A 72,089-nucleotide genomic window follows, 5' to 3' on the forward strand; every position below is an offset into this window, starting at 1 on the left:
GGCAAATCACAAAAGATCTATAAATGAACCTTGTCTTTTTTCAAAGATCAACGGTAGTTCAATTGTTGTTATTGTGCTTTATGTTGATGATTTTTATATATTTCATAACAATTCCTCAGAAAAACAAGAACTGTTTGATTTGTTAAATAATAATTTTGATATTAGAGATTTAGGTGCTGCACAGAATATTCTGGGCATGAAAATTTTAAGAGACAAAAACAAAAATACTATTTATTTGACTCAAAAACAATACATTATTGATATTTTGAACAAGTTTCAATTATCTGATGAAAAAGAAGTTTCTACCCCTATTGAACCAAAATTTAAAGTTGAAAATGTCCGAGAATAATATTGATGTACCATACCAGAAAGCCATAGAATGTCTTATGTATTTAGCTGTCAATTCAAGGCCTGATATAGCTTATACTGTTAGCTATTTAAGCCAATTCAACAATGGACATTCATTAGAACATTGGAATTGTATAAAGAGAGTATTCCACTATCTGAAAGCTACATCTGATTTATTGTTAACATTCAAGAAAACAAACTCTATATGCATTGAAGGCTATGTTGATGCCACTTGGGGAGATCACCAGGATGATAGACGGTCTCACACAGGCTTCATATTCAAACTAGCTGGAGGTCCTATTTCATGGGAAACCCACAAGCAGAGGACGATAGCCCTTTCATCATGTGAAGCAGAATGCATGGCTGCATCTGAGGCATGTAAAGAAGCTGTTTATCTACGTCGACTTATGAGTGAAGGGCTGTGTGACACACCAAAAGCTGTTAAGCTTTTTGTTGACAACCAAAGTGCAATAAAAATTGCGGAGAACCCAATGTTTCATAACCGTACCAAACACATTGATATTCGGTTTCATTTTATTCGTGAAGTGATTAATGATGGAAAAGTTAAGCTAGAGTATAAACCCTCAAATGAAATGATTGTCGATGAGCTTACGAAAGGATTGGGACGGATCAAACATACACAATTTGTGAGGGATATGGGTCTCATTAGAATTAAGCTTTTTTTTATAAGTACTTTAGAATATGTATATATATCTTAAGGGGGAGTGATGAAACATAAGCTGTATACATATATTTTTGTTTATGTTCGTTTTATTCTATGATTATGTTAAAAAAGAAGATTTTTTTTATCGATGATATACTTTTCATAACCTGTGTATTGTATTATAAAGGTTGGCCTACCACGTGTAATTTCTCTTATAATTTAAATAAAGTACATACATAAATAAAGTATTTGGATGTAAATCACGACAAATGCTGATTGTCGCAGTAACTCGAACTGTAAAGGTTGTCAAAAGCGTCATCATAGTTTATTACAATTCGAAAATATACAGGGTGAGTCAAATGCACCAACAACAAGCCGACAAACTAATTCGAGGGAAAACAAATCTGAAAATCAAACTGTAGTAGTAGTTCATACAAGTGTAAATACGAGTCAAGTTCTTCTATCTACAGCACTAATCAAGGTACTAGATGTATACGGAAATGCTCATATATGTCGCGTATTGCTTGATTCGGGTTCGCAATCTAACTTCATCACACAAAATCTTGTAAACCAGTTAAAGATCGAACAATCAAAAATAAACATGTCTGTTTCCGGTTTAAATAATTCGTGCAGTCAAATTAAATATTCGTCAGATGTAAACATACGTTCAAATATTAACTCAATAGAATTTAAAATAAATTGTTTAATAATACCACAAATTACAGATAATTTACCAGCATTTTCATTTGATAAAAATATTCTGGATATACCAAAAAATGTAACGCTAGCGGATCCAAACTTTAACGAATCAAGTCAAGCGGAAATGCTATTGGGCGCCAGCTTATTTTGGAAATTATTACGAATTAGACAAATATCATTAGGTCACAATAATCCAGTCCTACAAAGAACGTTGTTTGGGTGGATAATCTCAGGCGAAATTCCACAAACTATTGCAAATTACTTAACGCATTGCAACTTCATTTCAAATTCGGAAATTGACAACCAATTGAAGAAATTTTGACAAATTGAGGAGTATGAAAATGTTCCAGTTTCATGTCGTGCGTCGGAGCTGAAAATATTTTCCACAAGAAATTTTAGATAATGTTGAATATTCATTGTATCAGATTTTCTCTATCCATCAACGTTTTTTGGTATTACCACGAGTGACAAATATTTTCCACAAGAAATTTTAGATAATGTTGAATATTCTTTGTATCAGATTTTCTCTATCCATCAATACTTTTTGATATTACCACGAGCGACAAATATTTTCCACAAGAAATTTTAGATAATATTGAATATTCTTTGTATCAGATTTTCTCTATCCATCAATACTTTTTGATATTACCACGAGCGACAAATATTTTCCACAAGAAATTTTAGATAATGTTGAATATTCTTTGTATCAGATTTTCTCTATCCATCAATACTTTTTGGTATTACCACGAGTGACAAATATTTTCCACAAGAAATTTTAGATAATGTTGAATATTCTTTGTATCAGATTTTCTCTATCCATCAATACTTTTTGGTATTACCACGAGTGACAAATATTTTCCACAAGAAATTTTAGATAATGTTGAATATTCGTATCAGATTTTCTCTATCCATCAATACTTTTTGATATTACCACGAGTGACAAATATTTTCCACAAGAAATTTTAGATAATGTTGAATATTCTTTGTATCAGATTTTCTCTATCCATCAATACTTTTTGGTATTACCACGAGTGACAAATATTTTCCACAAGAAATTTTAGATAATGTTGAATATTCTTTGTATCAGATTTTCTCTATCCATCAATACTTTTTGATATTACCACGAGTGACAAATATTTTCCACAAGAAATTTTAAATAATGTTGAATATTCGTATCAGATTTTCTCTATCCATCAATACTTTTTGATATTACCACGAGTGACAAATATTTTCCACAAGAAATTTTAGATAATGTTGAATATTCTTTGTATCAGATTTTCTCTATCCATCAATACTTTTTGATATTACCACGAGTGACAAATATTTTCCACAAGAAATTTTAGATAATGTTGAATATTCGTATCAGATTTTCTCTATCCATCAATACTTTTTGATATTACCACGAGTGACAAATATTTTCCACAAGAAATTTTAGATAATGTTGAATATTCTTTGTATCAGATTTTCTCTATCCATCAATACTTTTTGATATTACCACGAGCGACAAATATTTTCCACAAGAAATTTTAGATAATGTTGAATATTCTTTGTATCAGATTTTCTCTATCCATCAATACTTTTTGATATTACCACGAGCGACAAATATTTTCCACAAGAAATTTTAGATAATGTTGAATATTCGTATCAGATTTTCTCTATCCATCAATACTTTTTGATATTACCACGAGTGACAAATATTTTCCACAAGAAATTTTAGATAATGTTGAATATTCTTTGTATCAGATTTTCTCTATCCATCAATACTTTTTGATATTACCACGAGCGACAAATATTTTCCACAAGAAATTTTAGATAATGTTGAATATTCTTTGTATCAGATTTTCTCTATCCATCAATACTTTTTGATATTACCACGAGCGACAAATATTTTCCACAAGAAATTTTAGATAATGTTGAATATTCGTATCAGATTTTCTCTATCCATCAATACTTTTTGATATTACCACGAGTGACAAATATTTTCCACAAGAAATTTTAGATAATGTTGAATATTCTTTGTATCAGATTTTCTCTATCCATCAATACTTTTTGATATTACCACGAGCGACAAATATTTTCCACAAGAAATTTTAGATAATGTTGAATATTCTTTGTATCAGATTTTCTCTATCCATCAATACTTTTTGGTATTACCACGAGTGACAAATATTTTCCACAAGAAATTTTAGATAATGTTGAATATTCTTTGTATCAGATTTTCTCTATCCATCAATACTTTTTGGTATTACCACGAGTGACAAATATTTTCCACAAGAAATTTTAGATAATGTTGAATATTCGTATCAGATTTTCTCTATCCATCAATACTTTTTGATATTACCACGAGTGACAAATATTTTCCACAAGAAATTTTAGATAATGTTGAATATTCTTTGTATCAGATTTTCTCTATCCATCAATACTTTTTGATATTACCACGAGCGACAAATATTTTCCACAAGAAATTTTAGATAATGTTGAATATTCTTTGTATCAGATTTTCTCTATCCATCAATACTTTTTGGTATTACCACGAGTGACAAATATTTTCCACAAGAAATTTTAGATAATGTTGAATATTCTTTGTATCAGATTTTCTCTATCCATCAATACTTTTTGGTATTACCACGAGTGACAAATATTTTCCACAAGAAATTTTAGATAATGTTGAATATTCGTATCAGATTTTCTCTATCCATCAATACTTTTTGATATTACCACGAGTGACAAATATTTTCCACAAGAAATTTTAGATAATGTTGAATATTCTTTGTATCAGATTTTCTCTATCCATCAATACTTTTTGGTATTACCACGAGTGACAAATATTTTCCACAAGAAATTTTAGATAATGTTGAATATTCGTATCAGATTTTCTCTATCCATCAATACTTTTTGATATTACCACGAGTGACAAATATTTTCCACCAGAAATTTTAGATAATGTTGAATATTCTTTGTATCAGATTTTCTCTATCCATCAATACTTTTTGGTATTACCACGAGTGACAAATATTTTCCACAAGAAATTTTAGATAATGTTGAATATTCTTTGTATCAGATTTTCTCTATCCATCAATACTTTTTGATATTACCACGAGTGACAAATATTTTCCACAAGAAATTTTAGATAATGTTGAATATTCGTATCAGATTTTCTCTATCCATCAATACTTTTTGATATTACCACGAGTGACAAATATTTTCCACAAGAAATTTTAGATAATGTTGAATATTCTTTGTATCAGATTTTCTCTATCCATCAATACTTTTTGATATTACCACGAGCGACAAATATTTTCCACAAGAAATTTTAGATAATGTTGAATATTCGTATCAGATTTTCTCTATCCATCAATACTTTTTGGTATTACCACGAGTGACAAATATTTTCCACAAGAAATTTTAGATAATGTTGAATATTCTTTGTATCAGATTTTCTCTATCCATCAATACTTTTTGGTATTACCACGAGTGACAAATATTTTCCACAAGAAATTTTAGATAATGTTGAATATTCTTTGTATCAGATTTTCTCTATCCATCAATACTTTTTGATATTACCACGAGTGACAAATATTTTCCACAAGAAATTTTAGATAATGTTGAATATTCTTTGTATCAGATTTTCTCTATCCATCAATACTTTTTGATATTACCACGAGCGACAAATATTTTCCACAAGAAATTTTAGATAATGTTGAATATTCTTTGTATCAGATTTTCTCTATCCATCAATACTTTTTGATATTACCACGAGCGACAAATATTTTCCACAAGAAATTTTAGATAATGTTGAATATTCGTATCAGATTTTCTCTATCCATCAATACTTTTTGATATTACCACGAGTGACAAATATTTTCCACAAGAAATTTTAGATAATGTTGAATATTCTTTGTATCAGATTTTCTCTATCCATCAATACTTTTTGATATTACCACGAGCGACAAATATTTTCCACAAGAAATTTTAGATAATGTTGAATATTCTTTGTATCAGATTTTCTCTATCCATCAATACTTTTTGGTATTACCACGAGTGACAAATATTTTCCACAAGAAATTTTAGATAATGTTGAATATTCTTTGTATCAGATTTTCTCTATCCATCAATACTTTTTGGTATTACCACGAGTGACAAATATTTTCCACAAGAAATTTTAGATAATGTTGAATATTCGTATCAGATTTTCTCTATCCATCAATACTTTTTGATATTACCACGAGTGACAAATATTTTCCACAAGAAATTTTAGATAATGTTGAATATTCTTTGTATCAGATTTTCTCTATCCATCAATACTTTTTGGTATTACCACGAGTGACAAATATTTTCCACAAGAAATTTTAGATAATGTTGAATATTCGTATCAGATTTTCTCTATCCATCAATACTTTTTGATATTACCACGAGTGACAAATATTTTCCACAAGAAATTTTAGATAATGTTGAATATTCGTATCAGATTTTCTCTATCCATCAATACTTTTTGATATTACCACGAGTGACAAATATTTTCCACAAGAAATTTTAGATAATGTTGAATATTCTTTGTATCAGATTTTCTCTATCCATCAATACTTTTTGGTATTACCACGAGTGACAAATATTTTCCACAAGAAATTTTAGATAATGTTGAATATTCTTTGTATCAGATTTTCTCTATCCATCAATACTTTTTGGTATTACCACGAGTGACAAATATTTTCCACAAGAAATTTTAGATAATGTTGAATATTCGTATCAGATTTTCTCTATCCATCAATACTTTTTGGTATTACCACGAGTGACAAATATTTTCCACAAGAAATTTTAGATAATGTTGAATATTCTTTGTATCAGATTTTCTCTATCCATCAATACTTTTTGATATTACCACGAGCGACAAATATTTTCCACAAGAAATTTTAGATAATGTTGAATATTCTTTGTATCAGATTTTCTCTATCCATCAATACTTTTTGATATTACCACGAGCGACAAATATTTTCCACAAGAAATTTTAGATAATGTTGAATATTCTTTGTATCAGATTTTCTCTATCCATCAATACTTTTTGATATTACCACGAGCGACAAATATTTTCCACAAGAAATTTTAGATAATGTTGAATATTCTTTGTATCAGATTTTCTCTATCCATCAATACTTTTTGATATTACCACGAGCGACAAATATTTTCCACAAGAAATTTTAGATAATGTTGAATATTCGTATCAGATTTTCTCTATCCATCAATACTTTTTGATATTACCACGAGTGACAAATATTTTCCACCAGAAATTTTAGATAATGTTGAATATTCTTTGTATCAGATTTTCTCTATCCATCAATACTTTTTGGTATTACCACGAGTGACAAATATTTTCCACAAGAAATTTTAGATAATGTTGAATATTCTTTGTATCAGATTTTCTCTATCCATCAATACTTTTTGATATTACCACGAGTGACAAATATTTTCCACAAGAAATTTTAGATAATGTTGAATATTCGTATCAGATTTTCTCTATCCATCAATACTTTTTGATATTACCACGAGTGACAAATATTTTCCACAAGAAATTTTAGATAATGTTGAATATTCTTTGTATCAGATTTTCTCTATCCATCAATACTTTTTGATATTACCACGAGTGACAAATATTTTCCACAAGAAATTTTAGATAATGTTGAATATTCGTATCAGATTTTCTCTATCCATCAATACTTTTTGATATTACCACGAGTGACAAATATTTTCCACAAGAAATTTTAGATAATGTTGAATATTCTTTGTATCAGATTTTCTCTATCCATCAATACTTTTTGATATTACCACGAGTGACAAATATTTTCCACAAGAAATTTTAGATAATGTTGAATATTCTTTGTATCAGATTTTCTCTATCCATCAATACTTTTTGGTATTACCACGAGTGACAAATATTTTCCACAAGAAATTTTAGATAATGTTGAATATTCGTATCAGATTTTCTCTATCCATCAATATTTTTTGGTATTACCACGAGCGACAAATATTTTCCACAAGAAATTTTAGATAATATTGAATATTCTTTGTATCCGATTTTCTCTATCCATCAATATTTTTTGGTATTACCACGAGCGACAAATATTTTCCACAAGAAATTTTAGATAATATTGAATATTCTTTGTATCCGATTTTCTCTATCCATCAATATTTTTTGGTATTACCACGAGCGACAAATATTTTCCACAAGAAATTTTAGATAATATTGAATATTCTTTGTATCCGATTTTCTCTATCCATCAATATTTTTTGGTATTACCACGAGCGACAAATATTTTCCACAAGAAATTTTAGATAATATTGAATATTCTTTGTATCCGATTTTCTCTATCCATCAATATTTTTTGGTATTACCACGAGCGACAAATATTTTCCACAAGAAATTTTAGATAATATTGAATATTCTTTGTATCCGATTTTCTCTATCCATCAATATTTTTTGGTATTACCACGAGTGACAAATATTTTCCACAAGAAATTTTAGATAATGTTGAATATTCTTTGTATCAGATTTTCTCTATCCATCAATACTTTTTGGTATTACCACGAGTGACAAATATTTTCCACAAGAAATTTTAGATAATGTTGAATATTCGTATCAGATTTTCTCTATCCATCAATATTTTTTGGTATTACCACGAGCGACAAATATTTTCCACAAGAAATTTTAGATAATATTGAATATTCTTTGTATCCGATTTTCTCTATCCATCAATATTTTTTGGTATTACCACGAGCGACAAATATTTTCCACAAGAAATTTTAGATAATATTGAATATTCTTTGTATCCGATTTTCTCTATCCATCAATATTTTTTGGTATTACCACGAGCGACAAATATTTTCCACAAGAAATTTTAGATAATATTGAATATTCTTTGTATCCGATTTTCTCTATCCATCAATATTTTTTGGTATTACCACGAGCGACAAATATTTTCCACAAGAAATTTTAGATAATGTTGAATATTCTTTGTATCAGATTTTCTCTATCCATCAATACTTTTTGGTATTACCACGAGTGACAAATATTTTCCACAAGAAATTTTAGATAATGTTGAATATTCTTTGTATCAGATTTTCTCTATCCATCAATACTTTTTGGTATTACCACGAGTGACAAATATTTTCCACAAGAAATTTTAGATAATGTTGAATATTCTTTGTATCCGATTTTCTCTATCCATCAATACTTTTTGGTATTACCACGAGTGACAAATATTTTCCACAAGAAATTTTAGATAATGTTGAATATTCTTTGTATCAGATTTTCTCTATCCATCAATACTTTTTGGTATTACCACGAGTGACAAATATTTTCCACAAGAAATTTTAGATAATGTTGAATATTCTTTGTATCCGATTTTCTCTATCCATCAATATTTTTTGGTATTACCACGAGCGACAAATATTTTCCACAAGAAATTTTAGATAATGTTGAATATTCTTTGTATCAGATTTTCTCTATCCATCAATACTTTTTGGTATTACCACGAGTGACAAATATTTTCCACAAGAAATTTTAGATAATGTTGAATATTCTTTGTATCAGATTTTCTCTATCCATCAATACTTTTTGATATTACCACGAGTGACAAATATTTTCCACAAGAAATTTTAGATAATGTTGAATATTCTTTGTATCAGATTTTCTCTATCCATCAATACTTTTTGATATTACCACGAGTGACAAATATTTTCCACAAGAAATTTTAGATAATGTTGAATATTCTTTGTATCAGATTTTCTCTATCCATCAATACTTTTTGATATTACCACGAGTGACAAATATTTTCCACAAGAAATTTTAGATAATGTTGAATATTCTTTGTATCAGATTTTCTCTATCCATCAATACTTTTTGATATTACCACGAGCGACAAATATTTTCCACAAGAAATTTTAGATAATGTTGAATATTCTTTGTATCAGATTTTCTCTATCCATCAATACTTTTTGATATTACCACGAGCGACAAATATTTTCCACAAGAAATTTTAGATAATGTTGAATATTCTTTGTATCAGATTTTCTCTATCCATCAATATTTTTTGGTATTACCACGAGTGACAAATATTTTCCACAAGAAATTTTAGATAATGTTGAATATTCTTTGTATCCGATTTTCTCTATCCATCAATATTTTTTGGTATTACCACGAGCGACAAATATTTTCCACAAGAAATTTTAGATAATGTTGAATATTCGTATCAGATTTTCTCTATCCATCAATACTTTTTGGTATTACCACGAGTGACAAATATTTTCCACAAGAAATTTTAGATAATGTTGAATATTCTTTGTATCAGATTTTCTCTATCCATCAATACTTTTTGATATTACCACGAGTGACAAATATTTTCCACAAGAAATTTTAGATAATGTTGAATATTCTTTGTATCAGATTTTCTCTATCCATCAATACTTTTTGATATTACCACGAGTGACAAATATTTTCCACAAGAAATTTTAGATAATGTTGAATATTCTTTGTATCAGATTTTCTCTATCCATCAATACTTTTTGATATTACCACGAGTGACAAATATTTTCCACAAGAAATTTTAGATAATGTTGAATATTCTTTGTATCAGATTTTCTCTATCCATCAATACTTTTTGATATTACCACGAGTGACAAATATTTTCCACAAGAAATTTTAGATAATGTTGAATATTCGTATCAGATTTTCTCTATCCATCAATACTTTTTGATATTACCACGAGTGACAAATATTTTCCACAAGAAATTTTAGATAATGTTGAATATTCTTTGTATCAGATTTTCTCTATCCATCAATACTTTTTGATATTACCACGAGCGACAAATATTTTCCACAAGAAATTTTAGATAATGTTGAATATTCGTATCAGATTTTCTCTATCCATCAATACTTTTTGATATTACCACGAGCGACAAATATTTTCCACAAGAAATTTTAGATAATATTGAATATTCTTTGTATCCGATTTTCTCTATCCATCAATATTTTTTGGTATTACCACGAGCGACAAATATTTTCCACAAGAAATTTTAGATAATGTTGAATATTCTTTGTATCAGATTTTCTCTATCCATCAATACTTTTTGGTATTACCACGAGTGACAAATATTTTCCACAAGAAATTTTAGATAATGTTGAATATTCTTTGTATCAGATTTTCTCTATCCATCAATACTTTTTGATATTACCACGAGCGACAAATATTTTCCACAAGAAATTTTAGATAATGTTGAATATTCTTTGTATCAGATTTTCTCTATCCATCAATACTTTTTGGTATTACCACGAGTGACAAATATTTTCCACAAGAAATTTTAGATAATGTTGAATATTCGTATCAGATTTTCTCTATCCATCAATACTTTTTGGTATTACCACGAGTGACAAATATTTTCCACAAGAAATTTTAGATAATGTTGAATATTCTTTGTATCAGATTTTCTCTATCCATCAATACTTTTTGATATTACCACGAGTGACAAATATTTTCCAGAAGAAATTTTAGATAATGTTGAATATTCGTATCAGATTTTCTCTATCCATCAATACTTTTTGATATTACCACGAGTGACAAATATTTTCCACAAGAAATTTTAGATAATGTTGAATATTCTTTGTATCAGATTTTCTCTATCCATCAATACTTTTTGATATTACCACGAGCGACAAATATTTTCCACAAGAAATTTTAGATAATGTTGAATATTCGTATCAGATTTTCTCTATCCATCAATACTTTTTGATATTACCACGAGCGACAAATATTTTCCACAAGAAATTTTAGATAATATTGAATATTCTTTGTATCCGATTTTCTCTATCCATCAATATTTTTTGGTATTACCACGAGCGACAAATATTTTCCACAAGAAATTTTAGATAATGTTGAATATTCTTTGTATCAGATTTTCTCTATCCATCAATACTTTTTGGTATTACCACGAGTGACAAATATTTTCCACAAGAAATTTTAGATAATGTTGAATATTCTTTGTATCAGATTTTCTCTATCCATCAATACTTTTTGATATTACCACGAGCGACAAATATTTTCCACAAGAAATTTTAGATAATGTTGAATATTCTTTGTATCAGATTTTCTCTATCCATCAATACTTTTTGGTATTACCACGAGTGACAAATATTTTCCACAAGAAATTTTAGATAATGTTGAATATTCGTATCAGATTTTCTCTATCCATCAATACTTTTTGGTATTACCACGAGTGACAAATATTTTCCACAAGAAATTTTAGATAATGTTGAATATTCTTTGTATCAGATTTTCTCTATCCATCAATACTTTTTGGTATTACCACGAGTGACAAATATTTTCCACAAGAAATTTTAGATAATGTTGAATATTCTTTGTATCAGATTTTCTCTATCCATCAATACTTTTTGGTATTACCACGAGTGACAAATATTTTCCACAAGAAATTTTAGATAATGTTGAATATTCTTTGTATCAGATTTTCTCTATCCATCAATACTTTTTGGTATTACCACGAGTGACAAATATTTTCCACAAGAAATTTTAGATAATGTTGAATATTCTTTATATCAGATTTTCTCTATCCATCAATATTTTTTGGTATTACCACGAGCGACAAATATTTTCCACAAGAAATTTTAGATAATGTTGAATATTCTTTGTATCAGATTTTCTCTATCCATCAATATTTTTTGGTATTACCACGAGCGACAAATATTTTCCACAAGAAATTTTAGATAATATTGAATATTCTTTGTATCCGATTTTCTCTATCCATCAATATTTTTTGGTATTACCACGAGCGACAAATATTTTCCACAAGAAATTTTAGATAATGTTGAATATTCTTTGTATCAGATTTTCTCTATCCATCAATACTTTTTGGTATTACCACGAGTGACAAATATTTTCCACAAGAAATTTTAGATAATGTTGAATATTCTTTGTATCAGATTTTCTCTATCCATCAATACTTTTTGGTATTACCACGAGTGACAAATATTTTCCACAAGAAATTTTAGATAATGTTGAATATTCTTTGTATCAGATTTTCTCTATCCATCAATACTTTTTGGTATTACCACGAGTGACAAATATTTTCCACAAGAAATTTTAGATAATGTTGAATATTCTTTGTATCAGATTTTCTCTATCCATCAATACTTTTTGATATTACCACGAGCGACAAATATTTTCCACAAGAAATTTTAGATAATGTTGAATATTCTTTGTATCAGATTTTCTCTATCCATCAATACTTTTTGGTATTACCACGAGTGACAAATATTTTCCACAAGAAATTTTAGATAATGTTGAATATTCGTATCAGATTTTCTCTATCCATCAAGACTTTTTGATATTACCACGAGTGACAAATATTTTCCACAAGAAATTTTAGATAATGTTGAATATTCTTTGTATCAGATTTTCTCTATCCATCAATACTTTTTGGTATTACCACGAGTGACAAATATTTTCCACAAGAAATTTTAGATAATGTTGAATATTCGTATCAGATTTTCTCTATCCATCAATACTTTTTGATATTACCACGAGCGACAAATATTTTCCACAAGAAATTTTAGATAATGTTGAATATTCTTTGTATCAGATTTTCTCTATCCATCAATATTTTTTGGTATTACCACGAGCGACAAATATTTTCCACAAGAAATTTTAGATAATATTGAATATTCTTTGTATCCGATTTTCTCTATCCATCAATATTTTTTGGTATTACCACGAGCGACAAATATTTTCCACAAGAAATTTTAGATAATGTTGAATATTCTTTGTATCAGATTTTCTCTATCCATCAATATTTTTTGGTATTACCACGAGCGACAAATATTTTCCACAAGAAATTTTAGATAATGTTGAATATTCTTTGTATCAGATTTTCTCTATCCATCAATATTTTTTGGTATTACCACGAGCAACAAATATTTTCCACAAGAAATTTTAGATAATATTGAATATTCTTTGTATCCGATTTTCTCTATCCATCAATATTTTTTGGTATTACCACGAGCGACAAATATTTTCCACAAGAAATTTTAGATAATGTTGAATATTCTTTGTATCAGATTTTCTCTATCCATCAATATTTTTTGGTATTACCACGAGCGACAAATATTTTCCACAAGAAATTTTAGATAATGTTGAATATTCTTTGTATCAGATTTTCTCTATCCATCAATATTTTTTGGTATTACCACGAGCGACAAATATTTTCCACAAGAAATTTTAGATAATATTGAATATTCTTTGTATCAGATTTTCTCTATCCATCAATACTTTTTGATATTACCACAAGTGACAAATATTTTCCACAAGAAATTTTAGATAATGTTGAATATTCTTTGTATCAGATTTTCTCTATCCATCAATATTTTTTGGTATTACCACGAGCGACAAATATTTTCCACAAGAAATTTTAGATAATATTGAATATTCTTTGTATCAGATTTTCTCTATCCTTCAATACTTTTTGATATTACCACAAGTGACAAATATTTTCCACAAGAAATTTTAGATAACGTTGAATATTCTTTGTATCAGATTTTCTCTATCCATCAATACTTTTTGATATTACCACGAGCGACAAATATTTTCCACAAGAAATTTTAGATAATGTTGAATATTCTTTGTATCAGATTTTCTCTATCCATCAATACTTTTTGGTATTACCACGAGTGACAAATATTTTCCACAAGAAATTTTAGATAATGTTGAATATTCGTATCAGATTTTCTCTATCCATCAATATTTTTTGGTATTACCACGAGTGACAAATATTTTCCACAAGAAATTTTAGATAATGTTGAATATTCTTTGTATCAGATTTTCTCTATCCATCAATACTTTTTGGTATTACCACGAGTGACAAATATTTTCCACAAGAAATTTTAGATAATGTTGAATATTCTTTGTATCAGATTTTCTCTATCCATGAATACTTTTTGGTATTACCACGAGTGACAAATATTTTCCACAAGAAATTTTAGATAATGTTGAATATTCTTTGTATCAGATTTTCTCTATCCATCAATACTTTTTGGTATTACCACGAGTGACAAATATTTTCCACAAGAAATTTTAGATAATGTTGAATATTCTTTGTATCAGATTTTCTCTATCCATCAATACTTTTTGGTATTACCACGAGTGACAAATATTTTCCACAAGAAATTTTAGATAATGTTGAATATTCTTTGTATCAGATTTTCTCTATCCATCAATATTTTTTGGTATTACCACGAGCGACAAATATTTTCCACAAGAAATTTTAGATAATATTGAATATTCTTTGTATCAGATTTTCTCTATCCTTCAATACTTTTTGATATTACCACAAGTGACAAATATTTTCCACAAGAAATTTCAGATAATGTTGAATATTCTTTGTATCAGATTTTCTCTATCCATCAATACTTTTTGGTATTACCACGAGTGACAAATATTTTCCACAAGAAATTTTAGATAATGTTGAATATTCTTTGTATCAGATTTTCTCTATCCATGAATACTTTTTGGTATTACCACGAGTGACAAATATTTTCCACAAGAAATTTTAGATAATGTTGAATATTCTTTGTATCAGATTTTCTCTATCCATCAATACTTTTTGATATTACCACGAGCGACAAATATTTTCCACAAGAAATTTTAGATAATGTTGAATATTCTTTGTATCAGATTTTCTCTATCCATCAATACTTTTTGGTATTACCACGAGTGACAAATATTTTCCACAAGAAATTTTATATAATGTTGAATATTCTTTGTATCAGATTTTCTCTATCCATCAATACTTTTTGGTATTACCACGAGTGACAAATATTTTCCACAAGAAATTTTAGATAATGTTGAATATTCTTTGTATCAGATTTTCTCTATCCATCAATACTTTTTGATATTACCACGAGTGACAAATATTTTCCACAAGAAATTTTAGATAATGTTGAATATTCTTTGTATCAGATTTTCTCTATCCATCAATACTTTTTGGTATTACCACGAGTGACAAATATTTTCCACAAGAAATTTTAGATAATGTTGAATATTCTTTGTATCAGATTTTCTCTATCCATCAATACTTTTTGGTATTACCACGAGTGACAAATATTTTCCACAAGAAATTTTAGATAATGTTGAATATTCTTTGTATCAGATTTTCTCTATCCATCAATACTTTTTGGTATTACCACGAGTGACAAATATTTTCCACAAGAAATTTTAGATAATGTTGAATATTCTTTGTATCAGATTTTCTCTATCCATCAATACTTTTTGGTATTACCACGAGTGACAAATATTTTCCACAAGAAATTTTAGATAATGTTGAATATTCGTATCAGATTTTCTCTATCCATCAATACTTTTTGGTATTACCACGAGTGACAAATATTTTCCACAAGAAATTTTAGATAATGTTGAATATTCTTTGTATCAGATTTTCTCTATCCATCAATACTTTTTGATATTACCACGAGCGACAAATATTTTCCACAAGAAATTTTAGATAATGTTGAATATTCTTTGTATCAGATTTTCTCTATCCATCAATACTTTTTGGTATTACCACGAGTGACAAATATTTTCCACAAGAAATTTTAGATAATGTTGAATATTCGTATCAGATTTTCTCTATCCATCAATATTTTTTGGTATTACCACGAGTGACAAATATTTTCCACAAGAAATTTTAGATAATGTTGAATATTCTTTGTATCAGATTTTCTCTATCCATCAATATTTTTTGGTATTACCACGAGTGACAAATATTTTCCACAAGAAATTTTAGATAATGTTAAATATTCTTTGTATCAGATTTTCTCTATCCATGAATACTTTTTGGTATTACCACGAGTGACAAATATTTTCCACAAGAAATTTTAGATAATGTTGAATATTCTTTGTATCAGATTTTCTCTATCCATCAATACTTTTTGATATTACCACGAGCGACAAATATTTTCCACAAGAAATTTTAGATAATGTTGAATATTCTTTGTATCAGATTTTCTCTATCCATCAATACTTTTTGGTACTACCACGAGTGACAAATATTTTCCACAAGAAATTTTAGATAATGTTGAATATTCTTTGTATCAGATTTTCTCTATCCATCAATATTTTTTGGTATTACCACGAGTGACAAATATTTTCCACAAGAAATTTTAGATAATGTTAAATATTCTTTGTATCAGATTTTCTCTATCCATGAATACTTTTTGGTATTACCACGAGTGACAAATATTTTCCACAAGAAATTTTAGATAATGTTGAATATTCGTATCAGATTTTCTCTATCCATCAATATTTTTTGGTATTACCACGAGCGACAAATATTTTCCACAAGAAATTTTAGATAATATTGAATATTCTTTGTATCCGATTTTCTCTATCCATCAATATTTTTTGGTATTACCACGAGCGACAAATATTTTCCACAAGAAATTTTAGATAATGTTGAATATTCTTTGTATCAGATTTTCTCTATCCATCAATATTTTTTGGTATTACCACGAGCGACAAATATTTTCCACAAGAAATTTTAGATAATGTTGAATATTCTTTGTATCAGATTTTCTCTATCCATCAATATTTTTTGGTATTACCACGAGCGACAAATATTTTCCACAAGAAATTTTAGATAATATTGAATATTCTTTGTATCCGATTTTCTCTATCCATCAATATTTTTTGGTATTACCACGAGCGACAAATATTTTCCACAAGAAATTTTAGATAATGTTGAATATTCTTTGTATCAGATTTTCTCTATCCATCAATATTTTTTGGTATTACCACGAGCGACAAATATTTTCCACAAGAAATTTTAGATAATGTTGAATATTCTTTGTATCAGATTTTCTCTATCCATCAATACTTTTTGGTATTACCACGAGTGACAAATATTTTCCACAAGAAATTTTAGATAATGTTGAATATTCTTTGTATCAGATTTTCTCTATCCATCAATATTTTTTGGTATTACCACGAGCGACAAATATTTTCCACAAGAAATTTTAGATAATATTGAATATTCTTTGTATCAGATTTTCTCTATCCATCAATACTTTTTGATATTACCACAAGTGACAAATATTTTCCACAAGAAATTTTAGATAATGTTGAATATTCTTTGTATCAGATTTTCTCTATCCATCAATATTTTTTGGTATTACCACGAGCGACAAATATTTTCCACAAGAAATTTTAGATAATGTTGAATATTCTTTGTATCAGATTTTCTCTATCCATCAATACTTTTTGGTATTACCACGAGTGACAAATATTTTCCACAAGAAATTTTAGATAATGTTGAATATTCTTTGTATCAGATTTTCTCTATCCATCAATATTTTTTGGTATTACCACGAGCGACAAATATTTTCCACAAGAAATTTTAGATAATATTGAATATTCTTTGTATCAGATTTTCTCTATCCATCAATACTTTTTGATATTACCACAAGTGACAAATATTTTCCACAAGAAATTTTAGATAATGTTGAATATTCTTTGTATCAGATTTTCTCTATCCATCAATATTTTTTGGTATTACCACGAGCGACAAATATTTTCCACAAGAAATTTTAGATAATGTTGAATATTCTTTGTATCAGATTTTCTCTATCCATCAATACTTTTTGGTATTACCACGAGTGACAAATATTTTCCACAAGAAATTTTAGATAATGTTGAATATTCTTTGTATCAGATTTTCTCTATCCATCAATATTTTTTGGTATTACCACGAGCGACAAATATTTTCCACAAGAAATTTTAGATAATATTGAATATTCTTTGTATCAGATTTTCTCTATCCATCAATACTTTTTGATATTACCACAAGTGACAAATATTTTCCACAAGAAATTTTAGATAATGTTGAATATTCTTTGTATCAGATTTTCTCTATCCATCAATATTTTTTGGTATTACCACGAGCGACAAATATTTTCCACAAGAAATTTTAGATAATATTGAATATTCTTTGTATCAGATTTTCTCTATCCTTCAATACTTTTTGATATTACCACAAGTGACAAATATTTTCCACAAGAAATTTTAGATAATGTTGAATATTCTTTGTATCAGATTTTCTCTATCCATCAATACTTTTTGGTATTACCACGAGTGACAAATATTTTCCACAAGAAATTTTAGATAATGTTGAATATTCTTTGTATCAGATTTTCTCTATCCATGAATACTTTTTGGTATTACCACGAGTGACAAATATTTTCCACAAGAAATTTTAGATAATGTTGAATATTCTTTGTATCAGATTTTCTCTATCCATCAATACTTTTTGGTATTACCACGAGTGACAAATATTTTCCACAAGAAATTTTAGATAATGTTGAATATTCTTTGTATCAGATTTTCTCTATCCATCAATACTTTTTGGTATTACCACGAGTGACAAATATTTTCCACAAGAAATTTTAGATAATGTTGAATATTTGTATCAGATTTTCTCTATCCATCAATACTTTTTGATGTTACCACGAGTGACAAATATTTTCCACAAGAAATTTTAGATAATGTTGAATATTCTTTGTATCAGATTTTCTCTATCCATCAATACTTTTTGGTATTACCACGAGTGACAAATATTTTCCACAAGAAATTTTAGATAATGTTGAATATTCGTATCAGATTTTCTCTATCCATCAATACTTTTTGATATTACCACGAGTGACAAATATTTTCCACAAGAAATTTTAGATAATGTTGAATATTCTTTGTATCAGATTTTCTCTATCCATCAATATTTTTTGGTATTACCACGAGTGACAAATATTTTCCACAAGAAATTTTAGATAATGTTGAATATTCTTTGTATCAGATTTTCTCTATCCATCAATACTTTTTGATATTACCACGAGTGACAAATATTTTCCACAAGAAATTTTAGATAATGTTGAATATTCGTATCAGATTTTCTCTATCCATCAATACTTTTTGATATTACCACGAGTGACAAATATTTTCCACAAGAAATTTTAGATAATGTTGAATATTCTTTGTATCAGATTTTCTCTATCCATCAATACTTTTTGATATTACCACGAGTGACAAATATTTTCCACAAGAAATTTTAGATAATGTTGAATATTCTTTGTATCAGATTTTCTCTATCCATCAATATTTTTTGGTATTACCACGAGTGACAAATATTTTCCACAAGAAATTTTAGATAATGTTAAATATTCTTTGTATCAGATTTTCTCTATCCATGAATACTTTTTGGTATTACCACGAGTGACAAATATTTTCCACAAGAAATTTTAGATAATGTTGAATATTCGTATCAGATTTTCTCTATCCATCAATACTTTTTGATATTACCACGAGTGACAAATATTTTCCACAAGAAATTTTAGATAATGTTGAATATTCTTTGTATCAGATTTTCTCTATCCATGAATACTTTTTGGTATTACCACGAGTGACAAATATTTTCCACAAGAAATTTTAGATAATGTTGAATATTCGTATCAGATTTTCTCTATCCATGAATACTTTTTGATATTACCACGAGTGACAAATATTTTCCACAAGAAATTTTAGATAATGTTGAATATTCTTTGTATCAGATTTTCTCTATCCATCAATATTTTTTGGTATTACCACGAGTGACAAATATTTTCCACAAGAAATTTTAGATAATGTTAAATATTCTTTGTATCAGATTTTCTCTATCCATGAATACTTTTTGGTATTACCACGAGTGACAAATATTTTCCACAAGAAATTTTAGATAATGTTGAATATTCGTATCAGATTTTCTCTATCCATCAATACTTTTTGATATTACCACGAGTGACAAATATTTTCCACAAGAAATTTTAGATAATGTTGAATATTCTTTGTATCAGATTTTCTCTATCCATGAATACTTTTTGGTATTACCACGAGTGACAAATATTTTCCACAAGAAATTTTAGATAATGTTGAATATTCGTATCAGATTTTCTCTATCCATGAATACTTTTTGATATTACCACGAGTGACAAATATTTTCCACAAGAAATTTTAGATAATGTTGAATATTCTTTGTATCAGATTTTCTCTATCCATCAATATTTTTTGGTATTACCACGAGCGACAAATATTTTCCACAAGAAATTTTAGATAATGTTGAATATTCTTTGTATCAGATTTTCTCTATCCATCAATACTTTTTGGTATTACCACGAGTGACAAATATTTTCCACAAGAAATTTTAGATAATGTTGAATATTCTTTGTATCAGATTTTCTCTATCCATCAATACTTTTTGATATTACCACGAGTGACAAATATTTTCCACAAGAAATTTTAGATAATGTTGAATATTCTTTGTATCAGATTTTCTCTATCCATCAATACTTTTTGATATTACCACGAGTGACAAATATTTTCCACAAGAAATTTTAGATAATGTTGAATATTCTTTGTATCAGATTTTCTCTATCCATCAATACTTTTTGGTATTACCACGAGTGACAAATATTTTCCACAAGAAATTTTAGATAATGTTGAATATTCTTTGTATCAGATTTTCTCTATCCATCAATACTTTTTGGTATTACCACGAGTGACAAATATTTTCCACAAGAAATTTTAGATAATGTTGAATATTCTTTGTATCAGATTTTCTCTATCCATCAATACTTTTTGGTATTACCACGAGTGACAAATATTTTCCACAAGAAATTTTAGATAATGTTGAATATTCTTTGTATCAGATTTTCTCTATCCATCAATACTTCTTGGTATTACCACGAGTGACAAATATTTTCCACAAGAAATTTTAGATAATGTTGAATATTCTTTGTATCAGATTTTCTCTATCCATCAATACTTTTTGATATTACCACGAGTGACAAATATTTTCCACAAGAAATTTTAGATAATGTTGAATATTCTTTGTATCAAATTTTCTCTATCCATCAATACTTTTTGGTATTACCACGAGTGACAAATATTTTCCACAAGAAATTTTAGATAATGTTGAATATTCTTTGTATCAGATTTTCTCTATCCATCAATACTTTTTGATATTACCACGAGTGACAAATATTTTCCACAAGAAATTTTAGATGTTGAATATTCTTTGTATCAGATTTTCTCTATCCATCAATACTTTTTGGTATTACCACGAGTGACAAATATTTTCCACAAGAAATTTTAGATAATGTTGAATATTCTTTGTATCAGATTTTCTCTATCCATCAATACTTTTTGGTATTACCACGAGTGACAAATATTTTCCACAAGAAATTTTAGATAATGTTGAATATTCTTTGTATCAGATTTTCTCTATCCATCAATACTTTTTGATATTACCACGAGTGACAAATATTTTCCACAAGAAATTTTAGATAATGTTGAATATTCTTTGTATCAGATTTTCTCTATCCATCAATACTTTTTGGTATTACCACGAGTGACAAATATTTTCCACAAGAAATTTTAGATAATGTTGAATATTCTTTGTATCAGATTTTCTCTATCCATCAATACTTTTTTATATTACCACGAGTGACAAATAATTTCCACAAGAAATTTTAGATAATATTGAATATTCTTTGTATCAGATTTTCTCTATCCATCAATACTTTTTTATATTACCACGAGTGACAAATATTTTCCACAAGAAATTTTAGATAATGTTGAATATTCTTTGTATCAGATTTTCTCTATCCATCAATACTTTTTTATATTACCACGAGTGACAAATATTTTCCACAAGAAATTTTAAATAATGTTGAATATTCTTTGTATCAGATTTTCTCTATCCATCAATACTTTTTGGTATTACCACGAGTGACAAATATTTTCCACAAGAAATTTTAGATAATGTTGAATATTCTTTGTATCAGATTTTCTCTATCCATCAATACTTTTTTATATTACCACGAGTGACAAATAATTTCCACAAGAAATTTTAGATAATATTGAATATTCTTTGTATCAGATTTTCTCTATCCATCAATACTTTTTTATATTACCACGAGTGACAAATATTTTCCACAAGAAATTTTAGATAATGTTGAATATTCTTTGTATCCGATTTTCTCTATCCATCAATACTTTTTGGTATTACCACGAGTGACAAATATTTTCCACAAGAAATTTTAGATAATGTTGAATATTCTTTGTATCAGATTTTCTCTATCCATCAATACTTTTTTATATTACCACGAGTGACAAATATTTTCCACAAGAAATTTTAAATAATGTTGAATATTCTTTGTATCAGATTTTCTCTATCCATCAATACTTTTTGGTATTACCACGAGTGACAAATATTTTCCACAAGAAATTTTAGATAATGTTGAATATTCTTTGTATCAGATTTTCTCTATCCATCAATACTTTTTTATATTACCACGAGTGACAAATATTTTCCACAAGAAATTTTAAATAATGTTGAATATTCTTTGTATCAGATTTTCTCTATCCATCAAGACTTTTTGGTATTACCACGAGTGACAAATATTTTCCACAAGAAATTTTAGATAATGTTGAATATTCTTTGTATCAGATTTTCTCTATCCATCAACTTTTTTTGATATTACCACGAGTGACAAATATTTTCCACAAGAAATTTTAGATAATGTTGAATATTCTTTGTATCAGAGTTTCTCTATCCATCAATACTTTTTGGTATTACCACGAGTGACAAATATTTTCCACAAGAAATTTTAGATAATGTTGAATATTCTCTGTATCAGATTCTCTCTATCCATAAACACCTTTCAGGATTACAAATGAAGATTATTTCTAATATATAAAATTCTCGTGTCGCGGCTTTCCCGATTCTCATGAAATTTTGTGTGTATATTGGGTAGGTGTGAGAATCGGACATCTATTTTTCATCCCCCTAAGTGTTAAGGGTAATCCACCCCTAATTTTTTTTTCCATTTTAGATAATTTTTTTTAAATTTTTTTATGATACAGCATTAGTAAATGCATATAACCCTGAATTGTCAACCCTTTACAAGCTACCTCTATTTTACCATCGCGATTTTCATTTTTAATTTCTTTTTTTTTTTTTCTCAATTCAATTTGATCTTCCGCCTTCACGGTTGATAACCGATCAACGATCAATCGATCAGTTGTCCCCGCTAGATGTCTACTTGGGTCACCTCTCATCCAGCAAACATCACGGAGTAGAGATGAGAAGGAAGCCGGTCTCCTGTCTTACTCAATATACAGTTTTCGTTGTGTATCGATCGTAGCAGTGACTTGTACGTATTATTTTAATTTTTCTGTGCATCTATTACGTTAATTTTACTCTTATCGTGAATTTATTATTAATTTCCAGTGCAATAATTATTTTTTCATATTCATATAAATAAACACGTTTTGTGATCTCCGGCCAACAACGGCCATTACCGTACCTGTATATATTGTACTTAACGCTTTTTGAAAATAGTTTTAATAATCGTGTACGAGTTTAATAAATATACCTTTTTCATTATTGTGAAAGGTAAGTCAAATAATAAACAAATGAATACAATATAATTTATTACCAGAAATAAATATATATATATATATATATATATATATATATATATATATATATATATATATCCCCTTTTATAGCGTTATACGCCTTTGGGTTCCTAATCTCCAGGCCTGTCTATCTTGCCAGTCGTCGACTGCTAGGTTCCTTTCGGACATTGCTCTAGTGATTCCTTGTAGCCATGTTCTAGGTGGTCTTCCCCTCTTTCTTTTTTCTTTGGGGGTCCATTCTAATATTATTCTTGGTAGTCGTTCTCTTCCCATTCTCTTAACGTGTCCGTACCAAATCAACTGTTTCTTTTCTATATCTTCTACTAAAGTTCTTTCTACTTTCAATTGTCTTCTTATTTCCTCGTTTCTTATATGTTCCGTTCTAGATATTCTTGCTGCTCTCCTCCAGAAATCCATTTCCACTGCATTTAAGTTATTTTTTTGCTTTTCTGTAAGTTGCCAAACCTCGGAGCTATATGTAATTATTGGTTGTAAAATGGCGTTGTATATTCTCTTTTTTGTTTCTGGTCTAATATTCTTTTGCCACAGCACTGAGTTCAGGGCTCTTATTACTTTTCTTCCTTTGGTTATTCTGTCCCTAATTGTTTCCTCGTTTCGTCCTGTTGTTGTTAGTTTTACACCTAGGTATATGCATTCCTTACAGTTTTTAATTATTTTTCCCTCTAGATCTAAATTCCCAGGTGAATCTTCTGATCCTATACATATGTATTGTGTCTTCTCCGTGCTAACCTGTAGACCCCACTTTTGGTATTCTTCTATAAGTTTTCTAGACATGTACTCCAGAAATAAATAATAGTTTAAAAAAACACGCTTTAAAGAAAATCCAACTCAAAAATAGAAAATAAATTTTAATAAATTTCAGTACAGTCAGCAATGCCAAAAAGACGTAAAGGGGCCAATTTGAGTCGTAGAACAACCAATTCAACAGATATACGAGCACGAAGGTCTGGCGAACAAATCCAACAAAATAATACATATGTGCGTGCCAGCATGGCGCAGTTACGTGAATCACTATCGCAAGAGGCGCGAGATGAACGAAATCAGACAATTAGAACGAAGAGAAACGCGCAGATTCATAGTAAACAGACGTAGAGGCATTGACCAACAAGTTCTTCGAGCATTTATATCAGATTCATTTCTTCGACTAGCATTCCAATATGAGCCTGATGTTGAATATTACGCTCATTCCAAAGTGGTTATTGGTTCTTTGGACAAGGAATGACCGCATTGTCATGCACTTAAATTTAAAAATGAGCCAGTTGGGATGTGTTGCTCATTAGGAGTACAAGTACAACTAACCGAAATTAAAACACCACCTGAATCATTACACGGTTTACTTATCGGTATAGATCCAGATTCTAGCCTTTTCCTAAAGTCAATTCGCACATTCAATTCATGTTTTCAAATGACGTCGTTTGGAGCAACAGAAATAGTTAACAATATTGCTGCAAACGGACAACAATTTAATTCCACGTTCAAAATCAAAGGCCAAATTTATCACAAAGTGGGCTCATTGCTGCCAATGCCAAACGAATCTCATAAATTTTTACAAATTTACTTTATGGGTGGCGAAGACTCCGAACGTGCACTCGCCAATCGCGTGGATGCACGTTGCGATTACCACAATCTCAATTCACCTTTTGCCAGGCGTATCGTCGCCGACCTGGACGCTCTGTTAAGATGAGCATAATGAATTATTGAAATTTATCAAATCACACATGCACAAACTACAAAGTGACAATCATGCTATTGTCATCAATACTGATAGAACACCAGCTGGAGAGCATGTACGTAGATTCAACGCACCTGTTGTTGACGACGTTGCTGGAATCATGGTTGGTGACCGTACAGCTACGCGACAAATCGTGATTCGAAGAAGAAATAATAATCTTCAATTCATTAGTGATACCCACCGTTCTTATGACGCTTTCCAATATCCACTAATTTTCTGGAAGGGACAAGACGGATATTGCGTAAACATTAAACAACGAGATTCCGTAACAGGTAATTCATTCATTATTAAAAACATAATTATTATTGTAGAATATGTCGTGAGCCAAGCCAACAATTTATGGTCGACATGTATGTGAAGATAGAGAGTGAACAACTACGATACTTGCGATATAATCAACAGAAGCTGCGTGCGGAAGAATATATTCACCTGCGAGATGTTATTGCGAAAAACGCTGACACTGCCGAAATTGGTAACTCTGTTATCTTACCATCATCGTATGTAGATAATTCACGTCACATGTAAGAGTACATACAGGATGCTATGACTTTCGTGCGTGAATATGGACGACCGTGTCTTTTTATTACTTTTACATGTAATCCAAAATGGCAGGAAATTACATCATTACTATTACCAGGGCAAAATGCAATACATCGTCGTGTGTTTAAACAAAGTCTTTAATCAGCTTTTTACGAAGTTGCATGTATTTGGTCCCACACGTTGTTGGATGTATTCAGTTGAGTGGCAAAAGCGTGGATTACCTCATGCTCACATTTTAATTTGGTTCGTCGACAAAATACATGCTGAAGACATCGATAGTTCAATTTCTACAGAGATTCCAGATCCATTTACTGATCAATTACTACTTGATATTGTTACTACAAACGTGATTCATGGTCCGTACGGAATTCTGAATCGTTCATCACCTTGCATGGTAGACGGAAAATGTACTAAGCGTTTTCCTAAAGATTTCATAAACGATACGGTAACACATACAGGGTTTGTCCGGAAAGTAATAGGACTGATTTTCTTCCGCCGCGATTGTACTTCAGAGCGTGCGCGCACCGAATGGATTCGGTAGAGGGCGTTCCTAGCTAACAAACGAGCGGTTGGTCAGTTGTCTCCGAGCACCTGGAGAGTCAGGACAGGCATTTTCGCGCGACGTGTTTCTGTGAGTTATGCAAGCCGAAAATGCAGCGTTCGTTAGAGTAGAGGTACGCGATTAAATTCTGTGTGAAACTCGGTAAATCTGCGACGGAGACGTTTGATATGATCAAGCAGGCTTACCCAGATGTTGCTTTAGCAAGAAGTGGTGTGTTTCAGTGGCACCAGGCCTTTTTGGAGGGCCGGGAAGAGGTCGCCGATGAAGACCGTGATGGAAGACCTTCGACTTCGACAAACACCGACAATGTGACTCGTGTGCGCAAAATTTTGAACACAGACCGTCGACAAAGTATTCGTTTGATTGCCCAGATGTTAAATTTACCAAAATCTGTGGTTCATGACATTGTGACGGAGCATTTGAACATGCGCAAGGTGTGCGCGAAGATGGTCCCAAAAGTGCTCACTGACGACCAGAAATTGCGGCGAGTGGAAGTGTGCCAAGAAAATTCGAACATGTGTGAAAGTGACCCCCAATTTTTGAATAACGTAATCACAGGTGACGAGTCATGGATCTTTGAGTATGATCCCGAGACAAAGAGGCAATCTTCCGAGTGGCAGTCACCGGCGTCTCCTCGCTCAAAAAAGGGAAGAATGAGCAAATTCAAAGTGAAAACGATGCTCATTGCGTTTTTTGACATCAAAGGCATCGTCCACCATGAATTTGTTCCTCCTGGACAAACCGTCAATGCCAAGTTTTACGTGGAAGTGCTCAAGAGACTCAAACGAAGGGTCAATCGGGTCCGACAAGACATCGCAGCAGACTGGAAGTTGCACCACGACAACGCCCCGGCTCACACCGCCTTTCTTGTGAACAGCTACCTGACTAAGGCCGGCATTCCAACGCTTCCGCAGCCGCCCTACAGCCCAGATGTGGCCCCCCGGACTTCTTTTTGTTTCCTCGCCTGAAAAGGCCGATGAAAGGCAAGCATTTCGAGACGGCAGAGAGGATCCAAGCAGCAAGCACCGCGGCTCTCAAGGTTATTCTGGAGAATGCCTTCCGTGACGTCTTCAATGCTTGGAAATCGCGCTGGCAGCGCTGCATCGACGCACAAGGAGCCTATTTTGAAAGTTTTTAAAGAATTGTAACGATTGGCTCAATAAATTTTTTTAAATCGACTCAGTTCTATTACTTTCCGGACAAACCCTGTATTGACGGATATCCAATATATCATCGAAGAAGTACTGAAAATGGCGGACAATCGTTCAATAAATCTATCAGTAACGAAGACATCGACATTGACAATCGTTGGGTGGTACCATATTCACCTCTGCTCAGCAAAACATTCAATGCTCATATTAATGTTGAGTCATGCAGTTCGGTGAAAAGTATCAAATATATTTGCAAATATGTTAATAAAGGAAGTGATATGGCTGTATTTAGAATTGAACATATTAATGTCAATGCTCCTCCGTTGAATGAAAATGATGAAATTACGAATTACCAAATTGGCCGGTATATCAGTTCCAATGAAGCTGTCTGGCGTATTTTTGGTTTCCAAATTCATGAAAGAGATCCAGCAGTTATCCATTTAGCTGTCCATCTTGAAAACGGCCAGCGCATATATTTCACGGACGATACAGCACTTGATTGTGCTATCAATCCACCAAAAGCCACGTTCACTGAATTTTTTGAACTGTGCAATCGTACGGATGCGTTTGGTGCCTTCGCACAAACACTGCTCTATTCTGAAGTTCAGCGATATTTTACATGGGCTCAATCGAAAAAATGGATGCCCCGCAAGAAAGGGACACCAGTTGATGCGTGGCTCGGTTTATTTAAATCAAATAATTTGGGACGTGTATATACAGTCAATCCAAGGCAGACTGAGTGTTTCTATCTGCGACTGCTGTTGGTTAATGTCACTGGACCATTGTCATTTCAAGATATACGCAAGGTAGATGGACAACAGTATCCAACGTATAAAGATGCATGCCTTGCACTAGGCTTACTAGAAGATGACAATCAATGGGACAGTATGCTTGCTGAAGCAGCATTAAACTGTACAGGAACACAAAGTCGTCTACTATTTGCTATAGTATTGACTACATGTTTCCCGGCTCGAGCGCAAATGTTGTGGGATAATCACAAAGATTCAATGACTGATGACATTTTGTATCGATATCGTACAAGGTACAACGATCTAACGATATCATTCAGTGATGCAATGTACAATGAATAATTAATTGCTATCGAGGATCTTTGCATTGCTATTGCGAATTTACCAATCATTCATTTCGGTATGAGTTCATCGAATCGAAGTGCATCCGATTAACTCAACACAGATATGAATCGTGAACTGCAGTACAATACTGTGGAAATGGCATGCATTGTTAGTCGCAATGTTCCATTACTAAATGATGAACAAAAAATTATTTACGACCGCATTATGCTGGTAGTTTCGGCAGGACAAGGAGGATTCTTTTTTTTTTGGATGCACTAGGTGGAACTGGCAAAACGTTCCTTATTTCGCTACTTCTTGCCGAGATACGATCAAAAAATGGCATCATCAAACAACGATAAAATATTTGGCGGCACTTTGTTACTCCTTTCAGGTGATTTCAGGCAAACACTTCCTGTTATTCCACGTTCAACGTACGCTGATGAAATCAACGCTTGCTTAAAATCATCGCGACTATGGCGTAATGTTGAAAAAGTACAACTGACGGTGAACATGCGCGTTCAAATGCTTCAGGATCCGTCCGCCGAAACATTCTCTAAACAACTGTTAGATATTGGCGATGGGAAAGTTGTTGTACATGAAAATACTGGATGCATTAAATTACAGACGGACTTCTGCACAATCATCGACTCGCAAAATACTCTCATCGATCGCATATTTCCCGACGTACACACACAATATATAAATCATAAGTGGCAAGTAAAAATGTGGACGTCAATGGATTAAATTTAAAGATACAACAGTTGTTACCCGGGGACTTGTCATATAAATCTATCGATGCAGTTTGTGATACCAACGAGACTGTGAATTATCCAATTAAGTTTTTAAATTCGTTGGATTCGCCAGGCATGCCACCACACAATTTACAATTGAAAGTTGGATCACAGATTATTCTCCTTCGTAACTTAAACCCACCACGGCTATGTAATGGCACACGATTAGTCATTAAAACATTAATAAAAAACGTTATAGAAGCCATCATCTTGAATGGCAAGCTTCAAGGCGAAAATGTGTTGCTGCCACGAATCCCTATGATCCCGACAGATGTGCCAATTCAATTTAAACGTATTCAGCTTCCGATCAGATTGGCATTTGCAATGATTATCAATAAGTCCCAAGGCCAGACATTGTCTGTATGTGGTTTAGATTTGGACACACCATGCTTTTCCCATGGACAACTATATGTGGCATGTTCTCGCGTGGGAAAACCATCAACTTTGTTTGTGTTGGCTAAAGACGGACTAACCAAGAATATTGTACACTCTATTGCGCTAAGAGATTAATTTTTTTTTCAACTGCCATAATTGATAGTTAAAATATGAATAATTATTTTTGATATTTAGATAACTAGCAAGAATTGTAATTTAAAATATATTCTCTACATTAATTTATTACCCTACATAAAGCTTTCTTTTATTGTTTATAACGCTTTCGATTATAAGTACATCCCCGAACACTTATAGTAGATAATTATTTTTATTGACCCAGAATAACGTTTCCTACAAATAATAATGTACATGGCAAAACAACGTTTGCCGGGTCAGCTAGTATATATATAAACATACAATAATGCATCTAAAGATTCTTGATTTTACGTCTCTTCTGTTTCAAAATTAGTTTTTTTTTGAGAGTTTTTAAAAGAAAAGATAAATTTTGACGCTTTGACTTTTCTTTAAGTCTTTATCAAAATATGATATTGACACTGACAATTTGCTTATTTATATTGATCCATAGATCACCCTCATCATGAATATCAAAATAAGAACTTTGTTCCTATAAGAAAAATTAATTTTTTCTGTTGAGCAGAATCATCATATTTTGACGTCAAGAATCTACAGTTCAGAGATTGGACATTCTTAATGAATCACCCTGTATATATATATATATATTCTGCATTTCCAAGGAATTATGAGCAAGATGCCTTGACTACAAATGCAATTGAAGTTGCAGAGAATCATCTATTAGCTTTTAAAATAATAATTTAAAGATAATGCACAGAGCAGCGATGATTCTTCCATGTTGATTCATATGAAAAATAAGATTACAAAAAAATACTGGTGAGGAGGTTGGTAGATTATTTTGGCGAGTCTCTACAGATTTCACTTTGTTTTTTTGGAGTGGAGAATCATCTATCAACTTAAATTTCTAGTTAACGCGTAGAGCAGCGATGATTCTTCAAAAGGGATTAGTTTCAAATTTGATGTTTCTGTACTATTTCGGCTCATCAATACAATGCTCAGCACACTGCCATAATTGAATATTCAATTGATAAATTTTTGTTTTGTCATGAAATTTACAATTTGATAAAAAATTTAGATAAATCTATTCTTCAAATTTCCTCTATTGCTGTAGCTTCTGTTATAGTGTAGAATTTATATGTCTGTTCCTTTGGTTATATCTGCCTTTAAGCTGAAAATTCTAGAGGTACACGAGTGATTAAAACAAAAGCAAAAACAGTTCTAGGTATTCTTCAACTGTCTAGAGTAAAAATCAAAAAGTAATACATGGAAAAATGGAGTCTTCTAAATTTTCTTAACCAGGTGCGATTGAAGGTGATCGTCATTTGTGAAAGTTTGACCATTCAAATCAGATGGTGCCAAATCAGGGCTGTATGGGGAATGTGCCATCACTTCCCAGCCAAGCTCCAATAGTTTCCCACGAGTTGCCAAGGATGTGTGGGCCCTTGGATTATCATAATGGAACACTGAACCTTTCCGATTAGACAATTCTGGCCGTGTTTCTTTAATGGCTTCATACAGTTTCGTTAATTGTTGATAGTAAACTTCAGAATTGATTGTTTGGTTCCTTGGAAGCAGCTCAAAAAACACAACAATGTGACCGGCAAAGTACAGCACTAACAAAAGTTACTAAAAAATGGAGCAAGTCTCTCTATCAGTAAAAAGCGAAAGTACTTAGTTGCCAAATTAAAAAAAATACTAAAGTTTTTTAAACTGGAAACTACATTCATTGAACAATTGTTATTAAACATTTGTAAAAAGAATTTTCCATTGATAATGTATGGTCCATAAATTAAACTGTAGGTACTGGCATAATTGAGGGTCCCCTTTTCATCTCAGAAGGGTTCTTTGGTTAGAATCAAACAACAACAAAATCTTATTCATGTTGTTTTTCTAGATGATACATTTTTGTTATATTTAAATGAATGAAGGATCCTCAGAACACTGTGTTGAAAATGCCGGTTTGTCCTGCAATTTCTATTGTTTTTAGGCGGTGGTCCCTTAGAACACTTTCTTCCACTAATTTAATGTTTTCTTGAATAGTCACCGTCTCAGAACCTCCCGCACTTGTGTCATCTTACAACGATTCGATTACGACGCTTTTTGTTGAAGCGTGAATAAAGATTTCTGCGAACACACACTATTTACAAAATAATGCCTTAAACTCATGGACTTATAAACTATACGTTTTACCTTATAATGCTTAACTTTAAGCGAATTTGGTTGTACACTTTTCCTCTTCATATCAAACTATATAGGATTGACTTGGGTGTTTTTTCTGACCTAATCATCAACAATTTCTTCAGGAATCTAGGACAAGAAAGAAACTATTTTTTCTAGCATTGGAAAAAATTGACTGACAAAATTTTATTCAATGATATTCAATAATATTATTGAAGTTTACTACTTAAGAATCGATTTGCATATATAAGGGGCCTGGTATGAGAAAAATGTGAGGAGTAAAATCTATCGATGAATGACCTCGTTACGTTTTTGGTGCGCACCCTATGATGCGCAACTTTCTAATTTGTCAGTGTCGACATACTTATATTGCTGTTTTTATTATGAATATCAATAATTCATATTGTTATTGTGACGTCATTGTATTCCGCTAAAGTGAACTGAAAGTATTTTCAAATAACTATGGCGGAAAGAGGTGTAGATGATATTGCCGGAACATCTAACAAACACGTGGTTGCAAGGTACGTTATAATTCATGTATTATATGTATGAGCATGTGCAATTTGTATTTATTATATATTTTAATAATTATTGATGTAGTAAAAGGGCACTAGATCTAAACGAAGGAAAGACTAAGTATAATATACACCATATCATGGAGTTGAAATAAAAAACAAAATGATGCTGAACACAAGAATATAGTAATAGGGAAATATATATACGAGGTGGTTAAAAATTTTAAATACTTGGGAGTAAAAGTTAACAACCAAAATGAACGAGGAGAGAAAACCATTCAAAGAAACGTAATTACGTTACTGCTACGAATGAATTAAATATTCCTTGAAATTTCCATTTCTTGTTCACCTAAATGTTTCACAATTCGGAGAGCAAATTCTGGGTACGTTACCATTGATTTGGGAGGGGTATTTTTCTATGAAGTTTAACTCTTAAGTTTTGACTCGGTTTTCACTTTCCGTTCTAGTTGTGTTTGTTCAGTTTTGTGCGACGCATCTAAATGTTTCTCTGACGGTTTTTGTGCAGTTTACATTCCGCTTTCCAATATGCCGACAAAATCAGACGTATGGGAATATTTCAAGAAGGATCAGGAAGGTAAACCTATCGTGACATGTTTGATTTGCAGAATTGCACTAAAATTTTCCTCCAAAACTAAAAACCTCCGAGAGCGTCTTGTCAGACGACACGGGGATGTTTACCTCCAAAAACGTACCCGGGACGAAGCGCAAGAAGACGAACCTTCGACTTCAATTGCTGCTAATTCAAGTAAGTCTAAGCAGAGTGAATTATCAACATTTTTAGTGGATAAGAGTGTGTGAAAAACATATCCATTGCTCTTGCTCTTGATTTAGAATCATTTCATATCGTCAACTGACCCGGATTTAGATATTTAATGAACGCAATGGATCCCCGCTATCCGATAATAGAACGCAATCGACTTTCAAACAATATGCTCCCGGAAATGTACCACTCCATTCGAAATGAACTAATAGAATTTTTTAAAAATGTGGATCGTGTGTCCGTCACATCGGACATGTGGACATCAATTGCCCATGATTCCTATATAACAATTACGGCACATTTTATAGATAGTAGTTGGGATCTCCGTAGTTGTGTCCTCATCACATCCGCTATGAAAGAGCGGGATTCTTCGGAAAATATTTCGGCCACTCTACTCCAATGTTTCAAGGAATACGGAATAGAAAAAAAAAAATGTATGTTTAGTAACCGACAATGCCGCTAATATGATCAAGGCAGCAGAAATAACCAAATTAAAGCATCTAAACTGTTTTGCCCACATCCTCCAGCTAGTGGTGAATGACGCACTTAGAGCTTCCGAAATTGAAAATATGCTGACTAAAGCTCGGGATTTAGTTCGCACATTTCGAAGCAGTAATGTCGCGCAAGAAGTTTTGAAAGAAGAGCAACAGAAAGCGTCGAAGGAGCCGTTGAATTTAATTCAAGATGTCCCCAAGCGTTGGAATAGCACGTACTTAATGATTGCAAGAATACTGGAAATTGGTGAACCCCTTCTTGTGGCATCGACCAAGTGCGACAAAACGTTCGACTGAAATTAAATTTTTACGAGATTTGGTTACTTTATTAAGTCTTTTCAATGATGCCACTCGAGAAATTTCGGGGGAGAATTACATTACGGGGTCTATCGTGATTCCAATTGTGTATTGTTTATTTGATGAACTGGAAGCCAGAAGAAATAAATTAACTACAAAGGATGGAGAAACCATTTTATTTCAGCTCAGAGAAAGCATGGCTAAGAGACTCTCGTCATATGAATCAAGAGCAGTCACATCGTTATCTACAATACTTGATCCTCGATGGAAAAAACGCCTTTCAGAATCTCTTCCAATATCGATCAAGCCCAGACAAAATTACAAAATGCTATCGGCCACGTCATAATCAACTAGCAAAAGATTACAGTATCACAAGATTCCACAGAAAATATTTAGTGAATAGTGCCGGGACAAGCAAGCTTAGGGATTCTCGGAAGCTTAGAAAAAAGAAAGATGAGACTCGATCCCCTATAAATGCCACAATAAGCACAATACTGCTGACAAAATCATATTTGAAGAACATTCGCTCGAACATTCCCCGAATTTGGAAACACTCAACTCAATTACCGAAAGGTCGGCGAAACTGTATGCGAGCGTAGGAGTAGGCTGTCTCAAATTTGTGGGTGTTAGAATAATAATTTTTTGGTTTATTTTTAGCTTTTATCAGCGTTTTTCGTTTAATGTAAATATGTATGAGCTAGATAAATGATATTTTTTTAGTAATCAATTTTGGTTGCTTTGTGAAGTTTTCTTCGATTTAAAAAAATGTCTGTAACTTGATTTTAAATTGTATTTCTTTTATTATGTTTCTCAAAATAAATATTATTATTCAAGTTTATAATGTTATTTTTTTAATTTTTCCATTTCATATTGGTTTGATGCCTAACAATCGAAGCTTGAGAAGTTAAATTTAAAGTTACTAAACTATCGATAGCATTCCAACAATAGTATCGGAACTATCGACAGCTTCAACTATCGAACTATCGGCAACCCTAGATCAGGGTCTGTGCACTAGAATAGAAGAAGTTCAGGACGATTTTCAACGCCATCTCTGCGACTGGCTCACATCTAAAAGCTTACTTTTTGATGTTTCATTTTTGAATGTTTGTCAATCTGGATTCTGAAACTAAGTTGCGATGATGTATCGAGAAACAACCTAAGATTATTGAATGAAGAACGTCCATCTTGCAAAGGTGTTTGATATTGTTTGTTTATTAGCTATTTGCATTTTTGTGCATTTAAAAGTTATTATTTGTTGCGAACTGTGCTGCCGTGTTTACTTACTCAATATGAGTAAACGAGCAAATGCCTGCTGTGTACCAGAATGCACGAATAAGCAAGCGAAAAGGTGAGAGTAATATTTACTATTTATCAACAAAAATAATTAAATTGAAATCAAGTTCATCCCTATACGAGAATAACTCTTTTCTTCCTAACTTCATTAATTTGTAGTTAAGAAATCATTTTGTTGAATGGTTAAATATGTTGAATGATTTTATCCTTATTTTACTTTTTTATAGACATTCCATTCCTACGAATGAAGACGTTTGCAGAATTTGGTTGCAAAGAATAAATAACCCCAAGTTAATGCTTGCAGATACAGTATTATCATCACATAGAATATTTACTGGTACTGGTAAGTACTCATATTTACTGAGACAATAAACCTCTTATGAATTATAGTGAAAAGTAATGCAGAGGAAAAGAATTACTAAGCTTAAGCATTAATTAAAGGGTGGCAGATATATCCGTGTACATAATCTTTGTTGCCGACTTTCAGACATTACTTTTTTATTGTTTTGATATCAGTTTAAAAAGAAATCACCACCAACATCGGTGCAATAACGCGAATAATATTTCCATAACTAAAGAACAATGATGTTGTAAACAATACCACCAATACAGACTAATTACAAACTCATAACCTCACTAAATTAAGGAATTAAACAAAAAAGTTGAAGGTTGGCGAACTCTTAGTTTAATTTTAATTTAAATTTACAGTTAATTTTCTACATGAACTACAAGCAGCATTTCAGTGCCCTTCAACTAGTAATTTGAATTAATAAATAACATATTTTGTGTAAATTATTATTATAAATGATATTACTTTCAAATCCCGATTTGTCTACATTTAACTTTAGTAAGGAGAAAAGGGCTATTACAATAACCTCAATATTTATATATTTCTCAGACCATTTGATATGTTTATGTTTCTAAATGTCTTAATTTTTCTGTTATTTTATTTTAGGTTTGTATTTGTTTAATTAGAAGCAGAATACACGCATTTTTTTTAGAACATATAATTTTTTTATTTTTCTACTCGCTAAGGTTACTAAAAATATTCTTCTTCTTCTTTTTTACATCATTTTTATTATACCTCTTCTTCTACTTCTTGGAGATCTGTCGATCTGTTAATTCTAAAGCTGCCTCTGCATCTTTTCCTGAGAGGTGGATTACCAACTATCTTTCCACCTTTTAGGTGGTCTCCCGGGAGGCCTTGAGACGGGCGGGTTGTTTTCTAGGACTATTCTCGGAAGTCTGTTCTCGTCCACCCGTCTTACTCGGTTGTACCACTGCCTCTTACGTTGTCTTCCCCATCTCACAATGTCTTGCTCTTTGACATCTATATTTCTTACTCTGTCTTTTCTTGTTTTCCCCACTATTGTTCTCAGTGTTTTCATCTCGGCTACTCTCAGCATTTGTTTCTTGTTGGTGTCCTCGCGGACTTTTTGTAGATTCTAATTTTGCTATCTTTGCATATGTACGGGTTGGACCAGACTATATCTCGTAGGCATCCTGATAGTGCGGATGCTTTGTTAATCTGGCTTCTTAGGTCTTTAACTGAGTCCTGGGTACTTGATATGTCTATGCCCAGATATCTGAATTGCATAGCTTGTTCTATGGGATTGTCCTCCACCACCAGCTTACATCTGAGCGGATCCTTCGTGATTGTTATACATTTGGTTTTGCTGATAGAAATATTGAGTTGGCGGCTTACCAAGAAGAACTGGAAGAGTTGTCTCTGTAGATCGTTTTCTTATTCGGCGATGATTGCTGCATCATCGGCGTAGCATAGACATGTTACTTTGTTTATAATTTTATCCATGAGGAGATTAAACAAGAAGGGACTTAGACTGTCACCCTATCTTATTATACTAAACTATCAAATAAGGCCACTGATAAAATGGGTACATATTAATTTTTTTTTATAAAGTATTACCTTTCTCAACACCTTATCCTAATATTTATAAAAAAATAATTATAAAAGTTATTTTAATAATAAAACTTATAAATCTGACCTAACTCACTCAACTAGCAAATTCTTATGTTTTACAAATTTGACATTATTTAATGGTTTTGTTAAAATATCTGCAATATTATTTTCAGTACACGAGTATTTAACGAAAATTAAACCATCTCAAATTTTCTCATGTATAAAATGATATCTAACGTCAATGTATTCAGATCTTATATTGAACTGTGCGTTTTTTATTATGCTTACTGCACTTTGATTGTCAATGTTTAAAGTAATTTTTGAATCTTGAAAAATTAAACTTTTTAATAATACCTTCAAAAACAATAACTCTTTAACACATTCAGCGGCTACTATGAATTCAGCTTCAGTCGAGCTCAATGCTACTATGGGTTGCTTCCTGGAACACCAGCTTATTGGTCCACCAGAATAAAAAACAACATACCCCGTTGTTTTGTCTCCAGCAAAATCATATAATTTTCTTTCAAAAATTTTGTGAAATACTCATTCCATCTCATAGGTGTTTGTTTAAGCACGTTTAATGATTTCTTTAGTTTACAAACTTTGTCATCTTGCTTCTCATATCCTTCAGGTATCTGCATATAAATGTCTTCATTCAACATATACAAAAAGCTGTCTTTATGTCCAATTTTCTTATTTCATATTCTTTTTGCGCTGAAATTGCTAGCATCAGTTGCAGTGTACTGACTTGTACAACCGGACTAAAGATCTCTTCATAATCTATACCTTTCTGTTGTTGACACCCACTTACAACTAATCTGGCTTTGTATGTTCTATGGTACTTAATCTCGAATACCGGTGTGTTTGTCAACATTTTCTTTCCACTTGCTTGATTTTTGTCTATGTATTCCCAGGTATTATTTTTCTTTAAAGATTCTTTTTCTTCTTCTATAGCATGTTTCCATAAATCAACGTCTTGACCTTCAGTTGCTTCATTGTATGTTAATAAAACATAATCTTCAAAATGCTTTGATTTATTTATTTTTCTTCCTCTTCTTTACCTTGTCCCAAATTAAAATTTTCTTCATCACTGTTTTCAAAAATGTTTTGTTTCATTTTCTTGCTGTATATTTTTCTCTATCTAATCTTCTTGTTGTTGTTTTATGTGTGTTTGATTTTCTTGTTCTTTACTATTACCTATCTCATTTTCTGATTCTACTTCATTTTCTGGTCCAATTTTATTTTTTAGTTTTAGTTTTATTTCCAATTTGAGGTTTTTTAAATACTACATCTCTTCTTGTTATTATATCTTGTTTGGTTCCATTCCATAAACGGTATCCAGTTGATGCGTATCCCATAAGAAGTGGTTTTCTGATAGGGTGTCTAATTTTTTAAATATCCCAAATTTTTTTAAAATACTTCTGATCCGAGAACTTAAAGCCTTTCTAAGTTTGGCTTTTTGCCTGACTATATTTCATATGGTGTCTTGTATACAGTTAAAAATTGTGTGATGCTTCTATTTAACACATATACCCCAACTCTCACTGCTTCACCCCAGAATTTTTTATTTGTGTTTGTTTTGAATAATAGAGCTCTCACTTTCTCACTCTTGTTGAGCTATTCTGCTTTACCGTTTAGCTGGGGAGTGTATGGAATTGTATAGTCCAAAATGATACCACTTTCTCTACAATAGTATTTTAGTTCATCGCTTACATATTCACCACCATTCTATTATTAGGATTTTTTGAGTACACTTCAAGTATTTCATTAGATTTTTATACTACAATGTTTCAAGTGCTAATTTTTTATTCAAAAATAACTTTGTAGGTAGCGGTTTTTTGAGATATACTTGAAAAATATAATACACAAAAGTTTCTAGACATCTCATATTTCCATCAAAATACAAATAAGACAAGGAAAAATGATTGATGAATATTATGAAATAGGCTACACTCACCACTTTTATCTTAATGAATATATTCGAGTTATACTGATCTTTCCAAACAACTTGTTCGCATTAAGTTTCTTACTATTTTCATTTTAAAGGAAATAACATCTTAGTTGGAAAATTAGTGTCAAGTTACTACTTCTACCTGAAAACAAGAAATATTTAACCATTTGAAGCTTTATTTAGTTAAGTAATACAAAATGTATCTTTCCTTATTACTTGGTATTAAAAGCAAGCAAGAAAAAAAATTTCTCTCATATTAATTTCATTTCTACTTCTGTCACCATTCAATTCATTTTGTTCTGTACATTTCGGAGATTCTAAAACATGTCTCTCTCTCAGAAAAGTAAAATCAACATATTAGAATTGAAGTTAGTTGTTAATGAAACAATGCAATGGTAAATTAGAAATTTTAAGTAAGATTGACATGAACCATTCTTATCATCCTTAATTAGACCATGCCCTCTTGTCAATACTATATTCAGAGAGAAAGAGAAATTCTAACATCTCTGGCTATGTATATTAACTATGAATAAGAAAAGGCTATTTGTATGTACTATATTCATTAATAGAAGAAAGAGAAATTGTAACATTTCTGGCTATGTATAACATATATAAATAGAAAAAGACTATAAGTAAAATGGCATTTACATGAGGTCATTAAAACATACTATAAAACAAAAAAAGTTTCTATTATTTCTTGTTTAAAAGTCTTACCATTTTTAATGCATTTCATTATACTAAAATTTAACATCACCATAACCTCAACGTTAATAGAACGCTAATAAAAATTTCGGCTCGGAGAGGGTGTACTTGTCAAAGGAAAAAGTGATACGCATGTGGTACTATATTTTCTTGTATGTTTTGAATTGATACTAGGACACATCATAGGAATAAATTATACTGTGGTATTATAGTATGGCCGCTCATTGCAGAGAGTAATCACGTGCATATTGCGTGAGAGAGAAATTGTAAGCCTGAATCACACCATACACAACACTAAAAGGTATTTAGTGGCAAATTTGAATTGAATTTTAAATGCTTTTTTCAAACTAACATTTTTATTTTAATATCATATCATATAAATAATACTTTTATTTATCAATTGCATAGCATTCATACATTAAAATCTTCGTTCACTTAGTTAACTACTAAATGTTATACCTTCATATTTCACACTTTGCCTTGATTTTTTTAAAAGTATCTATAAATATATATAATTATTATTTTAATCGTAATTTTGTTTTCCCTAACCTTAAATAGCTAGACGGTTTTTCAAATTTATGGTATATTAAATAAAAATGTAAGGGTACCTAATACTGTAAAGTAATATCTAAGAAAGAAATGTCGTGCTATATGTTTTATTCAAATACGTATCAAAGGTTATAAAGTAAATTCATACAAAACGATATAAATAATAATAATAATAATTTTTATAAACAACACAAGGTCCTTTCCTTAATAAATTCTTTGTTTTCAAAAAAGGTGGTTGAGAGGGATATATAATCTGATTCCGACGAGGACGAATCAGCTCTTAAATTTATTATTAGAGGTTCCACTTGTTTTTCCATTAAATTATCAATGTCCCACATTCTATTTCGAAAAAAGCGGATATGTTGGATTGCCTTACTCCAATTGGTTTGGTCTAATTTTCTGGAATGGTAGGATGCATTGTCCATTACAATGACTGATCCGTCCTCAAGTTTATTTAAAACTCCCTTAAACCAACCCTCGAACCTATTTGAGTTCATCTCCTCATGATAGTCACCCGTTTTCTTGGATTGAAACATATCTAGACCATTCTTCCCGTCGGGTTTTTTAAGCCCGTTGAAAGGCCTGTACAGAAATCCAATCTACCAAAGTCTTTAAAGAGACTTCTTTGTAAAAAAGATAATAAACACTTAAAGCAAATAATCGAAGACGTAACAGCAAAAAGGCACAAACATAAGTGAGTCATGAACTCAACAAGAATTTGTAAAAGGCATATACAATTATAGTAAAGCGATGCGCATTTGAATGTGACGTGCTTCCTCAAGTCACGCCCACAGCCAGGCGGAAGATTTGAAACTTCCAAAATGTTTTGCAAAATAAGAACTAGTTCTCGCAGCTGTTACATGAACGACCTTGATAAATCAGAAGAATAATTTTCCTTGAAGGTAGTGCAAGATCCTGATGTGAAGGAACTTATTCGGTATTTTTAGGGATGGAAATGACCTAACCGTAATTGTTGACCACCGGATGATCACATTCCATTGTCATTGTGACTCTTGTCGTCTTAGCGTTTTATTGGTGGAATTTAAAAACCGTGCCACTTTTATCTAATATGTAAACATTGTAGTCTTGGAATATTTTTTTACCCACACTAACCAAAAGATTGCAACTACAATAAAAACAATAACTTGGTTGCAATGAGGAAAATCGCTCCAGTTTTTATAAATAATAAATATTTATTATGCTTTGTATCCTCAGATGCATTTTGTCAAAATTCTAAAAGTATTAAAGCAATGACGCGTTTAGAAATGATTGTTCTTCAGATTGAATAACGTAAATAGACAGTTTAAATTTAGTTCAATGAATATTACAGCCACTTTTAACAATAAAATTTATTTTAAAATAGAGGATAGTCAATGTATAGCATAACTATAATACCACATATTAAAGAATAATAAAAATTAAAGTACATGCGCTATTATACAGTCACATAATTCTTACTGTAAAAGCGCATGTTAGAAATGTAGTTTAATTTTTAATTTTTATCAAAGTAAATAAATAACATAATAAAACAAAATCTCAAAAAAAAATTATTAATATAAAATTTTTAGAATATAATAATAATAAATTAACGTAACGTGCAGCTGTGTGAACTTGACTTTCTCAGACATTGCTTCAGCCAATACGAATCGTTATAAAAGGTACCGCTAGCATCCCATGAGCCGATCACGCGTTTTTATTGCTCTCACTACCGACCGGCCAGTAGTAAGGTAAAAAGAGATTTCCAGCAAAGTAAGCGATATTGCCACAAAGAATGTATCAGAATGTTACTAATTATGTGATATACAGACAAAAACGTGTATATAATTGAAATAACGCAAAGCGGCAAAATGGGAATTGGCTGAACTAAAATAATTGATGTACATTTATATTCTGAACTATCGATTAGGCAGGTTTTATTAGGATTCTAAATATGGAGGGTAGAAGTAAGCAGAATAGTCTTGTGTGGGGTATTAATTGAAAAAGTGTTCAGTTGTAAACAGCAAATTATAATACGAAGACTAACCTAACCAAAATAGCGTTAGTGTAGCAAGTGGAAATGATATGAATTTAGCAGTTGTAATATATTATATGTACAATTTCTGAATGAAATTGTATATTAATAGTTTCTTTGAAATAGTTATAACTTTCAAACAAGAATTTAATTCACTGTCTTACTTTAATAGTTTGTGGTGCTATTTTTAAAATTCTTCAACTAAGTAAAGCTAAGGTCTTTAGATTCAAACAGCGAATTTGGAAATACGTCAGTCTATAAATTCCACCATAGATACGAATTGTGATATTACAACAGAACGTACCATTATGGTATGCTCTGTGGACCTCACGACTCAAAGGCGGATATTAATCTATGTTTTGACATTCCAGTATCAATTCGAAAGATTGAAGAAGAAGTACTTACTGTGTATCACTTTTTCGTTCCCCAAGTACAGGCAAAGATTATATACTGTGTATCACTTTTTCGTTCCCCAAGTACAGGCAAAGATTATATACTCGAGTACAGCATCTCAAACGTTGTAATTATGGTGATGCTGGATTTCAGTAGAATGAAATGCATTAAAAATAGTAAGTCTTTTCAACAAAAAATAATAACAACTTTTTTCATTTTAGAGTATATTTTAATGAACTCATGTTTTATCAAATTTACTACTTATTTCTCCCAATGTTGATAGAAAATATTGCTTCAGTTTTCAATGATTTTATCTCTAAGTTTGGAATGTACACGGTATGTTAATATTCTTTATTCAATAATGTTGTTGTAATTGAAAACATGTTATTAGATCGTTTACCAAAAAGTATTGAATATTTGATGTAATGCCAGCTGGTAAATATGTCTACATTTCATGGTTTAATAAGAAATTATATATTGCTGGTTTCTAATTTTTAAACTCATGCGATTTTACAAATAGCCTTTTCCTATTCATAGATAATATACATAGCCAGAGATGTTAGAATTTCTCTTTCTCTTATTAATGAATATAGTATTGACAAGAGGGTATGGTTTAATTAATGATGAGTAAAAATGGTTCATAACAATCTTACTTAAAGTTTCTAATTTACCATTGCATTGTTTCATTAACAACTAATTTCAATTCTAATATGTTGATTTTACTATTCTGAGAGAGAAAAATGATTTAAGAATCTCCGAAATGTGCAGAACAAAATGAATTGAATGTTGACAGAAGTAGAAATTAATATGAGAGGAATTTTTTTTCTTGCTTTCCTGTAATACCCAGTAATAAGGAAAGATACATTTTGTATTACTTAACTAAATAAAGCTTTGAGTAGTTATAAATATTTCTTTTCAGGTAGAATTAGTAACTTGACACTAATTTTGCAACTAAGATGTTATTTCCAATAAAATGCAAATAATAAGGAAGAAACTCAATGGCAACAAGTTGTTTGGATAAATCAGTATAATTTGAAAATATTACTCATAACATGATCACAATCTACTTAACTAGTCTCCTTTTATTTAATTGATGCAGTAAAAATGGTGAGTGTAGCATATTTCATTATATTCATCAATAACACATATTTTATGGAAATATGTGGGGTATAGAAACTTATATGTTGAATGAAAATTTCAGATACTATAGGTGATTTTTTCTTTATCCAAAATTTCCTGCCATAGGAACTAATGTCTTCTACGTACGATGTTGTTAATTTTAAAGTTGGAATCCCACCAATTTAGTTGAATTTTACTGTTAATTTGTATAAAATGTTTTCTAAAAGTCGATTCTGTTCCTATATTCAAATTCTTATCATGCTATATATTTTTTTTGAGAAACATCAATTTCAAGTTTTCGACCATTTCAGTTTCATTTTTTGAAAAACGTTACTAATATGAAAGTTATTGAATTTTTGGAGCAAAAATTAGCACTTGAAACATCGAGATTAGATGTGTGGACTGTATTCAAAAAATTCTAGTAATAGAATGAAATTGATAGACGAGGAGAAAAATTAAAAAAGGGGGGCTCTAGGCATGTTAATTAAAAATGTCATATTTTCCATAATATATTTTATAAAGGTAACACACTTTTTCATCTTAAAACAACTACACTCGTCTATCTAATTATCATAAATAGTGTACAATATTTATGGATAAAAATTAATTGAATTCAGTTTCATACATTTAGATATAAGTGTGAAATTCTGATGAAGGTATTTTCAATAACCTCAGAGGAAAAGTAATTTGTTAGAATATCATTTGATGATTACAAAAAAAAATTACAAAACCCTTTGTTTACTTTCAACAATCATAGTTTTACCAAAAATAGAGAGAGCACTTATTTCTATATGCATGTTTGAGCTCATACTTTTTGACTGGAAGTGAAATTTTTTTTGCATATTTATTATCATAAAATCTCGAGACAGGAGCTTTTTGTAACATTTATTTTCAAGAAATCATGTGTTCATTTTTCATGTAACATAACTGCGATATTGTTTTTTAAATGTAATTAATCATATTCAAAATCATCTGTAGGCTTTAGTGCTTCTTCTCTAAGTATTTTACTTCTTTCACACAAAACTGACATTTGTTTAGATTGACCCTAAATTTACAGGTCTTTCTCTCTGAAACGCATCTTTTCAGATTTTTAAATGTTCTTCTGCACTTGAATTATGAACTAAATTGTCATTTTGTGTAATTGAACACCATGCACAATTCCAAAAAGTTCAGTAAAGATATGTTGAAATACTTCTATAGCTGAACACAATCCAGAATATACTTATTTATCACAGTATCTTTCATATTCTTTAACATTAAGTATTTATATAGAATACATTGTTAGCATTAAGCTAGAAAATATTTTGGCTTTTTTCCTTCTTCGGAATTGTTTAATTTTGGCAAATGGTAAGATTCTATAATAATGGTTTATTTTTCTGCATTTTCTTTAATTTTTTTCTAGCTTTTTTGTTATTTTTCTTGATAGTTTAATTTTTCGTTGTGTACGTTATATTAGTTACTATTTTCACATATATTTTCATACTCGCATCTCTATTAATATTTTTCTACTGTTCAATTTAGTGTATAGTGAATATTGTTCTCCTTTTAACTATTTCTGCATCTATGTTATTTTATTTCTTCAATACATTTTCATTCATGTTTATTATCATGAATTTGTCTTTCATTTTTTTTATTATTTCTGAAGACCAGATATCCCTTAATTTTTGTTTCTTATTTTTATAATTCATTATTCATGTATATCGAACAGTCAGCGTTTTTTTATAAGTTCCTTGTTTCTATATCCAATTGTATCTAGGTGTTTACATTGTTTTTATATGATTTTGTCTATCCAGCGCAAGAACAGATAAAGAGGGGGTACTCCATTATGCTGGAACTAAAGTAATTTAAATATATAATCACAAATAGCTAATTTTCGTATAAAGTTTTGATTTTTAATATTTGATTGGAAGATAATTGTTGAATTTTTGTCTCTTTTCTAGCTCTTTCCAATCCTTTGATGAAAAAAATAATGGGAAAAAATATAGGAGGACATTTATTATTGTTGTATTACTTATTTGACAGAAGAAATATTTTTCTAGACTGTTGGACTTTTTCCAATTAATAGCTTGGGTGAAGATTACATGAACAGATGTATAAATGGTAGACTACAACAGATGAAATAGCAACAGAAGAAATTTGAATAATAGATTTGACCGAAAAAATCAATATAGTAGTTTTTGTAATATTTGATACATGAAATTTCATACTAATCCCTTTGAAATAATCATCTCTGCCCTATGCATTAACTTGAAATTTAAAAGTTAATAGATGATTTTCTACACTTGATTACATATGTAGTTGATATGCACTCTCATCTTTCTCATAAATCTATCTCGGTAGAAGATTGCAAAATATAGAAGTAGCACAAGAGGTATCTAAGGAATTCATGTCTCCCCATCATCATTAATTGTATTAGAAAAGTACAGAAGTACAAAGCGAAATTAGTAGAGGCGTAATCTGTCAACAACAGTATTTTTGTCATCTAATTTTAAAATGATCCAATATGGAAGAATCATCGTTGTTTAATGCATTAACTTCAAATTTAAAAGTTAATTGGTGATTCTCCGTAACTTCAATTAAATCTGTAGTTTTACATTAGAACCATCTATTTTTCATTTTACCAATAAAAAACACTTGGATCAAAATGCTATCCCAAAAGTTCAATTTTTTTAAAAATTTTAGTTAATTATATATTTATCATGAAATAAAATATCAAAAGGACATTAAAAAAAATGTTTGTTTCATTGTAATAAAAATACTCAAACAAAACTTTAAAGCTTCGAAAATAAACAGTCTCTTATAAACTATAACGATTAGTTGACAAAAGAAACTACAACCTATTTAAAAAAATAAACAACAAATCGTTAATTGCCAAAAGACACTACAGCGTATTTTTTTAAACTAAGGTTTTGAATTAATTCATTTAAATATTTAAGTTAATAAACTTCAATGCTGCCGAAGATAATTTCAAATGAAATCAAATCCACCTGTCTTTTGGTTCTCCCAAGCTGATTGAGCCAAAATAAATTTGTTGGGTATTTTGGTGTGCCTTCTATAAAATTAAATCTCAATATCTTGTGTTTTGTCGTTAGGACCTTCAAATATTACCGCAACATAGTAAACGGGTTTTCAATTTTTCCTGTTATTTTAAATTGCGCCAATACAAAATCTCGAGCTTCTGGAGAGCGCACTAAATCTTCAACTTCATTTGGATTTACTTCAGTAATCCTGCTCTCCGTTTGTGAGCCAAGAGATATTTGGTCTTCATCTTCGTTCTCCGAAGATTCAACTAGTTTGTGTGTAACATTTCTAACAACTTTAATTTTTTTACTTTGTTCTCCCTCTTCTATAATTTTTTTTTTTCGGGGGTGTAAGTCGTTATAATTTGATCACTTGCACAATCAAAGTTTGAAGTTACTTAAGTGCCATTATCATGGTAAAATAGAGCATAATTTTACAAACATTTTGATACCAAATACTCAAAAATTCATTTTTTGCAGTTGTGCCGGTTTCTTTATAAACCATCGAATTATATTCTTAAGTTCAGCTACAAAATTATGTGGACGAATTTGATTGGGCCCGATTGTAACTTGGCTAATTATTTCATCTCGACGTGAACACTCAAAATCTTTGATTGACGGTGTAAAATACTGATCCAAGACAATATCGACACGGTCGGATTTAAATCGTAGTATCATACTCAAAAATTTTTTAGATAAAGCATCAAAGGTTACAGGTACTTCTTTCATTAAGTGTAACATGAAGAAACCATCTAAAATAACTGAATTGAAAAACGAAGGTGGCTTATCGACGTTATCACCGATTTTCTTCTCAATCAATTGCGTGGCACATTGATGTTGGCACTGGTGTCAATGTTGCATTCTCAGCTCGACAACTTTATTCCCAAGAGTTAATTTTTTTTTTTGGAGCCTCAGCGAAGTTAAATATTTTGTTTTTTTTATCGGTTTGTCAAATCTACATTCATCTACAGCACATTCAGTAATGAACTGTTTCCTTAACTCATCACCATTTTCTTCGACATTCAATAGGAACTCAGCTATATGTTAAGAGACCGGCTTTCCAGTAGCTATATTATAAAGATTATCTTTGTTTAAATATGGATCGAACGGATTACAGTTTTTTTCTAAGATATCGATGAAATCAGCAAATTGTTTTCAAAAATTTTAATCCGATTAGGTTGTAAGTCTGCGGAAACGTCTTGCAAGTGTCTTAATCCACAAACATCGAGAACATGGGAGATCAAAGCAGCCCTGATACTGTGACTTTTTGTCCAGCGTTGACGTGCAGCTATCGAATTTGTAAAGTGGGCAATACCGCATTTATAGTCTGTTCCAATGTAAGATCTATTGGTATTCTTGAAAAAGATTTATCTGTTCTTTTAATTCCGAAACATCCAGATTTGAAGTCCTCTTCGAGTCCTGGATGTGTTTCGTTAACATTCTTTAAATTATCATAATATTTAACACACCATCGAGTGTAGTTGGGTTGATTAAACATAAAAAAATAAATTTGTGATTTTTGGAATTATATGCTTAAACATTTCAAAATCACCCATGCGTATGCTGTTTGATAGAATGATGTAATAATTAACTAGTTGGATGTAGATCATGTAGAACTGAGCAGTTTTACCATGATCACCTTGTCTTGTTTTATCTACGAATTTTTGACACGAATAGAGCAGTCGAGGCAATACTTGATTCGGTAATAATTCAGCAGTCGTAGTTGAATGGGAAATTTCAAAATTTTGATATTGAAGAAGATCATCTATTATTTGCTCTTTTAAAAAACAGTGTTCGACTTGCTTTGTTTTTAAGTATTGGTCAAAATGTAATATTTGCAAACCTACAGCCATCAACGGATGCAGACGTTTGCAACGATTAAAATGTTTGCCATCAATGATTCCATTCACAGAACCTGATGCACAATCTTACTTTCAACCATCATATGGATAATCCACACTCATTGATAAATACTCCAATCGCTTTAAAGAATGCCATCATAAAATGAAATGAAATGTATGAAGAGATTATCAAATTTTGGGGTTTCTGTTGCCTTAATCTTGAGAGCAATTTTAGTGATGGCCAAATCATATATTACTTGGACGTATTTTTGGTTACATTCCACACCAACTTGTTGAGCCTGTGTCATTGTCAACTTCACTACTGATGTCTCTGTTGGTGACAAATTGATTGGACTAAGGTAAGATACTTTTTGTTTTGGAGTATTATCCTTTATAATTCGACAATTAAATCCCGTCCACATTGGAGTGTTTGGCACATGGAAAAAGAGTGAAGTCATATGTAATAAATCAATAGTTTGTATCAAAGACAAAGTACTCGGAATAGATTGCTCTATGTTCTCAACAAGTGTTAATCGTTCTAACATTTGTAATCGAGCAGAAATCGGAACGAGTTCAGGAACAATATCTTCAAAGGTTCGTCTTCTTTTCGTTGGTGGTGGTAACATGTCGGACTGATCACTTCTAGAATCTACATCACTTTCATTAGGAGCATCATTATCAATATTTTGGTATATTATACCAACGGTGTCATGAAAAGTTTCCTTTCCATTAAGACTATCAACGTACCTATCAAAGTTATCAAAGGCTACACCTGTGCATAAGGATGATTTCCGAATAAGAAAATAAGGTGGACTAATTTCAGAGCGATGAACAGATGAGTAAGTAGCTTCAGTTTCCAACTCCTCCAGTGTAGTATAATTGCAGCAATGTCCAAGACGATTAAGAATGTTAATGATTTTTCTACTACTTGTAAGACTTTTAACAGTCATTCCAAGAGTTATATGTTTTGATGGTTTAATAGTACCATTAGTAACACAAAAAATGGTATCAGAGGCGATTGAGTTGCTTAATCGATCACCGTTTACTCCATTTCGGCGACGAATATGCCTATTTATCGAGGCATGCGCAATAGCTCAAAAAACGCGTACAGCTGGCATTTAGCGTCCTTGTCTAACCAGTAACGTCGTGCACTCACTCTTTGTCACTTTATTTCCAATACCTGGCATCTTTAAATTAAGGAAACTTCAATTTGCGGTTTTCTTTTTACAAGCACCTTTATAAAATTAAATACAGAAAAAAATTAGCTTTAATTTGGTGTAAATGAAATTAATATACATAATGAACGAGAAGTTTTTACAAAATCATACCTGTTTACACCTGGCTGCGTAGAGGTTGCGGCTAAGCAGTCAGCAGCAACTGTGACTTTTCAAATCTTTCAAATGTTTGGGTTGAATTTCCATAAGATGTAAACGAAATGTATTGATAAAATTCAATTAATTAGATTTTAATTAATAGTACTCGCGGGTAATTTTTAATTGGCACCTTATGAAAAATACATTCTCCTACTTGTAAAAATACCTCCAAATCAGATTTTGATTGTGTACATTCTTCATGTCATAATTTTGCAGCGGGATCCCGCACTATTATTACAGTATTCTTTACCATTATCTGTGCGTAACTTTTTAATTTTACAATTCAATTCATTCTCTACTTTTGACTTGAAATCTTTGAAAGTATCAAGTACACTCATTTTATCTTTAAGAAAGTACACATGTACCATTCGTGTGTAGTCATCAATGAAAGTTATAAAATATTTCTTACCTCCATATGAAATATTTTCCATACGGCCACATAAATCAGAATGTATTAGTTCAAGTGGTCTTACTGCTCTGGAACCTACATTTTTAAATGGCAACCGAGCATGTTTTCCCTCGCAACAATGAATACTTGTGATCACATTACCTTTGTCTGAAGTCAAAGACACACCTTCAACACAATTTGGTAGTTTCTTATATCTGAAAAATTCAAGTGTTCCATTCGCAGATGCCACAGATAAGTGTCATTAGAATTCACAGTACTTGAAGTCAGATGAACCTCTTCTCCACTTATGTTCATAACGTATAGGTTGTTTTTTAATACTGCATTACAGATAACCTCTCCTTTAGCATTCTGAATGTCACATCCCTTGTCATAACATATAATACAGGGTGCGGCAGCATAACTTCCTTTTTTCAAAAGTTAATAAAACTTATTGTATGAATCAGAAAATTTTTATTCGTTTTTTATAATACAGGCACATACATAAAGTTTTGTTTTACTGAGTTTTGAAGATCAAATCAGTTAGGTGACGTCCCCCATTCTCCATACACTGAGTAAACCGATTTCTGGCGTTTGTCATGACTCTTGCCAGCATAGCAGGCGTTATGTTGGCAATTTCTTCCTGGATGTTCGTCTTCAAATCTTGTAGGGTCCTTGGACGGTTCACATACACACGGGATTTCAAAAAACCCCATAGGAAATAATCACAAGGGGTCAAATCGGGAGAGCGGGCTGGCCACTCCAAATCGCCCCTAATTGAGATAAGGCGCTCTGGGAAGTGTTCCCTCAAAACAGCCATCGATGTTCTTGAAGTGTGTGCCGTTGCTCCGTCTTGTTGGAACCAAGTGTCCCCTAAGTCCAACTCATCTAGCCGTGGGAAAAAAAATTCCTGTAACATGTTTACATACCGGTGCGAATTCACTGTCACTGTGACTTCATTTCCCTCAAAGAACCAGGGACCAATAATTCCACGTGAGTAAATTGCACACCACACTGTGACTTTAGGTGAATGCAAAGGCCGTTGATGCAATTGTCGAGGATTGGTATCAGCCCAGTAGCGCATGTTTTGTTTGTTTACGGATCCACACAAACGAAAATGGGCTTCATCACTAAAAAAAACAATAGCGTCCTCAGGAACGACTTCCAGAAAAACCTCACACGCGTTCCTCCGAGAATTGAAGTCACGTTCAGAAAGTTCCTGCACAATTGCCATCTTGTATGGATGAAAATGAAGATCATCATGAAGTATTCTCCTCACAGAACGATCGGAAAGTCCAAGGGCAGACGCATGTTTGCGCGCAGAACGCCGTGGTGATCGCAACACTGAAGTTCTAACTAACTCAATGTTCTCCGGTGATCTAATGGGCCGAGGGACTCCAGTTCTTCGTCTTGTCACACTTGCAGTTTGTCTGAACGTAGTGACCCACGTAACAATTGATTTCCGGTCCGGGACAGGGGCCAAGGGGGCTAAATTAAAGCGATTCCGAAAGGCGCGCTGGGTTGCGATCACAGAACATCCGCTCGAAAAGTAAACCTCAACGGCAAACGCACGCTCCTCACTGTTCCAACGCATGATGGCGACTGAACTGTGCCGGGACAAAACTTTATAGTCCCCCCTCTCGAACGAGACCACTAGCACTCCGTTACGACATCTACCGACTAAATGGCGAACTTTTTAAAAAAGGAAGTTATGCTGCCGCACCCTGTAATTTGTATAAAAGACTGTTGACTTTGATGTACTAATTTCTTGTATTAGCTTAGACTTAACTGAATCAGCACTTATTTTAATGCCTGAGCTCTCAAGCCCCATAATCATAGACTTGTATTCATCTGGTAAGCCTGCCAGCATCAAAGTACCAAGCTATTCATCGTTTACGTAAAAATCAATGTTACGCAGCTTGTGAGTAGTATTCATGATCTTGCTCACATATTCTTCAACACTATTACTAGATTCCAATGTAGTATTTATCAAGTCTTTTAGTAAGCCAACTCTTCAGTCTTATGTTATTTCCACGGAACCACGCTCTGCTAGCATAAAGGAAAATTACGTGGTTTGAAAATAATAACTGATATGATTTTCAGTACAAACTGTTTATTGTAATTTCAGACTTACACATAAAAGAGCAAGATTGATAAGATTGATTGACAGACGTCAACTTACATTAACAACATTTTACAGTTAAATAAAAATTGGTTGCTTTCCATATATTCTAACATATTGATCGGATTGACATTTTGAAAGTATTTTTTCTTGTTGATTCGGCATTATCAGGACTTCTTTTGCTGTAACTTGTTGAATGATTGTTTCTTCGATATTGACTTTGGCAATCATCGAGACTATTCCCTTCAAGTAGACTAAGGGTGCAATTATCCGTTTGGAAAAAATTTTGACGGCAATACGCGGCATTAGTGTGACGTCAAAAACATTCTTTGTATCTAAACAAAGGCATTTTGTTTACAAAAGTGTGACTACATATATTCTTCTCAATTAATATGAAAACACATATAAACTGTCTTAATTATGTAATCGTAAGCCAATGATTTACATTTGATAAAAAGGGGAAAATTAAGGTTCAGTAAAAAGAACTGTTTAATAAAACTAGCTATAATAACTTTATTTGTAAGTAAAACAACAGATTTAAAATAACAATGTATATATTACAGACAAGTTGATACAATGCAAAGATAAACATGTTTTACAAGTTAAATAGGTTCATAAGACTTAAAAACTATTTATACAAAATCTAACGATATGATCAATCTTTTGAATCCCTTCATAATAAAGTTGTCCAACTTCTTTAATTAAAGGATACTGCAAGTTTGTTAAAGCCCCTACTACTTGAAACACAGCATCAGCATGTGGTAACAAAGAATGTGGAATTAAATTTAATATATTGAACACCTTCATTCTCCTTATAGCACGCTCCACATGAATCCTTGCTCGAGCAATGCATTCAGTTTGATGAACTTGTTCTGTAGTGAATTGAGGAGTTGTAAGAAATGGGGGAATGTTAATATGAACTCCGGGAGGCATTAAATCTTTAATTAGGAATCCTTTATCTGCCAATATCAAGTCTCCAGGTTTAAGTTGATTTAAGATTCCACAATCTTTGACAACTTTTTTGTCTGATGTTGAACCTTATAAACGTGATAAAAATGTAGTTACACCATTTGGTGCAACACCTACTAATCCTTTGCATGTATTTCTATGCTTATATGAGCTGTACGTCAACTTCTGGGAAGACATATTTTGGCGATTTATACAAGTATAAACTTCCGTACAATCTATTATAATTCTACAATTTGTGAAACTACTAAAACAGTTTGGTAAGCACAACTGATTTTTACTTCTATCTGGTATTTCAGACATGAATTGTTTGAATAAAATTTCATGCAAGGCATGCACCCATGTTGTTACAACATTTGAGACTGTGCCTTGTGAAACATTAAACCTTACTGCTAAATCTTGATGTGGAAAATTTTGTTTCAATTTCATCAAAGTCATGAGCAGCTGATCAATTTTTCTCATTTTTTCTACCTTCCATTTAAAATAATATCTTATTTCATTTTTTTCCAACAAATGATACAGAGCCATGAATACATCTGTTGTAGGCAAACCAGTATATAAAATGACCAAGGAGAATGTTTCTGATAAGTGAGAGAGACTACCTGTAGCTTTTTCTAGACTTTGTCGTAAGAAATAGTTTACTGCTTCTGTCATAACATGGTTGCTTTGAGAGAAGTCGTCTGTTTCTTTTGACGTAGATGCTTGTGGTTCAATTTGCAATCTGCAAATCGATAAAACAATAAATAGAAATGAAAAAATCACTAAAAGTATCTACTTACTGCAACCCATCTTGAAGTGGTCTTTTCTTTTTCTGGGGATATTGGTCGTGAAACATTTTTCCTTCATTGTGTAAAAAAATGGTTGGCCCATTTTATTTTTTTCCATCTACAAAATGACAACTACACAAAAAAGCTCCGGGACCTGGTTCTGTTGTTTTTCTACAAATATTGTGAAAAAATAAAATCTGGAAATCTATAAAACTTACAACGCTCTCTGACATTGTAATGCTTACAGCCAGGTGCCCAACACTGCACCATTATTATTTAGATGAAAAACGCTAAAATTAGATATAAAACATGAGAAAAGAATTAGAACAATTGTTATTTTTGTAAACGAAACTAACTGTTTCCGAATAATTCCACTTATAAATAGAAATTCATGAAAACTCATCAGATATTTTAGTAGGTATAACAAATCACATTTTTCAGAAATTTTATAATTTTCTTAAGTATACCGTGAAATTATTTAGGAAGGTTGATTTCATTCACAACGACTTGATTTCGCAAAATAAAAGTTCAAACTGTACATTTTATCTAAAACAATTATATTTAACAAGATTACAATAGTGAGGTTAGGTTAGTTTTATCTTTTTATTCAAATTATATGGTAAAACGTACCTGTTTTGATTGGAGTCGAATATATACTTTAGTAAACGTCCTAGTGAATGTATACAAGTTAAAATAATTTATTTTTTTTCGAATATAAGGAAATAATAACTGATCTAAAATCACAGCTATTGTATCTAAATGGACGATATGTTTGTTTAGATACAGTTACAAATTGTGACGTCACCACTAATACTCCGTATAGTAGATACCTTCGAGTGGTGGACATTCTTCTTTTTCTGGTTGGGTTTCATTTTGCGTTCGTGCCAGGTAAGAGAAGAAGGTTTCGTATAAGCGTTTCTTTATGATTCTGAACGTATTGAGATACATATAACTAAATGATCATTCGGGTCAAACGGGTCATGATTATTTATATGTCCTTTTATAATTTCGAAATGCGTGAGTTTTGTTACGGTATTAATTGAATTGTTATAACTAAGAACGCGTGTTTCATTATTTTATCCGGTATAAAATTTTTATTATCTTCTTTTTATAATCGTTCAACTGGCGAATTGGAATTGCTATTTTTCGCTGTGGTATGATGCAATACTATATGGTGAAGTTTGCAAAAGTCTTCTAAATCGAAATTCTTAAATTCAGAACTACTATCTGTTATTATTTTTTGAGTTAGTCCATGGTGAGTTATGGAATTTAGTAAAGAGTACTGTGGAAAATCCTGTAACACTTACTATGGGGTAAGCTTGTCCGTAACGCGAAAAAGAATTAATTACTGTTAAATAAATTTTATTTGAAATTTTAAAAACATCCATATGTATATGCTCAAATGGTTTAGACGCTGTGAGTGTTAGAATAAATTTGACTACAGGGGGATTCCTATCGTATCGTGTATATATATATATATATATATATATATATATATATATATATATATGATGATATTTAATTTTTTCTAATTGCTCTTCTTTTGTTTGAATATCTATTAATGATATGATACATATTGTAAATTTAAATGCAGAATTCTTAAACATATTTTGTACAGTTTTGGAATTGATAGAATAGGATTTTCAACAGATGTATATGTATTGTTTCAACGTCTTCGTTATTATTAGGATTCGATTCTTCTATTATAGGTAATATTAGTAAAACATTGCTTACGAGATTTCTTATATTTGAATCGTTTTGGTTAGATTTATTTAAATCTAAGTTATTTGTAAGATCTAAATTATCTAAATTCGGGAGAGTACTGGAATCAATTCTTTCAAATTCTTCATTCGTTATTTCATCGATGTCACTTAAATTGACATCCAATGACGCAGTTTCTAATGCATTTATATCGGGATATGGAGATAATGTATTAGCTGCTTTGTTACTTCCATCTTTCAAATATTTTATACCTTACTCAAATTCCTCAAGTTTAAGGCGCCAGCGCACGAGGCGTGAATTGGGCTCTTTTAATGACATGAGCCATTGCAATGGTTTATGATCTAAAAAAATTTTTGACCAAATAAATACGGTCGAAAATTTTTACACGACCAGACTATCGAAAGTAACTCTTTCTCGATTGTAGAATAATTTATTTCTGAGGAATTGAGTGTTCTACTAACATAACAAATAAGATGATTATTCTGAGATAGAATAGCACCTATGGCATATTTAGAAGCGTCAGTGGTTAATTCGAAAGGCTTACTGAAATCGGGATACGCAAGGACTGGTTCTGAAATTAAAATGTTTTTACAAGTATTGAAGGAATTAATAAATTCTTCTGTGTGTTTAATTATGTGATCTTTCTTTAGACATATCGTCATCGGTACTCGTAATGTCCTCCATCTACGTTGAAAGCCGTTTTTTCTATAGAACATTCGCTCATTTGTATTTGATGGAAGCCGCTTGCTAAGTCGAGGGTAGTAAAATAGTGGGCTCGACCTAATTTATCCAATATATCGGATATATTGGGAAGCGGGTACCTATCATCAAATGTCTTTTCATTAATTTTCGTTAATCAACTACCAGTCTCCATTTTTGGGTATTTGATGCGTCCATTTTCTTTTTAACAATTCATATCGGGGAACAGGACGGTCTAATTATGTTTTTATCTAACATCTCTGGAATTTGTCTCTTAATTTCGTAGTAGGGATATCTGTAAGATTTAGTGTGATCCGGTACCTCGTCTTTGGTACTTATAATATGTTTAACATTTGAAGTGAAAGTCAATTTATCCCCTGGTTTTAAAAATAAATCAGAATATTCTTTACATAACGAAATAATTTTTTGTTTTCCTTCTTTATTCATATGATTTGTACGAATTAATTTGGTAATATTGTCATTAGGTTTTATAAAATTATTTTCAAATTAAATCAAAATCGTTAGCAAAGCTTTCAAATTTAGAAAGTTTATATTGTGAATATTTAAATGGAGTAACTTGAATTGGTTTCCGTAATCCATTACTTTTCTCTACTTAAAAGGTAATCTTAGGTGAGGTCCTAATAGTTCTCGATTAGCTAGATCAATATTTATACTCATACCTATTAAATCTTTAATACTGAGAATTTCATCAAAGTAATTTTAAAAATCATATAGTATAAAATCGATTTGATAGTTTTTATTTTTTAGTTTAGGAAATGCAGTAACAAGCCGCTCGATACCTAACGTTTTTACTTCCAAGACTAGTAGATATAGTAGTATCAAGATGATAAATTATATCTGGAAAGTATTTTTCGGCTATAGAAGGTCTTATTATTGATTTAGAGCTACCAGTATCGATTAGCAATTCAATTTTTGGATTTGCAATTTCTGTATATGGTAGAGGATTAACTGAAAGTAGAATTATTTCTATGTTTTCCCGTTCGATGGACGAGCTGCTTGAAAATTCTCATTACGATTAGCTTCATCGTTTGTGAAGTTTTCGTCATATTCATCCTATTGATTGTCGTGATTATAGTCTGAATTAGCACATTAATTTAAGTTCCTAATAGATATCATTTTTGCATCAATGTAAAGTTAAACTTTTAATGTAGTTTTCTAATACAAATAATCATTTTATTGGTTTAGCTTATGAATAGGGAATGCAAATCTCGCGAGATCGGGGCTCAAGCGAGATCCCGCGAGTTTATGAATAACAATACTGCGAGATCTCGCCAATTTCGAGATCTCGCGAGATTGGCAGTTTTGTGTGTATTTTTGCAAATAATCACAATATTTGAATAAATTAGGAAAAAAATAATAAAAACCATAAGTATTATAAGATAAACATTTATTTTCACGAATTTTTTCAATAGACTTTTATGCATCAAACGTTGATTGACGTATCTGTCCATAATTTTTTAATAAACTTCTAAGTAGTAAACTTTGACGTACGTATCTATCAAATAACAAATGAAAGAAACAACCAGTCTTCTCTTCTAATATCAAACAAAAATCTTTTATTAATAAAACAGTTCTTTTATAACAAACAAAACAACGAGAAGTCAAAAAAATGAAACTTATTATCTTAGTTGAGTTGACTATTAAACTGAGATATTATTATCAATTAAATAAAAACTATATCTACTCAGTAGATCCATTAGACATTACAGATTAATTAACAAAATATACCAATCAAATGAATCAGTTTAAATCACAAGCTATTATTACGAATTATTTTGAAAGTAGCTCCTTAAAAAGCACAAAATGTCCAAAGAATCGTCTGCTAAACGGCTTCTTATTTTGTTGGCCAGATAACCAGCCGCTGAGAAGGCCCTTTCGGATTCAACGCTAGTTGGAACCACAGATCTCAGGCAGTTATCCACGAACTGTAAAAGTTCGCCTTTTGACCCCCCGCACTCGTATAAATTAATTTCCTTTTTGATTAATGCCTCCAGAGAATTCGTAGTTAGTTTTCTGTCTCTAGGTTCTTTGAACGTAGCAATCAATGTTTCCTGAAGTTCTTCTTGCAATGAAATACTCTTGCGTGTCTCAAAAAGAGATGAAAGCGGTTCATTATCGCCATCATCAAATTCAGTTATATCATTAGCGGTAGCAGCTGATGTTGATGCGATCGACCAAGATGGATCTGAATTTGTCTGTGTCTGTGAATTAGTCCGACTGTGTTGCGGATGCAAACGCTCTATAAGTAATTTAATTTCAGTTCGAATCACGTTTTTCGGAGGTAATTTAAATGTTTCGTCTTTCGCAAACTCTTCTTTATCTGCTTGGTATTTAGCTGGATCTCTAATATACAACAAGCATGCTGTCAAATTCGTCCGACGCTCAACAATGCGCTTTCTCAAGGAGCCAGCTAGTTTTTCTGCCAATGGAGTTTTTAGCTCTTCCAGTTTGCGAATCATAAACCTAAGTGTTGTTTCTGCGATAGCCAAGTCTGTATCTTGACGACATAACACCTCCACAGCCAGTTTTACAGGTTGAAATGCCTTGTCTAAGTTCGCTAAAACCTCATGTTCTTCCGCATTCAAAGAGTAGTTCGGATCAGCTTCCAGGCTGAGGTCGATCAAAGCTTTGCTGACACACAGCTTGATTCTAATAAATGTAGAAATCATGTCTGCTAGGCTTGACCATCGAGTTTTACAATCAAGTTGTAACTTAATTTCTTTTCCAAATTCTTGCTTTACGTATATTTGCAGAGTATCATTTTTAGTAGGTGATCTTTTAAAAAGTTTCACCAATTTCCTAACTTTCTCAATAATACCCGCATATTCTGCATTTAGGTCTACTTCTATTCTGGGCATAGAGCAATGAAAAACATCATCTTCTGAGTCTGAGCCTGTGCTAGAAATTTCGTCCATTTCCAAAGGAATCTCATCGTCGTTTTCCTCATTTTCAGATTCTATCACAGGTTCCTCAGCATCAGTTTGTTTTTTATAAATAGTATCTATTATGCCAAGTTGTACTCCATGGGCATAGCAAAGCTGATGTGAAGGTGATATCAATCGACCCAACTTTTTCATCACACTTGCCCCATCTGTAGTAATATTGATAATATCTTTTTCCAAAATAAGGCCAAATTCGATTAACTTTGTTTTTAAAATACTGACACCACTTTCAGCAGGCACACTTCCAAAGACGCGAATCAGCCCCAAGTTCCAAAACAGAGCATTGCCGTTCAAAAATGTGTGTACGTTTACATTCATGTATCGCTTGTTCATAGAAGAAGTCCACTCATCAAATGTTAGCGTAAATCTGTGATCATTCTCCTTCAGTTGTGCCAATTCGCGCATTATTTTCAATGTCATGCCATAATTCATAACTATAAGTTTAATTGTGTTTGGGGACATAGGCAGTTTATGTCCCGAAGAATTGAAGAGATCTCTCATATCTTTTGAAGTACAGAAAACACGGAAAGGTAGTCCATCTTTGGCTACCATTCTTGATACTTTTTTCTCCATAAAAGTATCTTCAACCGGGAGGAAATGATCAGTAATTTTTTGCCTCTTCTTCCTTACTGGTGCACTGGTGCCGACGATCCTGGTGATTCTGGATTAACATTCAACGTAGATGCGGATGCTGTTACTAATTCCATGTTTTGATTAGTAGCCCCAGTATTTGATGATGGTGGCGGCAACGGCGGAGGTGATATGACATTCTTCGTTTTCGTGTCAATTTTATGAATCGATTTTAAATGCACATGTAAGCCACGCGGAGATCGATCTTTGGTTTTAAGAATCTTCTTACAAAGTTTGCACTTAGCACTCAATCCATTTTCCGCTCTCAAAAAGTATTTCCATACTTCCGACACACTCTCATAGTCTTTATAAACTATATGCACCGACATCGTTCGTTATTCTACTCGGAAATCACATAAGAAACTTTTTTTTGCATAAATAACCAAAAAAATACTCGAATGCAATCAAACTCAATCACGTTAGCTAGCAACAACTACACTGGATATCGTTTATAACGACCTTCAATGGACCATGCACATTTGGTCGCTATAGCCGATCGTCGTTATAACCGATCATGACATCTACATTAAGCAAATGTGAAATAGGAATTTTGTTAAATCAATTACACATTGTCAACATAATAATAATAGAATTTTTTATTGATAATGATATAAAACTTAATTTTTTAAAATAATTAACATAAATAAAAGGAAAATCAATTTCGAGCTGAAAAGTAATCGGTAATAACTTTTTGTTTTTTACATTTTTTTAGATAAAACTCGCGCGAAATTTTTTTTTCGATTTCATCAAGTCCAGATTTTATATTCTAAGTACAAAATTGATTGTCACACATCACAAATTTCTTCAAAAGTTATGCCGCCCTCAATGCGTCGGTTAACGGTGGGATGTCAAGTTGTTCTTCTTCATCCTCTTCTCCATTGTCGGTTTCAATATCGGCGTCAAGTTCATTGATAAGGTCCTCATCACTAATATCTTGTTCCGTGTGGAGACCCTCGTCAATTTTTGCATAGTCTGCTAAGACATCTTTATTTATTAAGGTTGGCAGTTCTAAGGATTCGGACCACGGCAAAAATTCAGGTTCATCCAGTGCGTTAGTTTCGGCTGGTTCTGACGGTTGTTCCTCATTTTGATTTCCCAGCACACCAGAATGTTTGAAACAATTTGTGATTGTTGTCGCAGGTACATCTTCTCAAGCTTGGTGGACCATTATAATAGCATCAAGGATGCTAATTTTTGTTTCCCGATTTTCCTCCACATCTTGAAGAAACCGTAAAACAAGCTGCTTTCTGAAATTGGTTTTAATCTTCTGTATTATCCCTTGGTCCATTGGCTGGAGAACGGACGTTGTGTTAGGTGGTAAAAATACGACCTTTATAAATTCAAAATCTCTCAAATTAATATGAGAAGGGCAATTATCGATGAGTAGCAAAATCTTTCTGCGCTTTTTCTTCAATTCCTTGTCCCAGTCTAAAAGGAATTTATTGAACAGATCGGTTGTCATCCAGGCTTTCTGGTTATTGTAATAATCGACTGGCAAATTTTTTACATTTTTGAAGCAACGCGGGTTCTTAGACTTTCCTATCACGAAAAGCTTACGTTTTTCTGATCCACTCATGTTTGCAGCAACTAAAACAGTTATACTTTCTTTCGAAAGTTTCCCGTTTGAACATTTTTCTCCTTTGAAGTGAAGGGTACGGTCAGGCGTAAGTTTATAAAATAAACCTGTCTCATCAGCGTTGAATACGTCACTATCACTGTAGCCTTCTCGAATAGTAGGCCAAACTTTGGATAGCCAATCATCAGATGTTGCCGATGGGACTCCCGCGGCTTCCCCACTAAGTTTTTTAAAAACAATGGCATGCCTAACGCAAAACCGTTGGACCCAACTTCTGGAAATAATTTCTTCCGATTCCCTGGAACTACGGGGGATAGATTTTAAAAAATTACGGAGTTTCTTTTTTTTTTAATGAATCCCCTTTTTGAACAATGTCTTTTATCTCATCTCTTTTTTTCCAAATGGATGATATTGTAGAGTGACTCACCTCTAATTCGTTTGCTAGGCTGACGTTCGTTTCTCCATTCTCTAGACGGCAGCAAATGAGGTATTTCTCCTCCAACGTAAAAGTTTTTCTTTTAAACATAATGTTCACAAGTTACCACACAGAGTTGCACCTTTGAATGTTAAAGTTGAACTACATAAGCAAAGAGTGAACAGTCAGAAAAGTCCCCACCACTTCAAAACCCGATCGAAAAAGGTTTCCTAGAAAAATTAGGGATTTTTGTACGCAATTTTCTCCTTATGAATTACTGGTAAACACCCAGAAAAGTCCTCACCAGTTTAAAACCTGATTTTCTATCAAAAGGGGTTTTCTAGAAAAATAAAGGCTTTTGTAGACAATGTCTCCTTATGAATTACAGGAACGGCGTCGCTAAAACCGATCTTTTAATTTGGTGGGTCTTACCAAAATGAGTTGTTATAACCGACCAGTCGTTATAACCGAGGTCGTTATTTCCGATCAAAAATGCGTTGCTAAGGCTTGTAGAATCACGGGTCCGGAAAATATGGTCGCTATAACCGATACGTCGTTATAACCGAGGTTGTTATAAACGATATCCAGTGTATTAGTAAACAAAACAAATGCGCGCTGCACGCCGGCTCAATTTTCGACCAACCTCAGGCAGGCCGCCGCCTCCCGCGCACCGAACGAAACCGACAGATCGCAACTTCGTCCGTGTCAGTCCGCGCTTCGAATAAGAATAAGACGGTTTTATGCTCGAGTGCAATCTCGTTAAACTCGCGAGATCTCGCCCTTTTTTCGTCCGAGATCAATCTCGCTAAAAAAGGACGAGATCTCGCGAGAACGAGATTGCATTCCCTACTTATGAATCTAAATGTGATTGTTCATACGTAGAATAAAAACTGTTATCACAAACTACCAAGTGATAAGAGTTCCTGATTTTTTAAGTTATCAGTTAGGTCGGATCCGAACCCTCCTTACTCTTTATGATGATACACTCCACCTTACCGTTAGAGGGATATATATCGTCGCTGTAAGTGCAAAACATCGTATGTCAAAATTTTCGATATTTTTTTTATTGGTGCTAAATGTGGCAAATTATGACCCATATCTGCTGGTAAAACATCTTATGTCATCAGCTCATTAGTATAGACCTATAGCTTAGTTTCAAAAAGGTGTATGTTTTTTCAGCTGATTTTTGTTATTGCAAAGTCTTATGTTCAAGAAATCAAACTTGACCAATATTCAAAGTTTTAAAAACTGTGGGATCAGCCACAACAGACCAAGTCGAATCAAGAAGGAGAGAAGACGGGATATAATCAAGAAGATTTTAGAATCTACAGTTAATAACTTTTAGTAATCTCTTTTCTCATCAAACTCGGATGAATATTTACCAGATTCAAGCTCTACTGAGGAGGATGATGTAACACGAGTGGATAAATGTCCGTTCGTCCTTGCTCGTTTTGCACATGCTCTGGAACGTAACGTCGTCTGCGCGGTCAGCACTCGTCAAATGTCGTCTTACGACCCTGGTAGAAACTTTGTACTTGATTTCTTTCTCAACTATCAAACAATTTGCGTTAATATTTACGTATTAATATATTTTGTGTTGATGGTAAATCATTGAAGTAAATGTGTAAAATTTACATATACGTATCATATTACTTAACTAAAATATCATTTTTTATAACCTCAAAGTAGATTAGGGAGAGTAAAAATAAAGAAGAACTGAAATCTGAATTATTTATTATGGAGAGTAAGAATGAAAAGGAATTGAAGACTGGATTATTTAATTGTTTTGAGTGTCATCGGACGTTCGTCAGCAAGATTAATTTAACTAGGCATTGCAATGAAGTGCATTCTAAAAAGGACATTGATTGACATCTGTGACATTTGCACCCAACGTACCTATGGACATGAAGCAAATTATGTGATGAGTAATAATGACGATTATAATATTGTAGACGTCGTGCAGAATGTGTCTGAACCCACATTTATCTAAGTAACGTGATATATTACAAATATTTAAACGTTTTATGGAATCAGATGTACAATACTATTGGTCAATAAAGAGTTTATAATTCGTATTTCGTACTTACCGCTGGCAGATTGCTAGTCTCTCTTGAGTACTTATTGCTTGCTAAAATTTGTGTTTTGCTTTTGAATATCAATTCGTGTAATTTCCAAAATTGTTCTCGACTGATTCTGAAATAGTTCTTGAACTCAACATCGTCAAGGTCATTTATTAATTTGTGAAATTCTCCGAATTGTTCTCGTGTCTGCATGTAATTGCAGGGTGTCTAGACCTGACGTGCATCTCAATTCCCGCAGTTTTCCCGCTTTTTCCCGACAACTTTTTCTAATTTTCCCGATATTAGTAAACCAATTTTTAGTAATATTCAATAAACAATACAAAAAAAATAATTATCGCTTTTTTATTGTTTTTTCATAAAGAATGATACATATTAGTTACTCATAACAAAATATAAATGAAATATATTATTGAATTAATGACTACTTATATTAATAGCGAATCACAATAGGTTCATTTATTTATTCTTTTCTAAATTTTTGATTTGGTCATTTAATTCTGATGTTTGTTCTAACAAGTTCTTTCGTTTTGCTTTCAATTCTTTAACTTCTTCTGCTTTTCTTTTTCTTTCATTAGACTCCTTTTGTTTTTGTGCATCTTCATTTTTTTTATTCTGACAGAACTCCACATATCTACTATGCCATTCGCACGTTCAACATCATTTTAGATGTGATAGATACGTGTTTGATGCCCCCTGCCGCAGTAACTGCATCATAAATGATGCGCAAGGCAACTAGACTGTTTTCCGTCTGATTTACAACGATTGCCTCTTTGTTTACGGAAAATCCGCGCTCAACTGCTGCATTTCCATGAGATAAAATGAAAATTATTTCTAGAAAATTAATCAAGTTCGGGCAGGTCAAACCGGAATCTTCTATCAATTCTCTCCAAAATTTATCAAGCCTTTTTACACTTCGATTATATATCTTCATGGATTGAATGGTGTTAGAAAATTGTAGAATATACTCTTTTTTATATTTTGTCAGCCGTCGAGAAATCAACTTGTTCGTTTCAACCAGAACAGCCAAGCAAGAGTCAAGTCGCTGTAGAGCTACGTTGGATTGATGTGCGATTAAATTTGGATTCACACAAGTTATATACTTTGTAAGTTTATACAATAGAGGTGATCGTTCTTGAATTTTTTTAATAATTTTAACGAAACAATTCTTACAATCAATCATGAAGTTAGTCAATAATTCACCAGAGGGCTTGATTTTAGCATTCTTCAATGCGCTCTTAGTTGAAAATCCTATATCAATTTTGCTAGCAGGAAGCAAATTATCACTCTTCATATCGACTCTGATAACAGAAGTAGCTACTTCCAAAACTTCAGGCTTGACTACATGTCTCATTATGTTAGTTGTCATATTTGTTAGCTCTGTATATAGAAAAGGAGCTAATGGATCTTCTGATTGGAATTCTACGAGAAATGGTTCAACTAAAGAGGCAGCAGTGATGAAAAAAGAAAGTTTGGCTACTGCCAAAGCGTCCTTGACGAATAATGATACAACTTGAAATGGTCTATTACCATTATTGAGAGGGTTCTTCTTGCCTTCATTTTCAACTGCAGTAACCCAATTACGCAAATGGGGAAACATATCAATAGCTCTCTGAGCAACTGGTTGATTTTCTACCCATCTTGTAGAGCAAAAAAAGTGGAAACAAGGTAGACAGAGTGACCGAAGTGTAATGCCCGCGACGGCTAGGACTGTTTTCGAACAAATAATGCAAAAATCGTAAGAACTCGACGATACCCCATTTTAAATCAGAAATACCTGCTTTGAATGCACCGTGAATAGTATGTAAACCACAGCTGCCTATATCGAGTATTACAGCATTTAGTGGGTGTTGTTCAGAAAGCTCAACCATCAAGCTCTTGAGCATACTAAAATTTACAGCCGGTCCATCCATAGATACCTGTCTAATCTTATTCAATAAATATTGATCTCCAATCGCTTCTATTAAGCCTGCTTTCAAATCTAGAGCTTTTGAACTTGTAAGGAAAATTGATGATAAATATCGTGTTTGAGATTCTTTGGTTTTCTTATTCCAATATTTCACAAAAACATCCATTTGCTGCTTCTTCGTGACTTTGTTTAGACTCTCATCGAGGCCGACAACTATATTTGGGCAATCTTTCAAGTCATCTCGCAAAAGATCTCTAAAATAATGTGCAAGACCGTGTACTATCGTATATCCTACTTTATCCTTTAACAAGCTCATCCTTGCAGCAATTTGGCTATCATCAAACATCACTTGGAAACACGGAACCGAGTCCGCAGCATCGCGGTAACTTCAATGTTTGATCACAGCATGCAAACACCATACTATCACAGCCTTGGTATCTGCATCTTTGTTGAGGAATTTTTGAGTAATTTTTTGGCTAATTTGTTTTGGCATAGAATGCATTTCAAGTACATTATCTGAAAGAGTCTCTTTTGATTTTTCTGAGTTACTATTTTCCTTCTCCTCCGATTTTCTAGTGTTTTTACCTGAAAATGTAGTTTCATAAAACATAACTAATTCGGATTCTTTCCATTCTTATTATTCAAATAAGCTAAGAGCCAGTTGGAATAGCTACTATAAGTATATTTTAGAAAAAGAATTCTTCGTAGATTGAATAAAAATTTTCGAAGGCATTCTTTGCGAGTTGTAACCTGCAGTTTTTTTTTAATCTTGAAAAACAAACTATTTCTGGTCTTAGAAAAAATATGTAGATATTTATTTATAAAAAAAGATATTTATTATATAGATATTTATTTATGAAAAAAAGATTTTTTTGATCTTAGAAAAAATAAATAGATATTTATTTATATTTTTTTTCATTGTTCAAAAACTGTTACCATAAAAAGTTACAGAACTGCAACTTCAAATTACAACAGCATTATCAACTCAATTCAAAATTCTTTCAATAATATATTGTTTGTTGGTTTCTTAAGAGTGTATTTACTAATTTATTATGAATCTTGAGAATTGTTAGAAAAAATCGAAAAGAATTAAAGCATTGCTGTAAAATATAAAAACCAATGCAGCGGTGTGACGCTAATCTATTTATTTGTTTCTGTAATTAATTCTTCCAGTAACTATTTAGCCTCGAAATTGAACCAAGTATTTTCAAAACATAAAAAATTGACTTTGAAAATAAAAAAAAAAATTTCAAACAAAGTAATGCTACTACAGTATGTATTTTGGAAAGTTCGTAACACAATACTTTTCTTTTTAAAAATTATGAATTTTTTTATTTTGTAGGTTATAACGCTTTATAAAAAAAAATTCTATCCGATAAAGATACAGCGAAATGGACACTACGAAGAATACCTCGAAAATTTTTCGTACGAATTTATAAATAACTCTTTCATTAGGAGCAAGTTGAGCACCAGTCAACTTCGGCTCATGTTAAACCCGGCTGAGCTGCTGTTAAATACCGCGATGCGCACAGCTGAGTCGCGCTAACCTTAGCGAAGCACAAATCTATATATTCAACTTACCTGCTGTTTTAGGAGGATTAGGTGTAACATTGTCAGCCTTTGGAGGAAAGAAACTGGCTAATGTAGTTGTTTTGGTGCTGGAGCTCTCTTTCTCTTTTTTTTATGATTGCCGCCGTTTGCGTGACTAGTGAGTGCTGCCTTACCCATTGAAGCAATACTAAAATCTTTCAAACATAAACTACAATATGCAAGATTTTCTCCTTTCTTGCTCTGTCGAACCCAAGGGAATTCAGTTTCATAGCTTTTGCTATACTTAGTGTTTCTACTGCTGTACGACATTATTTCCTATAGGAAATAAAATTTCAATAGTAACTAACCCAAACAATAACAAAAAAAAATATTGATTTTTCGTCAAACATAAAAGGCTAAACCAAAACACAGCGTCAATTTATTACCGTGCAAAAAAGATATGAACTTTCCAAACAGTATTAAAATGATTTATTGGAAGCTGGTCATAAGAAATGCTTAATATTCTTACCTCTCACGGATACTGTTATTGCTGGTAAAACTCGATTGAATGCTCCTAAGTAGGAACTATATCTTGGTACATATCAACACACGAGAATAATTATTTCGTCTTACATTTTACGTCAAATGTTTCACACTGACAAATCTTTATTGTATTACACAATGGATCGGCGTAAATATGAAAGTATAATCTGATCGATAGTGTGAAAACACGATACGAAAACGAACGATGCATTTCAAACCTTTCACGACCAGTATCACCCGCATACTGCGGATTGTGTTGACGAAAATCGTCTGCAACACGATTGGCAACTGTTTACTAGTTGAGACTTGCATGTTCCGCGCGAGGTGCCGCGAAGCGTGTTTTGTCATATGAGAACTCTAGCCTTCCGCGAAATGTGTTTCAAGACTCATACTTTATTTTCTTTTTGTTATCAGTATATGTATTGAAACTACAACTTTCTGTGCATTTCTCCGAAAATTCCCGATCTCGAAAAAAAATCCCGTTGTTTTCCCGTCTGTAGGTAGGTGCAGTTTGGTGGTAGGAAGATGGCTTAGATATTCCCATCACTTGATTTAAGTTCTTGTTCATTTGGGTGGCCTGGAGCATTGTCAAGGACGAGTCATTGAGCTTAAGGGCAGCGACTTTCGTCCAAGACATAGTTTTAGTTTTCAAATGGAAACGAAATCTATTAAATGAGTAAATGGTGAGTCAAGTTTATGTTTATACCAAAGACCACACCAGACACGCAAGTCAATAATCTGGAAGTGGCAGACGAGAGAAACAGTTGTTGTTCTTCTCTCTCATCGCGATATAAAACGTACCTAGGTGGCGCTCTTGGCCGACGAATAGCGGGATTTTTAATTTTGAATTAAAATTTAATTTAAAATGTTTTTAAACATGTAGAAAAATAATTGAAACAAAAATTGAGCTTTGTCAAATTGTATTTGCATAAGTACAACAAAGATTCACAATAATAATAATGCTATGCCACATCTTTTCATAACAAACACAGACTGAATGAGAACTAGTAACATTAGATCATAGGGATTCCAAGAAAACTGAAACAAAACGTTATGCAAGAGGACAAAGTTGTTTGTAAATGTGGACCCAATGAATCAGAATTTGATGGTACTGTAGGTGTATGAATTGTCCAAGAAGTAGACATTTAATGGTATTGTTATTATTTATGCAAAATTTTTTCTTTTTGTGCGTGCTGAAATTTGCCGGCTGGCTTCAGATCTTAAATTTCGAACAAGTCTTGTACAGTACCATGGGATTCCGATTCTACATATACTTTTAAGTAAAAAATCTTTCAAAAAATAAAAATGTTCCTCACAAGTAATAAATGAGAAATCAATTTCTTGGTTAAGCAAATTTGTTGCTACATCTTGTAGGTTATTCTTTTCACAAATAATCGGTAGCTTATTCTCTAAAACTGTAATACCAGTACCAACCGCAATAACAAACTGTTTAGAAGAATAAAACAATTTATTCTTAGAATTTGAGAATTCCTTACTGGAAATAAATTGATTACATGGCTCAGTGTCATCTGAGCTCAAGATGTAACTGCATCTATCGCAAACAAAGTTTGAAAATAATTTTTTAATTATAAAACCGTTGACATAAGCAACCGATAATGTCTGAAGAGAACCAATTTCTACAGCATTTGCAATGTCAACAGCAAATGCACTAGAGTTGCTGTAATTACTTAGTGAGGTACCTGCAATTTCAATACTTGATTCGTTCATACTTTCAACGGATTCTGAAACACCAGCAGCAGGTTCTAACAAGGAACGTAAATTACTTAAAAGAGTTAATTCATCTTCCTCGCAATTTGTTCCCTTCAAACCCTGATTTGTGAGTCCATTAATAATTTGTGTTTTCAGAGACCCGATAAACTGTGTCACAGTAGGATTTTCATTAGAACCACAGCCTGCACGAATATTTCCAAAAAGGTTTTCAAGTCCATCCTGATTTATACATTTTGTTTTCAAAGTTTTGACCCCTTGCGTTTTTAGAAATTTCCACAGTTCAGTGGTGGCTCTCAAGGTATGTAGCCATCCTCGCTGTGATGGCAGTTTCCAATGATGGGCGTTAAATTCATCGTCTGGTTTTCTTATAAATTTATATTGATTTACTCTTCTGAATGCATCTTCCCAAAACGAAGTGTGGCCTGATTCTTCGGAAACGATGCATTTAAACGGCTTGCCATCAAGTGCAACTCTAGCTGAAGCATTTAGGCTGTCCAATAACTCATCCATTTCTTGAATAAAGGTTGCAGTAGCTAATGATCGTGGTGGCAAAATGTCTAAAACAATAAAAATAATTAATTAGTTATTAATAATTGTGAGGGAGCCACTTACTTTGTTGCACTAAATTATATAAATATACAGACACTGTTCGGCTCAAGGTTTGTGCAGCAACTTTAACTTTCATAGCTGTTTGGCCTACTGGATATAAATAAAAATCTTTTAACTTATGTAGACTGCGAAAGATCAGTGGATTTTTCTTGTCTTGCTCATAAGCAATTTTTATATCTGACCACCTGGCTTGCATTAATTGTTGTTGAGTAGCAACGGTTACAGTGGGAAGCAAAATATTATATTTCCGAAATAGGTTCCGAAAACATTTCAATAGATGTGGCACATCAAATATGGTAAATATTTTCAATTCATTGTGCACAAAGTAAGGATTATTAATGTCTGATCCCATGTCTTTTATAGCTCTCACGTTAGCAGTGCCCATGTCACAAATGGTGGCC

The 72,089-nt window shown here is 31.9% G+C and overlaps 3 protein-coding genes and 2 long non-coding RNA genes across 7 annotated transcripts in view; 2 read left to right on the forward strand and 3 right to left on the reverse strand.

Moving 5' to 3' along the window:
- The first annotated feature begins 335 nt into the window (after positions 1-335).
- On the forward strand, positions 336-25,380 carry LOC130449837 (uncharacterized). Its single transcript, XM_056787875.1, has 2 exons — positions 336-726; positions 25,151-25,380. The coding sequence occupies exons 1-2, from the start codon at positions 336-338 to the stop codon at positions 25,378-25,380; spliced, it is 621 nt and encodes a 206-aa protein (XP_056643853.1).
- Positions 25,381-29,266: 3,886 nt separating this feature from the next.
- On the reverse strand, positions 29,267-40,981 carry LOC130449531 (uncharacterized). 3 transcript variants are annotated; one of them, XR_008910453.1, is made up of 4 exons: positions 40,750-40,981; positions 40,042-40,177; positions 32,796-32,912; positions 29,267-32,729 (listed from the first exon to the last, which is right to left on the reverse strand). It is a non-coding gene; the product is annotated as an uncharacterized LOC130449531 (long non-coding RNA). The 3 variants fall into 3 exon arrangements; XR_008910455.1 differs by having other exon boundaries at positions 29,267-32,742; XR_008910454.1 differs by having other exon boundaries at positions 29,267-32,912.
- Positions 40,982-43,661: 2,680 nt separating this feature from the next.
- On the forward strand, positions 43,662-49,923 carry LOC130449481 (uncharacterized). The gene is made up of 2 exons (XR_008910444.1): positions 43,662-43,866; positions 44,610-49,923. It is a non-coding gene; the product is annotated as an uncharacterized LOC130449481 (long non-coding RNA).
- Positions 49,924-62,108: 12,185 nt separating this feature from the next.
- Positions 62,109-63,338, reverse strand: LOC130449838 (jerky protein homolog). The gene is made up of 3 exons (XM_056787877.1): positions 63,325-63,338; positions 62,855-63,177; positions 62,109-62,443 (listed from the first exon to the last, which is right to left on the reverse strand). Exons 1-3 carry the CDS (start codon positions 63,336-63,338, stop codon positions 62,109-62,111), a joined length of 672 nt encoding a protein of 223 aa, XP_056643855.1.
- A 6,898-nt stretch (positions 63,339-70,236) lies between these two features.
- Positions 70,237-72,089, reverse strand: part of LOC130449444 (uncharacterized) — a 3,484-nt gene continuing 1,631 nt past the window's right edge. The window contains exons 5-6 of the mRNA XM_056787261.1: positions 71,692-72,089; positions 70,237-71,636 (exon numbers count right to left, since the gene is read on the reverse strand). The exon at positions 71,692-72,089 is cut by the window's right edge and continues 552 nt beyond it. Coding sequence (XP_056643239.1) covers positions 70,513-71,636; positions 71,692-72,089 — 1,522 coding nt within the window. The 3' untranslated portion in view covers positions 70,237-70,512. The remainder of the gene's footprint in view (positions 71,637-71,691) is intronic.

This window comes from Diorhabda sublineata, chromosome 10 (genome assembly GCF_026230105.1).
Source record: "Diorhabda sublineata isolate icDioSubl1.1 chromosome 10, icDioSubl1.1, whole genome shotgun sequence".
NCBI classification, from domain to species: Eukaryota; Metazoa; Arthropoda; class Insecta; order Coleoptera; family Chrysomelidae; genus Diorhabda; species Diorhabda sublineata.

Bases quoted from the DNA above. Each gene is read 5' to 3' on its own strand.
- LOC130449838 (XM_056787877.1), bottom strand. The intron at 62,444-62,854 runs GTAAGCTTTTCG...AAGCTTGAGAAG, and splicing joins CATGAGTGGATCAGAAAAAC to ATGTACCTGCGACAACAATC.
- LOC130449837 (XM_056787875.1), top strand. From the start codon at position 336: ATGTCCGAGAATAATATTGATGTACCATACCAGAAAGCCATAGAATGT. The intron at 727-25,150 runs GTAAAGAAGCTG...AATAAATTTCAG, and splicing joins CATGGCTGCATCTGAGGCAT to TACAGTCAGCAATGCCAAAA.